Here is a 64,542-nt window from a genome sequence, read left to right on the forward strand (position 1 = left end):
AAAAAAAAAAAGGAGTGCAAGTACACACACATAAATGTGCATACAGGTCCTTACCAAAGGTAAAGACAAATCTATGCCCTTACATGATGCGCATGATACTGCATAGGGAAAAGGAAAAGCCAAAACAAATTAAGAAAACACATTGAGGTGAAGCGCTGTCACAAAACAACAAAAACAGGAAAACCTCCTACATTTGTTAAAGCTCCCTAAGGTGACATGATGACTATATTTGGTTTAACTGTTGCATAAGCCATCAGTACTGTTGCTATGATACTGTATACAGTACCTGCAGCCTAATATAGGCCTGGCATCAATTTATTACAATGATGACACAGTTTTTGCAGTTTCCTTTGTCTTGATAGAAATTTGGTAGACACCTGCCAGCCAACCAAAAAAAAGGATTTTTCTTGGCCTGGTAAAAATGACCCTGTCTCAAGCCAATGCAGCATATGCCTTATATTTCTGTAGTTAACATGTAGAAGTTCCCATCAGAAAACAACAGATTATGTAGTACAGATATACAGGTTGTTCCGCTTCATTCATGAATAAAGTGTGATAAAAGAACAGAGAAAGATAAACAACATTTTTATTGGTGAGACACTTGCTTAACATCTCAGGGGCTACAGATGTTGGCAGATTAGCAGCACTTTATAGTGGAGCAACACACTTTGTCTGTGTCAACCAGTGCCTAAAGCTATGCCTGCCTGACTCTTTCAAAAACCCCTCATGCATTTACACAGGAACACATTGTATAATTTATCGGCTGTTGTCTTGACGGGGAAGCCCTTCAAGTTACAGTGAGTGATTTATGAAATGTAATACAATCTCAGGGTCTTGTCAAATGCTTTAATCTATTAGTTGCCTGTTGATTCAATCAGGAACTGTTTACATATACTTAGAAATAGGGATGTGACGGGATCTTGCATAATCTCAGGTAAATATCAGTATCGCGAGAGTCCCGCAAATTACATTTGTCATACGCTATCAAGCCACACATTCATTTTCTCAAAGTGAAATACAAATGTGTAACTAATCAGATTAAACAGCGAATCAACTCTGCCCATCTGATTGAAACCGGCATACACTGTTAAAGTAATCAGCTGAACCTGCTCACGTTTTTATATACAGTCAATGGTCCAGACAGCTGTGACGAGTGTTAACGTAGCTGGTAGAGTTTTGCAACATAAACATCTAAAAACTGAAGTACAGCCTGCTCTGTTTGGGACTGTGAGCTGCACTGGAAGTTAACGCGTCTGGTATTATTCTGCCTTTTCTCTGGACATGTCAGAGAACACAGATCGCCTATGTGGGAGAGATTCTGAATGTGCAGAAAGTTTTGATCAGGAGCAGAAAATCTGCATAAACGCAGGAGCTATTGAAGTCCAGGAGTTTATAGCTAAATTAAAATTAAATATGTTATCATTATGGTGAAAAGGTCCCAGTCACAAATAGGAGGGAAGTCTAAATCATGAATCTGCAGGGATGATATTACAGCAGAAAAGTTTATCTACAGGAGAAACAGATCTGATAGCAGCACAGAATGACTGAGCTGCACTGCATTATATTCCGTTATAGTTAGACTGTACATTTTGATTTGTCACCTGCTACCTGAATTTTGTGTTTCTCTTTATAGATTGTTTTTTTTTTTAAAACACCATAAAGTGGAGCAGAAAAATTCATCAGAATGCAGGAAATAAAGTTAATGCTCAAAATTTTCATATAATTCAGCATTAAAGATTTCTTAAAAATATTGTTAAAATCTCGTCTTGTCACACCCCTATTTAGAAATAATCCTATCTTTGTTTGTGTCAGCAGAAGAGGAATTGATCTATACCATAAAAATCATTAATCATGTCATGAACTGATTTGAATATTCTATGAAAGGGCATGCATATGTTAGTTAGGGTTAGTCTCCCAAGTGATGAGTTGTCATTTCATAGAAATCCCATGGGTAGACTATGTCTGCTGACACATATACAGATAAGGGGAAAATGAGAGTTCATTTGTAAATGTCACAGGAAATTGAAAAGGCAAAGATGGTTGCCTCATGTATGAATTGAGAGAAAGGTTATCCCCATCTTTGTTCAGATTATTAGCAAGCTAACATTTGCTAATAGCACTAAACATACACTAAAGCAGAGGCTGAAGGGAGTGCACTAGTTTTGCAGGTATATGGTCATGAACCAAAGTAACTGACAAATTAAAATTTTGACCTGATGATGGTGCTACATGAAAGGTTAAGAGCTCACCTATGTTATTACAGACTACAGAGGTCTGGGAAACTTACTTCTTTCCAATCCACACTCTCAGATTATTTTCATTTTCAAATTTGGGAGGGTTCAGACTATTGTGCAATTGATCTCTTTGACTGGTTATCCAAAGCTGCAACATCAATAGGAAAAAAAATGTCAGTCACAGAAAGAATGAAACAGTGCATTCTCAGATAAAGACAAAAACCAACTACTAAAATAATTAGAATGAATAGTCAAGCTCGTTAAACTTTGAAGCGTCCGGAGATGAATGTGATTGCTAACAATTCAAGGAGAAAAAACAAACAAAAATAAAACACTCCCTAGAAAAGCAGGGGTTCAGATTTGTTTCCCAGTGTGAAGTCACTGTTGATCAAGCAGACACAAAAACAAAGATGACCTTACATAAACTAGTGAAACTGAAGTGGTGTAGCATGGCAGTAAGTAAAGTAAATGCAATGCACATTTGTTTTGCAATGCATGTTCAAAACTTTTCTTTCAACAAGCTATCAGTGGATCTTGGATTTGGAAGCAAAGCTGGCACAGCTGGGGAAGAAATATTCTGTTGGACATTTCAGAACACAGATTATCACAACCACAGTGTTGTGTAGTGTGAAATTGCAGAGTGGTGTTGTAGGAATGATTCTGCAACTGAAAAGACCCTCACCATAAAAATCACTCGCCTTGTTTTCTTATCCAGTCTGCGAAAATAAAATGTCTGTAGTTGCTTTGGATGATACAAGTGCTCAAGTTCTAAGAGATACCAAGCAGCAGTGAAGTGCAACAGTAAACACAAATTTTTAAACTCAGGGCAACATCTGTTTCACTTGTCTACAGTTGCTGCCTTTTTCCCCATGAAAGGTCATGCACAGGACTCACCAGAAAACAATTCAAAAAAGCAGATTTTTTTTAAGTCCATGTCTAGACCTCACTACCAGCTCTTGGGAGTGTTGTTTCTCACACAACTATGCAAAACTAAAAATGTAACAGTTCAAAACGCAATCAGAATTTGTGACACGCTACATTGAATGTTTACTTCTGCAACTGCATCACAATGTTGCTAAATGTAATTCTCTTGTTTGATTATTCACTCAAACATCAGAAAAAGATGAGCTTGTAGAAATGTAACAACCAACCAAAAAACTAATGTTCCAGTGAGGCCAACTTTCAAATGAAGACACTGAACTGTCCCTTGCCCAACTATGCTACCAGAACACAGGAACCTCTTTTTGTCCCTATATTTTCTGATATGCACCTGCATCATTGACAGTGATATCAATGCATTTGACAACCAGTGAAAGAGCAAAATAAACTTTACCACAATTTCCATTCCTCCATGTCCCACTGTCTTCTTTCTCCTTTTCTTTCTTCTCTACAGTACTTTGAGTGTTCAGTTTACTGCCTGTCTGCATTTCACAAAAAAAGCCAGCCTTGAACTCCAAAGATAAAAGGGACAAATCTGATCTATTGTTGTGCAACCAGTGTGTGTAAAACCTCTCTGAAGTGAAACATTCTCAGCTGCCACTATTTCTGAAGTCATTTGAGTAAAGTGTCAGTCATTTAGGGGACTGTACATATACACCTCCGTGTTCCTGGGCCCTCCGTGTTACAGGAAATGTGACAATGACAGGCAAATGCTCCCCCCCCCCCAGTCTATCTACACGCTAACTGAGGAAGTCATGGTTGTGACAGTGAGTGCTCCAGGAATACAACCACATGTATCTTTGTAAGGTAATTAATTGATATCCCTGGTAAAGCCCAAGTTAAACACTATGAAAGTCCTTTATTTGAAACTAGAAATCATGTTTATTATCACCATAATAGGATTGTGCACATTTTGTCAAAAGCCAAGAATGAAATAGAGCATCTGCAGTCTTAGTTCATATAAACTGCAGATTCATCAGTGCCATTTGACAGAATCGGATACCCTGGGCTATCACAGTCAACAGTAGAAGAACCTCAAAGACAAAGATCAATAATTCACATTGCTACACCTTGCTAACACCTACCAACTCCCGAAAGAAGTACAGAAGTGCTCCCTTCAGTGAGATAACCTTTATCTAGTGTTACAGATTCAATGTCATCCAAGATACTATGTGTTTTACTTGAGATTGTGACTTTGGCTTCAGGCCAAAAGGAGTTACAAACCACCAACCTGCGTGGCAGAAGCAGTGTCAGTGGGCTGCCAGAGTGGGATTTTTAAAACTAGCCACTGTGTATTCTGTGCTGCAAAAACAGCTTTAAAAAAGACGACCTATGCATTGTTCAAATGTTCAAGACTGCCAGAGAGATTGTTATATTTGCTTGTTGTGTAAATAATTATATATAGTGATTTTGTTTCCCAACCTGAATCTGAGAGGTTGTAGCAAAAGGACAACTTATATTGTGATTATTATATATATTAATATTGTGAATTTATGCTGCTTACAAAAACATTACAAGCCGTACATGAATTGATCTCCGGGCTTAGGACAGTTACACATAAGCAGCGATTAGATAGCACACACTCATACACAATTTCTTCATTTAAACACAAGCTAAGCAACATGAAATGCAAGGCTTAGCTTCATTTTGTTCTTCCTGCTGCTCCTGCTGCTGCATGCATGCAGGACCAGCCAAGAGAAAGCCTATTTATCAGGCTGCTATTTATCACGGTACTAATCAACCTGATAACCTGCAGCTGTGCTTGCTGCCTGGCTGAGCCACCCTTCACTCCTCACCCACAGCCCGTGTTAAACCACAGCTCTCTGCTAAACTCTCATATTCCACATTCTCAGAATTATATTGTAAATCTTTGAACAACCTCAAAGACTTTAAAGACCCAGACAGATTTAAGCCTGACTTTTAGTCAGATTACAGTCATAGAAAAGAGCTCTGTTTTCAGATTTCTGTCATTAACCATCTCAAAGTAAAGGACCCAGAAACTGCTAAATGGAATTCCGCTATCAGTGATTTTAATATTTACACCTTTACTTTTTCTACTGTCAAAATGTTTTCAATGAAATAGGCCTATCATGTGAAGTTACTATTAGTATTTTAAATCAACTATTGTTTATAGTTATAGTGAAATAGTGTGGGCAGTGTATCATGACACCGGCATGCCTGTGAGTGTGCATTCTTGTGACCAACAAACATCTCTGTAAAGCAACTAGAGTTCTAAAGCTCCACAGGGAACCTTTAACATAGTCTGCACACCCACACAGTCCTGCAAAGAGGTCTAATCAACAAAAAAGTGAAAACACCTGTGGGGATGTACCACAGGCATATAGAGCCTTTAAGAAACAAACACCACAAAAGACCATGACATGACTATAACTTTCCTGTAGTTGGGGTATGACATAGGCTGGAATTGCAGTGTGTTAAGTTGTCCCAAAAAACAAGTCTGATTTCTGAAGATAGCCAGTTGACTGATATTGATTTAAACAAAATAAGTGCAACCATTGCCAATGTTGGCTTCCAGACTCTGTGCTCTTCATCTTAAAGGGGATTTTAAACATCAAAGGATGTTTACAGGTCAACACCTGTATATGTGAAAAAAGTTGTAAAAGCCTTTTGTGGCTCCACAGGTGTTGCACAAAATGTAAAATTGCCTCAAGTGACTCACTTGAGTTAGTAATGGTTGAGTTTGTTTGTTTCAAGTTTGTAAATGAGTAAAATCGAGGTGGTTACAAAGAAGTGAGCTTTGCTGCTCCTAGCATTAACACACAAATCTGCCGTGTGTGTAGATACATTCTTGTGAAATGGCTGATAATATTAACTTCTACCCAACTCACTGAAGGAGAATGCAGCAAAGAATAATAGACTTGAATTTCTTTAGTGGCTTCAACAATAAAGTGAACTGCATGGATAGCAGAGGGTTAATTGTGTTTGTGTCTATCAAATTGTTCAGTGCTTGGATTCTCAATTACTCTGTAATTGAGAATCAGACCAAGAGAGCTTTTCCCACACACACTGTTTAATTAAACTCTATAGTTGAAGACTAGAAACAAAAGTCATCAGGGAAAGGCAAACTAAGTCAGCCAAAAATCCTCATTGAGCAATGTATTAGAGTTTTATTGTTGTATGAGTATAGCATGATGTGTCTGGTATTGCAAGAGTGCACTCAGTATTTATCAGCACTGTTGCATTAGCGAATAAATGGCTTTTCTCATTGTGAAGCACGTTGCAGGTTGCATGTTGCATGTTGCATGTTTAGCCTGACTATTGTGTTCCTTCAATGTATGCAAGAGTAGGAGAATGTTTTCACATAGCAGATGTTATCAATTAATATTAAAGGAGTCTTGTTTCACACACACATCCATCATTGTCCACAGGCAGGCACTTTGCTGAAGTCCCTATAGATTTATTGTCCTCGTAAGCACCCTTGGGTCCAGTCAAAAACAATATGGTAATCATCAATTCTGTATTAGCATTTCAATGCGAAGAAACATATTTGAGTGGCTGCATTCATACCAGTATACACCATCTGCGGCCTTAAATAGAAGAAGCATCAAACCACAGACAAACAATCGGTCCATCAACAGACTCACCGGCCAGTATAACAGAACATGAGGCAAATAAACCAACTGGGAGATGATACAAGCAAAGTGAACAGAGCTACTGTTCTCAAAGAATAGTCATAATTTTGCCAAACATCCATGACTCACAAAAAACAGCTTGCATGTCTCCAATATCTTATCTCATTGCTCATCTGGAAGAAACTTTGAAGCAATGATGACATGACATTGCACAGTAATAGAAGTCACCATACATAAAAGATGAATTTATCTGTCTTAATGTATATGATAATGGGGCAAATGGGATGCCCTAAAAGAAATGGTTGTGCCATCCTGCGATAGCCTGACTAAGATGCATGATTAATGTCTGTCAGAATAACGTACTCTCAGAAGTGTGCTAGGGACTGTTTAATACAGCCAGCTTGGCGACACAACCTTCCCTGTGTTTGTGTGGAGGGCATATTATAAAGGAGAGCACAATAACTTCTTTTGTGATTAATTGGGTTAAAAACTTTAACATGGAAAGTTGACAAACATGGCATTACCTAAAGGACAAAAAATCAAAATAATAATTTTATCAGAACAGTATTATACAAGTAGTACAAAATGGTACTGTTAGTAATAAGTATACATTGATTTTTTTCCCTCTGAATAATGACAACTCAAAACATTAATCATGGTTTACTGCAGCTGATATGTGCTACAAGATTAAACACGTTATTAAAATATGGTATATCTGTCAAATCTTAGTTTATGCACAATCCATTACATTGCTGCCATTATATGCAATGTAATCATGCTATGGACTGCATTACCTGTTTAGAATGTAAGGCTAATGTAAGTACTAAGTAATAACTAAGAAAGTGGCTTGTTTCCTGTTTTGAACTTCATTTCAATGAAATGGGTCTTTGTTCAGTCTTTGAAGAAAAGTGTCTTTGTGCCAATGAGAAATGCTATTAGTGTTAATCCATTACAAAAAATTATGTGAATACTTCTCAGGGTAGGTTATAAAAGGACTTTGATATTACTACCATTGTTCTTGAGAGACCCTAGAGGGCATATTATAAAGGAGATTATTACTGGAAATTATATTTGTTTGTCAGTGATATTTCACTATTTGAACTACCAAAACAAAGAACAAACATTACAATAAGTAGCATTTGAATGTTCCATTAACATACTGAAACTGAAAGTATGTTTACCTGAGTTTGCTTTACTTTAACCTTCAGTTAGTGATGAGTTTAAGCCCAGCAGCTAAAACACCAACCCACTGCAACAACATCAGCACAGGCATCCAATAGCTTTCTCCACAATTGACTCAAATAGACTTAAATTGGAGTCATTTAGCTCTGTTTGGATGTCCAAGCACATGCCTGTCTCCAGGAGATGGCTTGAGGGGATTTTTAAGTCCATCTCCCATCCCCTATAACGATAAAAAGTAGGCTCAATCTTGCCGTAACTTAAAAAAAAAACTAATTGAAGGGGAAGCTGTAATAAGAAGACTGGCAGATGGTGTAATCTATCCTGGTTGTCCAAATAAAAAAAGGTTAATAGCTTAAGTGTTTGGAGCTCTTAACAGGACAAAAAGTGACCTGCCATAAACCGTCTGGGGCAGCCCACTGCCTAACTTAATTTCCTGACTACTGATCAGGATGGGATTGGATCAACTTAACTTGATGTAGGTCAAGAGAATAGCACTCTGGAGCTAGTGGTGGGTCATACCGTTATTAGACGCCATCTATATGTATACGCCTTTATAGTTCAACAGCAGATGTTGTCATCCTATACAGTTATTGTTTTAAATTAGACATCCTACATTATAAGGGACTACTTATTACTACTAAAACGTTGTTGCATGCCCTATTAGGCACACATTGATCGGTGTGTTAAGATTGGATAAAATTCAACCATAAAACTTAGTTCCCTTCATTCAGTGTTTTAATTACTATAGTTGTGTAAATTGGCCAAATATACAACAACAGGAATCACCAATCTGGGATATTCCTGCTCTTTCTTCGCCACCAGTGAGTCTGCAAAAAGCCCCTCACATAAAGGCTGACTGCAGTGGCCAGAATGAGTTTTCACACAGACAGAGAGAGACAGAGTGATGATTTATTAGAGGAATGATGATGTCCTGCTAGACTTTAGCCCTTCTTTAGACTTCGCAGTAAGGAAAGAAAGAAGCTAGGAGGAAGACAGGGCAGGAGTGGGGAGGGGGTAGGGTGACTGAACAGAAGAGGCATGAGCCAGTGAAAGACACAAGGACGAAAACTCTCCATGTTCTGCAAAGCCCCACTCTGACATGGACTTTCAAATTCTTCTGCCCTCACTATGCATGTAGCTGCATGAGCTAAACACATTTCCCACAAAGGTTAGACAGAAGTTGACCTTTAAAACAATTGTGAACTTGTATAAACAGTATAGGATAAAAAAGAACACATTCAATGATAGCTAAATCAGAGAGATTAGATGCCATGAACAAGAGTTAGAACAAAGGTACTGTAAAAATAAATGTTAGTACTTGTTTCACTTTAACTTAAACAAACTGTAAAATAGATATTTGGTTCTTAATGATTGACGAATCTCTTTATCATCTGCTGTTGTTATTTGATCTTTCTTGACAAACTTCATGATGACCAAATTGGTGGAAATGTTTTTGGCATACAGTAACTACTACTGATATTTACAAAATGAAAATAAAAAAAGTTCCTGCCCTTGTAAGCAATATCGCTCCCTTCTATTTCATAGTGTTGCGCTTAATAGGATTATGCAAGAAGGGCTGCGCGTGATGGAGAAGAGGGGAGACGTCTCTGATTTACAAGCCTGACAGGAACAATTAGGAGGGCACGCTCAGTGGGCTATTACTCAACACAGACTAAATGAAAAGCCTGCCTTTCAGTTACATCAATGCATCCATGAGAGGGTTAGGGTTAGTGGAACTGTAGCTGAAAAGAGATACCCTTTGTTTCCAACCAGGGAGCCTATTAAAAGCTGAAATAGCCTCTGCATTTTTATTTTGCATGATAAAGTCGAGCATTTGTTGGCACAGACAGGACCACTGATCTTTTTCCCTTGTCTGCTATTGTGATGACGTACTCTTAAAACTTACAGAATACATGATCCAACATACTACAAAAGCTGCATGTTATGTTATGTTGACTGGATGTAATTGCCATGCGGTACAGTACACTACAACTGGTGGGATGATACATAATATGACGGTGTACAGGACTGTCGTTATCTGTTACCCAGAGTCTGTAGCTAAATCAACATTATGTAAGATTCGATGGGATTCAGCACCCCTACCGTTTAGTAGGGGCGTGTAATTCACCACCGTTGTAAATAAGTGCAGCTGTGCACGTGCATTTGTTCTGATTACATTACTTATGATCAAAAGGCAAGTCCAAAACTTTGCTAACACAGTCAAACATCAAGCGAGTGCCACAACTTAAGACATTGCAAGATTACTTTCTAGTCAAACAGAAAGAATGCCAGCTCGGGAGTCTGTTTGCAGTCTTTTATTTCTCAAAGCTCTCACCGACGTCCGGAAGCCTCTTGCAATGGTCACTCTCTTTTTCTCTTCTTAGCTCCGTCAGTGTCCTCTTTGGTCTCTTCGTCCCTGCCATTAGCTAACATTATGTCCATAGAGCCTGCTGTGCCCTGTTATGTTGCCCAATCGCCCAGGACTGGCTCGACACCGGCGCTGCACCATAATGTTGCTTGAAACTTGGGCAGGAAGCTAGCCAACAAAGCTAGACAGCAACTTTTTTATATAGAGTCTATGAAACCAACCCAAGAGCACTAACAATAACGTTCTAGTCTGATTGTGTTATCTCATAAGTTTGCTAACATCAAACTGGAGAATGAGAAGCAAGTCAGTTGTCAGGTAACAGTCATTGGACTGACATTATCTATTTTGTTAGTTATGTGACATTTAATAAAGCATAACGTTATTACAGTGCAGTGATGTTGTTCTATAGTTTTGACACAGACTACCGTTTAGTCCTACTAGTGTTTACAGCTAACAGCTGATCAGAGTTGTTCTGGGTCCGCTCCACTTCAGTGCCCTGACAGGGTTCTACCGGGAGTCTAATTACCTCCAAGGTCGTCTCCTCTCCAAAACAAACGGACTCAGTCATGAAATTATTAAAACACAGCCATATAGCGGCGTTAGCGTTAGCCCTGTGGTGTGTTTACAGCTAATAGCTTATCTGGGTCCGCCAGAGAACGCAACGCAACTTTTTCTTTTTATTTATCAACAGAGTCGTGCTGTTGTTTCACAGCTCTTGAATGGTGAACAACCTGGCAGTGTTTGAGAGCGATGTGCTCATGTTTGTGTCTCTCTGTCTGCAGAATCCAGATCCTGATGTGGCCCATTCTGCGTCCAGACCTGCCAAACGGCTGCGTTTGTATTATGTGTTTATTTCTTTATTCCTCTCTCTGTGCTGGAGTTGGTGGCTTTATCGAGATTATTATTAAATTGGTTAAATTTTAATAAGAGTGTGTTTTATTCATCTAGTGTGTCAAGCTTATTACTTCAATATATTCCCAGCAAATCTGATATATAGATTTTACTCATAGATAGGGACATTATGCTACTGTATGAATGACCACTTCAGAGATATAATGATCCATCCATCGTCAACCGCTTATCCTGTGTACAGGGTCGCGGGGGGGCTGGAGCCTATCCCAGCTGACATTGGGCAAAAGGCGGGGTACACCCTGGACAGGTCGCCAGTCCATCGCAGGGCCACACATAGACAGACAACCACTCACACTCACACCTAAGGACAATTTAGAGACACCAATTAACCTGCATGTCTTTGGATGGTGGGAGGAAGCCGGAGTACCCGGAGAGAACCCATGCGGACACGGGGAGAACATGCAAACTCCTCACAGAAAGGCCGGGGCAACCGGGGTTTGAACCCACAAGATATAATGATAGTAATTATAATTATATATACGTATATATGCCTGGTCTGGTTGTATAGTCCGGAAAGATTGTGAAAATGGACGGATTTAGATGGTAAAGAAAGGTCAAGAGGTGAATTTGTCTGTCAATTAAAGCAAGCCAGGCAGCCTTCCGTGTTTCAGAACTGTGCTGTTTTTTAATCGCCCACTAAAGGGTTGCAGCGCCGCAATACCAACCTAGTTCAAATGAACGAAATGATACAGAAAAAGATTAGTTCATTTTAATGAACGAGATTTGATGAATCGAGTCTGTCAAAAGAGTGACTTATCCTATCACTAATCCTTGTCAGCCAACAAGTAAAAGGCAGTCCGATGATTTCTCTTGTCCGGTCTCCTGCTCGGTCACTCTCTCTCTTTCTCTTCCTTGCTTCCTCTGACAACGCCTTCTCCTGTCTCGTTACAGCCTCTGCCATGATATCCATACTGACAATACCGAGCTAGCTTCTTCCAACGAACTTAACATTGTCCGTTATATACTTTTGCTTCTTTTTACAGCTTACTTGCTGAAGAGTTCTGTTGTTGAGTGACTAGGGTTGCCACCTTCAGTACAGAAAAATAAGGGAGCAGGGGGTGACACCCCTCAGGGGCCCAGCAACCACAGGCCCGATGGTGTGCCAGTAGTGGTATATCATAACTTTAAACATGTTTTCAGGAAAGTATTAAGATTGATGACAATGGACATTATAATAAGCTATCTGCTATTGAAATCTGTGTGAACAGACGCACTCAGTCTCTCTCTATAACAACTCAACAGAATACACAGAGAACCTGTTGTTGCTGTCACTTTGTTGGTCATTCTGGAAAATATAATTTCCACATAACCAGTGGATGGACAGGATGAGAAATTGCTAATGAACTTGAGTAATTGTAAAGGGTGGTGTGAACACAGGTTTTGGCTAAAATATTTGTCATTGTTTGGAGTAATACCATCCAAACAATGAAACCACACATAAATAACTAATAATAATCTAAATTTAATTTAACACCATTTTTATGAATGGTCAGTAAATATATTTAGGTTTTTATTTAGCCTATTGTTAATTCTGTGGTGCTGAAGGATGCAATTCTATAGATTGGTTAAGCATAACACATACTTTTTTATATTCTTCACATAGGCACTATATTTTGATAATTAAATGTGTATTAAATAGATCTTATCTCTTATTAAATTAACGCTTATGTATCTGACTGTATACCTCGACCTTAAAAAACAAATCATGCCATAATGTAGACATGTGATTTATTTACGTTGTAGCAATATTTCTTAACAAATAAGCAGCATGTGAAATCCAGTGTAATCAATCAGAAAATTAATAAGTTTTATTAAGTCTTTACACTGCCTCTGCATGCTGTCACACGTCTTAGAGTCCACTGTGCACCACACAGAACACTGGCCGACAAATCGTGCAGTTTGGCTTTATACCCATCAAGTAGGGCTATTTGGTTTCTCCCACTCTCGTCATCATCAGTATGTGTAACACCGTTGTCATGATGGATTTACTGCCCGTGATTCCAATGTAACATGTAACAACCAGAGTGGCAATGGCAGAAACGTCATTCTCTCTATTAGAAGTCACTGTACCTACAAAATGATTTTGAAGGTGTTATTTTAAGATTAATCCATTACAGTAAGGGAATACTTTTTCTGTGGATCAAAACCAGTGTGCTGAATAGACTGGACTTTAAAGTAAAATACTACAATGCAATCGGAGGATACTACAGTTACAGAATAATTATTAGTTTTATGATGATCCCATATCTGCATCTATTATTATCCTTTCTACACAGAATATTCTGCTGTTATTTACTTCCGCATGAGAAGTGCAGGTAAATGAAAGTCTACAAACAGGACAGCACAGCATGAGGCAATTACAGCAGCTGCGGAATTTCTAGGCTGGCCTAATGGGTCACGTGTGAATGCAGCAACGAGGGACTTCCAGCAATGCCCGTCCCCCATCTGCTGAATAAATGAAGAGATCTCTCCAAAAAGCACAATGTTCATTGACAGCTGATCAGGATAGTGGAGAAGGATGAATGTATATATATATTTGTGTGGGGATGGGGGTGGGGGTGTGACTGCTTGTTGAATGGTTGGAAAGTGGAGTAGCATACTGATCAATGTGACAACCAAAGTATGTACAAAGACCTGGGCATACTGATCAGGAATCTGCACAAACATTATTTTTTGTCACACTCTAAGTAGAGGAGAAAAAGGTTTAAGACTGTTTTTGTTTAATCCAACTCCCACATGCAGCTGCAGGCTTTTGGACTATTACCGCCTGCTCCTGCAAAAGCAGCATCCCATTCCCCCTAGTTCCTGCTGAGATTTTGATCACTGCTGCCCTCAAAAAAGTTTTCTGTTGAAAATCCGTCTCCTACATCTCACAAGATAAGGCATATGCAGCCTTTATGGATTTTTCTAATCTAAAGAAATTATACAGTAATTCAGTTACTCTGATGTTTTACATGTCACCTGAACATGAACTGAAAGTGGAACCTTCAAAAAAAGAAAAGAAAAAAAACAACCATTAACACATTAAAAATAGCTATAAAGCACTAATGGCTTATGGTCCGTGTTGCTTATCTGGAAGGCTATGCCTAACAAGAGACAGATCCATTGACAGAGTTCATAAAAGAAGGATGTATTTAACATATTTTCTACTGTGTATTGAGGGGTCAGATTAGTATTTTCTAGGGGGGACAGGACCCCCAAAAGAATGCGTAGTTACGCCCATGTCATCACAATCCAGGAAGTCATGGTGAATAGAGAAACAATGCAGTTGTTTTTTGTGGAAGTCTGAACTTTAGAGTTCCAGTGTCAGTGTTATTGTTTACAGATCAGGGCACTGTTCCTGATCTGTAATCGTATTAAGTCAAGAGCATTTTGCAGTGTTTCTACATCCCAAAGCAATATACACTTGAAAATAATTTTGTCTATTTAACTGTCTGTAAGCTGTGCTATATATGAAAAATACATAACGCTACATGTTTTATTCAGTATTTTGTTTTGTTCAGTATGAAAACAGCTTAATTTGCAGTCACCAGCTATCAGCCTGCTGAAATTAATTCATGTTCCTGGTTGGTAGTCAGTTTAAGAATGTAAACTTTGATTGATTTACCTGTTCTTGAGGTAGATGTGACTCCTGAGCTCATATTCAACCTAAAATGAAGCAGTGGCCATTCCTATAATTTTGATGAATGTGCATGTCATATATCTGTGTCGTAATTTCAATACTAAACCCATAAGTGTGTGCCAAACTGCATACATGCTATAAATAAGGTGAAAAGTGAATAAAATAACATCAAGAAAGAAATAACATCATGTCAGTAACTAAAGAGATGAATATAATAGATAACAAGGGGAGGAGGAGATGACAGAAACTGGTAGATGATTTGTTGCATTAATTTGGGTTAAGCCTTCATTATATTTACTTATTCATCATTTAATTAATATAGTAATTTAAGGTGGCTACATGTAGTTTTTAGTAAAATTAAGCACTTTTTTATTGTGTATTTGTGAATGTGTTGTAACCTCACATAAAAATGAACCATCTGCCTGCTTTGTCAGGCACTATGCTGCTATGTGAGAAATCCATTGGTTTAACTAGGCTGCGACAAAACCAAAGCTAACAAAATGGAGTCCACTAACACCAGAATATGACTGGCTTTCAGCATGACACAGACTCCAATACAAACTCTGTGTAAATATACTGTAAATGAAATGAAAAAAAAGGTCAACATCGGAAAGGCGTTTGGTCATGAAGGGACCTCGGCTTTGTCTTCACAAACAACCCAGAGTTAGCTTTCATCCTATTAGACAGGTATGCTAACATTACTGCAAAGCATGTGTAATATATATTGTGATTTTGTGTTTTAGTTGGCTCAAGTCATGACGTTAGCTTGCCAACTAACCCCGACCAGTTGTTAACGTTATCCGTTGCAAAATACTATAGTTGTAAAGCTTGCCACATTACTTAACCTGCTAACGCTGCTTTCACCGGTCTCAGTAGCCGAAAATTACGTGACCCACATAATATACATTAATGCAACATAATGGCGCAGGGCAACACCACAGTGGAAGACCCAATCAGTAAGTTACAATAACGTTACTTACTGCAGCCTTAACTGTTATACTCAAGTGTGGCAACAATCTCATTTATAACATTCAGTCCAGCTCACTATCCATTTTCATTATCATCCAATAAATTTAGCTATGCTGACATTGCTGAGCCTCTAGATACACAAATAGTTATTGAAAAGCCAGCAGGCAAGCTAATGCCAACGTCTCATGTCGGCTAAATGCAGTCAGTGTAACGTTATTATGCAATGAGGATGGGTTCGTTAAATGTCAAGCTGATAAAAAATATTACTGCAACGTTGAAATGGGAGTTTCAACATTGCAGTAACGTTGGAGTCCATGTGTCGGTCTCTTTGGCTCGCTCAGTAGTTCGAGGAAGAACACAACTACACCCTTGGAAAGGTAGTTATTGCAATCTGAAACCTTACCGCTAGAGGCCACTGTAAACATACATATGGCCCCTTTAAACATCATCCCTCATTTTACAACTAACATAATGTAACGAAGAACATCAGTGTTCATGATAAAAGCATGGATTAAAAAATTAACATATAATAATTTGCGTTTAAGAGGAGGCATAAACAATGTTTTAATAAACTTTTTAATGTTTTCTTACCATTTAAGGATTTTTCACATATTTTGGTGATGAAATGACTAGTAGGTACAAAAAGCTTTATCATCGTTGGCAAACGACAAGGAAGCAAAGTCTACCAATCCATTCGAAATACAGAGAGGAAATTATGCCAATCAGTTCTTTTATGTCGTATCAGTATGGAAGGTCACCCAAGTCCTTCATGTCACACTATATGAAAGCTACTAAGTGGATATCCCTTACCATTATCTACAATGCAGACAAGCATTGTTAATAAAAGGGACAGTTAATAGGAAGCACTGACCTTTGCTGTACTGTACACAGATACAAGCCACCAGCTAAGCTGAGCAATTATCTTGTTTGTAGTCCAACGTCATCTTTCTTTCCTCAATGCCATTCAGTAACAAACAATCAAAATCCCTGCGTGGCATATAGACTAACGTTTTTCGTAGAGCTAGAGTATACATTTAATAATTGATCAGGTGCTTTTGTTTTTTGTTTAATTTGAATTGCATATTTAAAATATATATGTGCCATCATTGTCATTGTATTGAGGCAACCAGCTTTCCGAAACACCAAAGCAGTATTCAGCTAAAGTGGAGCGAGACCAACTATCTGGATCTGCATGCACAATGATCATCTTCACAGATTAGAAAGATATTTTTGCCACCGACCCGAGTTTTCAAAAAGAATGCCCTCGGGTGTCATGTATACAGTAGCACAAAAGTTCTTGTTCATTTTGTTTTCAACAATGGAACATCCATTTTTAATTCATGATGTTTAAACTCTCAGATTACCATCATTACCATACATCTTTCATTGTTATTCACTGGAATGAACATCCACAAAGTGTGTGTTTGTAAACTGCAGCACATAATTAACTCTTCCAAATAAATCAATGTTATCAACTTTTTTTAGGAAAGTTGTCCACTAAATGATATGTTATGCCTTTCCTATATCCATGTTACACACACTCATCTCCTTGAGGCAGAAGAGTGACACTATCAGTTTGACAGCAGAGATGCTATAATTGGACAACTTAGAATCTCTCCTCTGTTTGAACTTTCTGTAGTGAAGCCATCATTGCTTAAAGGTTCAGTGTGTAGCTTTTAGTGGCATCTAGTGGTGAGGGCTGGAAATTGCAACGAGCGACTCACAGTGCATTCACGTGCTCCTCGGATCTACCCATTTCCCTAGTTGTGAAGTTGTGTTCACGACTTCAGCATATGTCCATGTGCTCTCCAAGTCGGAATTGTGAAAGGAAGATGGACGTTACTACAAATATTTGTGATTGGTATTATCAGAGCATATAAACAACACGCAGACATCTAGTTCACTCTGCATGAACAGCAAACTAACTGTTATAACCATATTACAAAATAACATGTTTGCAAAATATCTATTTGTAATACGTGATTTTGCACAAATCAAAGTTCTGTATACTTCTTTATGTCCTATGTACACTTTATTTCTATTTTTGCAATAAAGATTTAAGGAGAAAAAAAGTATTCTGAATATTCATATATCAGTCACCGCTCAGACCTCAATTTCCAAGCGCCTAGGAGAAGCTACAGTGGCCGACATTCTCTGTCAACGCTTGTCCTAAATAATACATTTGGGCCTCTATTTGTCCAAATTTCACTTCTCTTCTTACTTATAATAAACCAGTTGACGACTGCTACTACTAAAATTACTTGTTGTTGTTGTTGTTGTTGTTCTTCTTCTTCTTCTTCTTCTTCTTCTTCTTTGTATATATTCAACATAGTAACAAAATGATTCATTATGTAAGGTCTTTATACACCACTGAAAACATAGTTATGTATATTATATTGCATTTCTGTCAATGTATCTGTTTTGTTAAGTACGGCGAGTGTATGCACAGAATAAAGACACAGAGAGCGGGCACATGCTTTGCAGGTACCTTTTACCTCAAACCTCCATGTCACCTTCTAAAACGTCCGTGTGTCACCGTGAGACTTTAGTTCCCTTTACAGAACACCTCCCCTCTTAAGTAAGAACCCCCCCCCCTTCTGACATCTGTCAACAGCAATACTCACTTATCGGACAATTCTTGTCAAACAGAACATTTCACAACAGAACATTTATCGAATAATGCTTTTTTTTCTGTGCTTTTGTTTCCTCTCTTCTCCCCGGTCTCTCACAAGTCCAGCCGCTCTGGCAGGCGTGATACTCTTCCTGAGGTTGGATGTGGCTCTCTGTCTGTGATTGTCTCGATACGCCATCAAAGCTTTTAGTTTCTCACCTCCTCCTTTCCACAATCCCTTTATGGTTGCCACAGCACGCTCTGCCTCTCCATTCGCTGCTCGTTATTTGCGTAAATCCGTACTCTGTGGAAAAGTCTCTATTGTGGTCCATTATCAGACACAACTGTGTCCGGTATCCCGTGGTGGCTAAATGCTTCTTTCAGAGCTGCAATGACGGTGTTGGCTGAGGCAGTGTGGAGGTGGGCAACTTCGATATAATGTGAGAAATAATCCACTATAAGGACATACGTCTTCTTCTCCCAGAAGAATAAGTCTGTACCCACTCTTTGCCAGGGTCTCTCCTGTACAGGGGTGGTCAGCAAAGGCTCTCTGTGCTCTGCCCTGTGCTGTGAACATATGTTACAGTTCTCCACCAGCTGACTGATATGCACGGACAATCCTGGCCACCAGACAGACTGGCGTGCTCTCGCTCTGCACTTGACAATACCTTGCAATACCTTGATGGCCACTATGGAGGTTGTTGAGGATTTCTTGTCTCATGTCGTGGGGAATGACGATTCTTTGGCCCCTGAGAAGCAGCTCTCCTGCTAACATTAGTGTCGCTCTCTCAGGCCAATATGGCCCCAGCTCTGGAGAAAGGGCATTTTTCTCAGGCCAGCCTGTCTTGCAGTATCTGATGAGTTTTGCACACACCGGGTCGGTTTTCTGTATTTCTTGTATTACCTTCGGTCTTGTTTCAGTGGCGGGGAGGCTTTGGATGACAGCATCCACAAGAACTTTAACCTCTGCCTCATTATCTTTTTCCTCCTGTGTAAGTGTGCATCCTACAGTGGCTCTTGATAATGTGTCTGCTGTTGTTAAACTCATGCCTGGTACATGCACAATGTCAAACGTGAACTTCATCAGTCTCAGCAGTAATCTCAACCCTGTGAAGAGTCCATCTAAGCGCCTTGTATCGAGCTGGCATTATGAAATTCTGCCTGGACATGCCTCTAACATGAACATCAGTCCCAGGAGGTAAGGTGTCAACCACGTCGCAGCCAAAGCCTCCTTTTCGATCTGGGCATTATGTTTTTCGGCCTCGGACAGGCCTCTGGAGATGAACATGATGGGCCTCCACGTTCCATCACTCTGTTGTTGGCTGAGAACGGCCCCCAGGCCAAAGGATGAGGCGTCTGCCGACACACACGTCTCTGCTGTGGTTGAGTACGAGGCCAGCACCCGTGGTGAGTTCAGCTCTATTTTAAGTCTCTGGAATGCCTCCCTCTATGGCACTCCCAAGCACCACTCGTTCTTCTCACAGAGCAGGTATTTAATTGGTCTGGTGTATGACGCAAGGTGGGGTAAAAACTTGCCCAGATAGTTCACCATCCCCATCACTCTCCTCACGTCTTCCACTCCCCTTGGTTCGGGCATCTCCATGATGAGTCTGACCTTATCTGGATCCGGTGTCACGCCACCTGCTGTGACACGATGACCCACAAACATGATGTTATCTTTTGTAAACTCACATTTTTCGTTCAGTGTGAGTCCTTCGTCTCTCAGTCTCTTCAGCACCTGGTGCAGTCTCTCATTGTGCTACTGTATGTTCTCTCCATACACGACTATGTCGTCCGCATGGCACACTACTCCGTTGCACCCCTCCAACATCTGCGACATGCGACGCTGGAAGTGCTCCAGGGCTGATGAGATCCCAAATGGTAGGCGATTGAATGCATGTCGCCCGAATGGGGTGATGAATGTAGTGAGGAGCTGGCTCTCCTCCGACAATGGGATCTGCCAGAAACCGGAGGTTGCGTCCAGCTTCGTGAAAACTTTTGCCCCAGCCAGCATGGCTAGTGTGTGGTCTACTGCTGGGAGAATGTGTCTCTCTCTCCGCACCCACTTGTTCAGATGCGTCAGGTCCACGCACAGCCGAATCTTTCCCGGCTGAGCCTTTGGCGCCACAACCATGCCTGCGCACCAGGGTGTGGGCTGGGTCACCTTTGAAATCACTCCCATGTCCTCCATACGCTTCAGCTCCGCCTGCACCTTGTCTCGCAGTGGTAGAGGCACGCGGCGTGGGGATGACAGAGCATACGGGACAGCACCTGGCTCCAGTTCTATATTGTAGGGCTCCTTTAATTTTCCCAATCCTGAAAACACTGTAGGGTACTGAGCCTTAAAATCCTCTTGCCAGGCTTGTACAGTGTGGACACGCCTTATTAACTTGAGTGCTTTTATAGCAGGAAGGCCCAGTAGCGCCTTAGTCAAACCTTCAACAACATAAATGTCTTGTTCTGTTGTTACCTTTTCGTGACTCAGCTCACCTTTTAAAGCGTCCTTTTACTTCCAGTCTGTAGTGTCCTGGTCTATACAGCACTTTGAGTGGCGGTTGCAGTGTCCCATGCTTTTTAATAGAGTAGCTGCTGCTTGGAATTGCTGTAACACTTGCTTCAGTATCCAGTTTGAAAACAGTTGCTTCTCGATTTAACTGCACTGTCTCTATCCACTCATCCTCTCCTTCAGAGCCCAATTCTCCAAGGAAAGCAAAATCGTGTTTGCTCCCCATATGTGAGATGTCATGGACCCCACCTGTCGATCTGCATTTCTTTGCAAAGTGTCCCTTTTTGTGACAACTCCTGCACTCTGCATCACGGGCGGGGCAGTCCTTCCACAGGTGTTTCCTTGACAGTCCGCACCTGCTGCATTCAGATGTCTTTGTGTCGGGTTTATCTTTGGCCGCTTTGCGCCATTTCGTGTGTTTTTGCTGTATCGCTTCAACCTGTCCGGTCGCTTGCTCTGTCCCTCGTAACACTGGCTGCTGTTTTTTCACTGCTGCACTCTGTCTCACTCTTGTCATGGCTTTTGCTAGTGTCAAATCAGCGTCCAACTGTAGACTTTCTGATAACTTAGCATCTCTAATGCCGACCACAATTTGGTCCCTTATTAACAGTTTTCTCATGACCCCAAATTCACAGTGTTCAGCCAGTATGTGCACCGCTGTTATAAAGGACTCAACACTCTCACCGGGCTCTTGGTTTCGTCTGTTGAAGCGTGCTCTTTCGAAGATGACGTTCCGCTTGCTAATACAGTGCGCTGTGAAAGCCTCTGTAACCGCATCATAGGACTTCTTCTGTTAGTCCGTGAGTGGTAATACTTTTAGGATATCTTTGGCATCATCGCCGGCTGCATACATGAAGGCGTTCACTTGAAACTCTGACAATTGTTTATCCAATCCTGACGCTATTCTGTAGCGTTCGAAGTGCTTAATCCATCTCGGCCATTCGCTAGCATTGGAGAAGTTGAACTTGCCTGGCGGCGATAGCTGTGGAGCTAACTGTTGCGCTGTTGTTTCTCCATCCATCTTCCTAACTTTTCCGGGACGTTGTTTTGCTTAACAGGTTTAGTTCGTCTTTCTACTGTCTTCCACCTCTCCGTTTTTCTTCTGACACCATGTTTTGTTAAGTATGCCGAGTGTATGCACTGAATGAAGACACCAAGAGCGGACACATGCTTTGCAGGAACCTTTTACCTCGAACCTCCGTGTCACCTTCTAAAACGTCCGTGTGTCACCGTGAAACTTTAGTTCCCTTTACAGAACAATATCCTCCTAAATATTACACACTGAACCTTTAAATATAACTCTCAAAAACTCACACTGCCTCTCCCTAACACTCAGGCAACATTTGTATGCAGGCTGAAGCTCACATCTCACAGGTGTACATCTCTTTTAGACCACCTGAAGCACATTTTAGCAAGACTCTGATCTATGATGTTAGTCCTTTCAAAATTGATTTCTCACCTTTCAGGAAAACCTTATACATTTGAACAGTGTTTACTATATTCCTTTTCTTGTTTGATATATATTACATGGCACACAATGTCTGATGTTACATAAATAAAGCCTAATTGTAAATACACCATCCCTTGTATGTAAGGGCAGATGAAAGAGGCAAAGGCTGGGGGTAACACTGCTTCTATGGTTACATAACTGGAAACCCCCTGCTTCTAATGCCAGAATAACCAGTCTGCCTGCGACCTGTGACACACAGCTATAATTACCTCCATCCAATTAGAGACAGATCTTTAACTCAGCCTACAGCCGGTAGCCTACCTTGAATATTATGAAGGAAAAAATCTTCCCAAAGAAGAAGAGTACAGAGTCAAGGATGTAATAAATCAATTCTTTATATGTGGCCACGGTGAGAAAGATCACAGTTCTCTCCCGACATGCAGTCTCCCTCTCCTTAAATACACTCAAATACAAAGACACAAAAAACAAATGGTAAAGCTGCAAAACAAATCTGGAGTATTTGCATACACTCAATGGCTCTTCCTGAGCTGACAAAAGGAAATGCAAATATATATAGCATCAAAGATGTCCCCCTACCCCTATCATCTCATCCATTGGTCTATGTTAAAATCTCACCTATACAAACGTCTCACAGACGTTTATTGTAGACCAGGACCGTTTGATTAGTAATCACTGTTTACCCACAATCACTATGACCAAGACTTATTTCCCAGAGTTAAATATAATGAGTCCTAAGAATCTGCAACCTAAAATTTATTCCTCATAATATTCCCTTTTGATTTCAAATCTCTTTTTATCAGGATTTGTGCCCTCCATCAAAAGCATGGTCCCTGCCCCCCCAAAATTTAATTGGTGAGTATTCTGCTGAGTCACAGCAGCTAGAAGAAAAATGTGAAGGTGTGTGTGTGTGTGTGTGTGTGTGTGTGTGTGTGTGTGTACATCTGTCTGGATTGCAAGAAACTGAAGAATGATTGACTGAATGTTTTGTCTGTTATTGCCCAATGCACATTTATAGCAGGCTACATTTCCTCTGTGCCTATGGCCAACAGGACAAACATCCCGCATACAGAAAAAACATCCAAAGCTACCATATACAGTGTACATATTTTGGCAAAAAGAAGTCAATGGACATTGGATACTGCACTGAAACATTCAATAAACAGTATATGTCCAGTCTGTTGAGAGATCAGCAATGGATGTTCAAGAGCACAGTGTGTAAACCCAGTGATGAGTAAACACTTCCAGTATTGCTTTTGACAGATCTGACAGCTTCCCTCCACTAATACCGAGCTGCAGCTTCATCTCAAGGGTGTATGAATTGAGACAGATTTTTTGGGGAGTGATTCAGAACTGTCATTATTAAGTCCTCAATGTAATCTGCTGCGATTCAGTGGCGCTGCCTTGAACAGTTGTTCTACAGGACAAAGTCTGAAAACTATTCCACCTAATGTAGCCATGCGAGCAGCATTTCCTAGAATAACCGATGTTCCCACTGCATGTGCTGAGGTACAGCGTGTTATGACTACGGTACACAGAAAGTGAAGAATGCAGAAAGATGGAGGACTGAGAAGAAAAGAAGAAATGGGGCAAGTGAGTACGAAAGGTGGTGGGGGAAGTGGTTTCTGCCTTAGAGCAGCTGCTATATTCATGCATCGCCGTGATTAGAATTTCTATTCTCCTACTGCAGTCCTAACAGCAAGTAAGCACGTCTTCTGTTCCAGGTAATGTGAGTTTGAAGGTCTTTGTATGCATGTGAATCACTGACTGCTTATAATAATATATCAAATACAGTCTGTGGTGTGAATGTGTCTGTGTGATGAGTGTATGTGCTCAGCATGTCTTAATGGCTGGCTGGCTACAGGTCATCACACATCATATTAAGTGTGTAGTTACAGGCTGCCATATGGTGTTGAATATTATTATTATTGCTGTGGAGACATCATATGAAATTTTTTTGTACTTTTTTTTGTTCCACACAATTAGAATATACAAGTGTTTTCATTCATTTGAGCAGTATTAGTTTTGAGCACCAGATGCTTGAAAGAATGTTGTACCACCCCCACACACTCCATTGACTTTAGCTGGAGAAGCTGAGAAAACCAACCTAACAGTGTAATTTGGCCCCAGAATAATTGGCTCTCTATTTTTGTGAGTAGCAGAGCAGTAATGGCGATTTGTAACAAGAGCTTGGGGGGCTTACCAAACAAAAAAAATTCAAATAGCTTCCCAGAATCTTCTCACATTTTATGGACAGGCAGCGGTAGATGAAACAGTATGGCTCAGGTGCCTGCAGGTCCAAGATACATAACAGTAAACATAAAAAGTCATTAAGAAAAGTATTCCTATTTTATTTCACCTAAAACATTTGAAGAGCAGTTGGCCATGGGGTAAGATTACAGTTGAAAGAAGTGACAATATCTTAAACAATACAGATAAATAGTGTTTAAAGAACAACATTAATGTAATTGTTAGAAAATGGCAAAGTTGCCACTGGTAAAACATTTTCCTACAAAAAAGAACTGCACAAAATGTGATGGTTCAAAACTTCCTGAAACCGATATATATACAGTAGATTACAGTGCTCAGAGCACTGGACGGAAAATGCCTACATGCACGCATGGTCTCGAGTGACGTACTAAATCTAATTCAAATACTCACCCATGCTTATGTGGCCTGCAAGGTTAAAGACACCAAGAGTTATGTGGGGATCATGGCATATTACATTCCTTGGGTAATAAAGTATCATAAATCATGGCGCAAAGATGCCGTGTCAAGGGTTAATCCCCTGATAATCCAGCATCATACCGCATAGTCTGTACGTCTGGCTCACTAAATGGCCAGTGGGGTTAGTGTAGCATATGAGCTCAAATGGAAAATCTGATGAGTAACAGTGATTTAATTTGGATGAGCAGAGATGACATCTTCACGCATGAGAAAACTTCAAAGCTATATTTTGTGAGTCACAAATGATTGCCCTCTGAGAGTGGTATTCTGGAGTTCTTATGTTAGCCAAGATATATATATATATATATATTATATGTGTATGTATGTATGTATGTATGTATGTATGTATGTGTGTATATATATATATATATATATATATATATATATATATATATAGTACACGTGTAATAAAAATATTTTTCATCTACCTCATTGACTATTGTTCAAAGCTCATCTTTTTCACAGAGCAGCACACAGTGAATATCTTTTCACTAATATGTTCTGTTCCTGTGCTATTTTGAGGGGCATCATTTTATTTGATAAGATAAAACCACTGCAAAACAAATTCATATCTGAAAATATCTGATTAGTCACAACAATATGGGCTGCTACAGAAACAAACATCTCACAGTTTGAAGAAGTGCGTGTGAAGAGAAAGGGGAACCAAGCACATCCAGCATCACTGGGGCTCAGAGATCATTTCTCACTTTGAAGTGTGTTGTCGACCAGAGCCTGCAGTTGGTGTTGACACAGACTGGAAGCAAACAAAATCTGGGACATTATCTTTTTAATGATGGAAGAGGAGGTACAGTTGTTGGTAGGGGGCGGTTTTTACTTCACTTTTTTCTCTCCAATATTGTGATTGGAAGCAAGTGTTTTTAAATTATTTGCGAGTGTTTTTAAATTGTTTGCCTCACTGAGATTTTTTTGGGAATCATATTCTGGAAGGTTACAAAACTCACAACCCTCATCAACTGAAAATGCTAGTACATTATGTTTACAAGAAAGGTAACAATTAAGAAATTAAATGTTAAAGGTTTAATCAAAGCAGCAGTAATAATGAAAAAATTTAATCTGTTTTAATCACTATTTTTAACCATGCTAGCAGCATGGCTCTAGGGATGGCAATGTCAGTCTGTCAATCTGTCAGTTAGTCCATCACTTTGAACCAGACTGAAATGTCTCAACAGCTACCACATGGATTGTCATGAATTTAGCACAGATATTCATCCTCTAATGCTAAAATGAGGTTGACATTTGTGGTTCAGAGCGAAATATCTCGACAGCTATGAGATGGACTGCCATATCATTTGCAACAGATATTTAAGGTCTATAGAGGATATATTGGTGATCCTATGACTTTTGGGTAGTCACCAGCAGGTCAAACGTTTCACTTATTCAGTCAAAAATCTCAACGTGTCCTCAATAGAATGGCACATAATTTGGTGGAACATTCATGGTCCCCAGATGATTAATTGTAAAACACTGATCCCCTGAACTTTCATCATTCGTCATCATCAGGTCAAAATTTCTGGTCGTCCCAATACTTAGGTTTTTTACCAAATACCTGCAAAACTAGTGACATTACCATCAACCTCAAATGTACTTTCTGTTTAGCAATAATTAGCAAATGTTAGAATGCTAACAAGCTAAACTATTGGTAAACATTTTACCTTCTAAACATCAACATGCTAGCATAATCATTGTAAGGATGCTGATGTTAACATTTAGCGCAAAGATTCCAGCCTCACAGACCCACTAGCATGGCTGTAGACTCTTTGTCTTGTTTATGTATATTAACACTAAATCAAATAACAATCCATTCTATAACAAGCCCACAGATTCTTTGTGAAGTGTTACTAAAATATATCCCTGTCAATTTTTCTGCTGAAAACTCCACAAACTATGCATCAGCAATCTTATAATCTAATATTCAAATCAGCTTTTGGTGTGCAAACATTAAAACTCTCTCTGAGGGTAACTGATATGAATAAGCTTGTCTTAACTGAAAAAGAACAACGTATAGAAAAAAAAGGTTCCTCATTCCCTGTCTGTCGTTTGTTGATCCAACGAAAGCATGCTGCTCTGAGTCCCCAACGTCACATTAGCTTTGTTTGAATGTGGTTGCAGGAGGGCTGGGCACAGAGTGCATATGCAAATAGACAACCAATTACACTGAAAACTCTTCAAACAAAAGTAGGCCACCAAGGAGAGACCTGTCATTTCTGGATGGAGAAAGCATATAGACAGCAAAGAGTCAAACAGTGGCAGAGAGTTAGAGACACAATGAGAATAAGTTTTGATTGTAATGTGATGGATTAGATTATAAATTGGATTATATTCTAACTGAGTGGTGTCACTGCAATGGGTGAGAGGGACACTGAGACTACACACTAACACCACTACTGTATATTGTGTTTATACACCATAATAAATAGTTACCCAGTAATGATCTGCAGTCAACAGGGAAATGATGTGTTATGTAACAATTCTCTATTACATTGATTATTTGTTTTGTGTTTACATGCCTGTGTTGTATAATGAAAATGAGTTAAACAGCATTAGCGTTGGCTTCTCTGTGGGAGTTTTTACGGATAGTTAAGCCAATTTTCCAGAGACATTAATAGTGATTAATGGCGCTGTGTTTTTAATGATATTTGTTGGGATAAAACTGGAGTGTCAGTTTGGTGAAAATACTCCTTAAATAGAGCAGGAGACAATGTTTTAAGACCTGTTATCTACTTAACAAGGACACTATCATTTAACATTATGGCAGTTTGGAGAATGACCACCATCTGTGTTTAACAAGGCTTGTAGTTCTTGTGTGTCTATGTGTGTGTGAATGTTTTAGGAGAAGGAGGTGGATGAAGTCTCTATGTGTGTGGGTCCATGACTGCTCGTGTTGTAAATTCACAAATAATGTGATTACTCTGGACTGTATGAGTATTCAGTGCTTAGTAGTGAATGATCATCTGGAAGCAAGACTAAGTGTCTACAGCCATGCTAGTGGCTCTTTGAAACTGTTCTTCAGCACAACTGTGCTTTGGCTAAATGCTAACATCTGCAGACTAACATGCTCACAATGACAATGCTAACAGTTCCGATGTTTTGCAGGGATGTGGTTACGACCTTCATTTAGCGTGTCAGCGTGCTAAAAGTCAGAGGGTCACCAAAGCCTCTGCACCCGACCTCAATGGGCTCACAATCCATCCATTCAATCTTTTATCCAATAGTTGTTGAGATATTTCAGTCTGGACTGACTGACCTACCGACCAACTTTGTCATCCCTTTTGCCATGCCACTAGCATGACTGAAAACTGCAATATCATGTGATGCGATGTCATCAGATGTGATCATTGTGCTCCGTTACTTATAAAGTTTATGTATCATCATATCAATGCTGTTCAATGTTTGTTCCATAGACTCCAAATATTTTTTTTTGCAGGTGCAGTCAGTATGTGTGAAGCAACCCCTCATAGTGAGAAAGTGCTTATTTATTTATGGTTATATTGAATGAACTTACTTGTTCCGATCCCCATGTGTTTGCTGCATACAGTGGGAAAATACTCATGAATAATTTAGATAAAAGATAAAAATCTATGTTTACTGCTCTGGCTGTTTCATATGCTAATGCAAACATTTCTCTTTTACCTAGGGATGCGCAGTGGATCTGAGAGAAGCATTTGACAGTGCACACTTCCCTCACCTTTGAGACTTAGGAGAACTCAGTAGAGATTGGGAAATCAACCAGAAGAAATAGAATAGTGTTTGTGTCTGAACCTCATCATTCTCTGTCAATCTTTTATGCAACAGCTGCTGTTTTCCCATTCACACATTTTCACTTTCTCAAGCCTTCATTCAAATACATTTCCCCAATTTCAATGGAGTGTGACTACTTTAAAGTCTCTGCATGTACAGTGGCCCAGAGGCTCAAGCTGTCCTCAGGGATCCAACCATAATGAATGTTTAAGCTGACAGTCATCGGCGAGCAGTGAGGGCTTTTTTTGCATAAATCTGGACACTCCCATCACAGCCTTTGGCAGGTCAATAAATGGCGTAGTAGAGAAGAGATTGAGGAAAGTGGTGGAGGGGGGATTTTCCCTACTTGTCAACTCTGTTGTTCCACTCATTAAGCACAGTGAGATTAAGCTAGTGTTGAGACTGAGGAGGAGCGGAGCTGTGGTTCATTGCGGGTTGGATCAGCATGCATGCAGTGGGCACAGTCAGAAGCTCGTCATAGGCCTATGAACAGGCAGGGCTGAGAGGCAAACAGACAATTAAATCAATAAGACAGCAGTCAGCAGATCACTGCTCTTGCTATCACTCGCCCTCACCCACCATTTTGGAAGAAAAAACTAATTTGAAAGAGCATTTCTCTTATTCAACTTTAGGTTGCTTACATAGGCAAAGAATGGTAAAGCTTTGGTCCTGTGGGTCGTCTTATGACATCTCTGTCCTAACTTCACCCTATAACTACAAAGTAATCAAAGTTAATTAAATTAAATTAAATATAGTTGATTAATTATACAAGCTGTCCTTTAAAACACTGACGGCTCTCAAGGTTTCAGAGCTCTATAATTTTCTTTCTGCAATAAATGACTAAAGTAGAATTTGCTTTTGAATTTACTATTACTGTGAAAGGTGCATTGGCAAGATTTTAGTTTATAACAGTCCCTCAGTTTCTGGGGCAATCTTACTAAGCAAAGTGCCAAACAATGAAACTTGGTATGACTTGGTATTAGTTCACTGGATTTACTGACCGACCCTGAGCCCTCCTACAGTTACTTCTTTACCTTTTCAATTTGTTGCGCAAGTACTTAAATACATAGACACTCACACAGTATACACACAGTAATTCCGCAATATGCATATAAGGGAATATACCACCTGTTGACAAAAATATATTTATGGTAGAGACTTGGCAACTATGGGGCAACTTTAGTTTACTTAGAGTTTAGATTCTTTGTTTAGTCAGCCAACTCCTGAGAATATCTGTGTCTCTTTGGTTTGCTAATTGCTTTTTTACTGCTAAAGCTTTTCACTACTGACTTTTAGCAAAACTTTAATTTGCACATATTTTTCTTAACACAAATTTCGGAAACAATCAGCCTTAAGGGTAAATATAAAATGTTACACTGCAAATAAACTTAGTTTAAAGGCCCATTGTGTAAATATTGTATGTAATGTCGGCATCTGTCAAATTATTCCAAGGGGCATAGGTTTTTGCTGAAAAAACAATCACAACAAAAAATGGAACATGTCTATGTGCAGCTTTTAGCTCATTCATTCTCAGTGTTGCTAGGGTGGGATCTTTGAGGTGGGGTGGGCACGCATTGCTGTTTCCCACAGTGTCCCACTAGGTGGCTTAATTTTACACACACAATTTATAAAAAAGCAAACAAATATTGTATGTGATATCGTATTCCAACAAACATATTATTCCCACTAGATATATTCAAACAATCATCTTTAGGACTTGTTTCAGGTCTTCGCTCTTGTATGTCAAGTTTGCATGTTGTTTCTATTGATTATTTTGTATGGCTCTGATGTAACCCCCGACCCCTCCTTAAGAAAGGTCGTATTTATTGCAGACCTTCGATTGCTTTAGACAGTTCAGGCATTCATATTATTATGTCCATTCCTTAAACAGGACTTTATAAATCATTAAGCCATGAACTTCTAAGCAATTTAGAGAAATCTAAGAAATTTAAGACATCCAAAAAAATCAGTATTCCCTGTTTTCCAATGAAGTACATTCCTCTCTGTGCCTCTCTCTCTGTTTCACTGTCTCTATTACTCCCTATCGTCATTTCATTTTCTCTCTCGTCTCACATTCTCATTAACACTGCTGCCCTGTTGGCTCTTTGCCTCCTCTGTTACCCTTTTTATGCAGCTGCAGAGTCACTTCTTTTCGTTTGCTCAATTCATCCCCCATTGTATAAGATGTATGAAAGTAACGGGGTCCCGGAGACATCCAATTAAACGCACAATGCATTCTTTTTTCACAGCTCCCCCTCCCTGCTGTCTCCCAAAGCCCTTCAGATTATATAACAGCTCAGTGTCAACGGAGCCAGCCTGTGGAGGACAAGTTAAGGGGGTCTTCGCCAGTGATGCAGCTCAGCAACTCTGGACTTTCCCCAGCAGCTTGCGTACTACCCCTCACTCCTCCTCCTTCTCCTCCTCCTCCTTCTTCCTCCCTTTGCCATATCCACCCACCCATCCACCCACCAGCCCACCCTCTCCCTGCCTTTCTTATACACACATACACACATACACTCAATCACGAATGCACAGGGATTGCAGCAACAGCAGCAGCACCGCGAGATGGAGATCTCCGCTGCATGTGTGAGTGCCTGTTCCCGGTGAGTGCAGGGACAAGAGCGAATGAGTGTCAGTGATGCTTGAATGAGGTGTATAAGGGAGAAGAGGGGGAGAGCGCAGAGTAAAAGGCAGGGGAGGGATATCAGTGAGGACCCGATGAGGTTTTGAGGCAATGTCTTTCTGCTTTTTTTCCTCTCCCATCCTGATAACCTGAATCTTTGCTGGATGTGCCACAACAACTCCAGCTGTCACTGCACCGGCTGCCTCTCTCTCTGTCCTCCCGCAGCCAGTGAGAGCTGCTCCAGTGGCTGGACGGTACCCCGGCACCTAATGAATACATGGATGAAAACTGGCTCTACTGTGGATCTGTGCTTTCTTGTCCTTTGCACCTCTGATCTGTTTCTCAAGGTAAGAGTTATGCTTCCTCTTTTGGAGTTGCACACATATTCACAGGTATTGCAAAAAAGAGTGTGGGATTCATCTGGTCTGCCTTTTAAAATCTTAATTGAATCAAGGTGGATATCAGAAGTATTCATGAATTATGATAAAATCCTGTTGAAAGTCTTTGGTTAGTGATGTTAGTGTATGTTGCATGCATTAGATATGGATAAATTAGGGAGGGGGCATTTCTGCATCCAAGCACTGAAAGGTTTAATGACTAATCTGGAGAACACGTCAAAGGTTTTTCTTCACAAATGCAAATGGAGATGAATAGAGATGTTATTTGACTTTGATTTATGTACTTATAATAATGCGTGTCTTTGCAGCCTGTGACAGACGTGCAGTATATATCTGATGAGGCATAGGCTGATTATCAAGATTGCTGTACTTGTGAATTGTCTGGGCTAAACAGTGAAGAATATTGATGAGCACTCACTAATAGACTATTGTATATGGTACTGCAATAGACTGTTGGAATAATGATTATTTATTGGAACACACCTATCGTATTAAGTGGCATAGACTGCATGACAAATTCATATGCGATAAGTGATGTGCTCCCCAAGGCTGAATTTGATGAAAGATGGATTCATCCTTATCATGACTAATGACATGTGTGATCTGAGAAGGTTTGGGGTACTGCATCACATACACAGCTGCACTTATATTTGCTCTCAGTCGCCCCCTCCTCCCCAGAACCTCTATTTTCTACATGTCATTCCTTGACTACCTGAATTTACAGGAAACACAGATGGGTACAGTGCCAAACACACTGGCTTGTCTATCTCAGCATCTTTTTCACTTATAAATCATCTCATACATTACACCTGAGTTAATCATCAGTTTGACCTGAGTACACATGTATGCCCTAAAGTGTTAAAAGCAGTATCTTCTCCATTATTTTATACAAAAAGAGACCCACACTAGCCGGAGAGCCTGTGATCACAAAAAAAATAATAAAATGCCCTTCTGCATATCAGCCTCTCCAAACTTACTCTTCCCAAGGATCCATTTCACAGCCAGTGCTCTCATGTAGGAGATCCAGGGATGGGAGCTTTTTAAAACCTCCAACTATTACCCGGAACAGAAAGTGCTGCTCAATGATAAATCTTTTAAGCCAATGTCATAAAGCAAACTTTCACAGGTGTAGCCGGCAGCCCGGATAGATACAGATAGCTCTGGATGACAGCTGGAATAAGATGGTGTGTGTGTGTGTGTTTGTGTTTGTGTGTGTGTGTGTGTGTGTGTGTGTGTGTGTGTGTGCGTGTGTGTGACTGTGAAGCTCTGAAAACAGGCTGGGATTGTTTATAAAAATCTTGGACTAAAGGGGTTTACATTGTAGCAGGAAGAAGAGCTGGACGTTTTATTGTGAAAAAGATTACTGCAACGGGGAGTGTGTAGAGACCCAACCTATACTGTACAAATGCAATGTGATGTCTTGTCCTTTGCATTGTCCTTATGAAGGCATAGTTGGTGCAATGTCACTTGCAAATAATGAGAATACAAAATGGATACATTGCACTGTAACAATGCATACATTAGAATGCATGGGGGGTTGATGGGCACAGCGTCAATCTGTGTTATAATGAAGAGCGAAGCACTGACCTTGTAATGCACCCTAGTTTTAGCACATTTAAGTAAACCATTATAGAACATCCTGTGTTTAAGATGCGTGTTTGTATTGATGGTGCAGTTGTGGTTACCATGTTTTAGGAGTGGGAGGCCACTATAACAACATTACTTAACTATTAATGAGAGTGGCTAGACAGTGTTATCGAATGTAAATATCCTACAGATGCACTTCAGTAATTATTGCGTTGATGCAGACTGACTAGGATGTAAGGCGATCTAAGCAAAGCCATCTCTTTCTCTCTGCTTTGCGATCGGGCATAAATCATGAGTCAGCAATGTCGTAGACCTGCTATTGCATGGAAAATGGATCCAGTCCCCGATTAACATTCTTAACAAACAGCCATGTTTCTACAACATTGTGGTCATAATAAATCAATCATGATACTGTAGCTAAAGGTGGGTTTCTTCCCCTCATCCATGCAGCATTTTAGCGTGAAGAACTGAAGGGCAATTGCAACTGACAACGTGGTCTGCCAGGGTACATAAGGAGATTTCAGAGGATTACTTTTGCAATTTTAGAGTCAATGCATTATTCATAATCCTTTGGATAGCTGAGGCCAAATCAGGGAAGGACCTCAGGTCATTAGCAGAGATACAGCTTGCTTTGAGAAGAGGAGGAGGAGAAAGAAGACGGCGAGGCAAAGCAGATTCTCGCTCAACTGTCTGAATAAATCCATGAGTGATATAAGTCTCGCTCTCACTCTCTGTGTATCTGATTTCCAACAATAATACGTCATTGAAGAGCTTTTCTTGATTCCCTTTGTGTAAATTTACCATTTAGCTGCTTGACATGCCTTACATGACTGCATTAGAAATTGTATGCGCTTAGGGGAGACTTCCTGCAGATGTGATTACCTTTTCAGTGGTGTGAGATTGGTGTTTCTGAGTGTGAAATAGTATGATCCCATGTGAATCAGCCTCAAACAAATTCTTTTAACCGTGGAGCCGCATCTGACAAACAACTTACACTAAAGTCAAAGCGCATACTAAGCTATGTTTCAGAACAAATACCACCCCAATAAAATTCAGCTGCTCCAAATTCCAAAACAACCGTGTGTAAATTCATGACACAGCATACCATATTGTTTGTGTATAATGAGATTGAGCTAGTTGCTTGTTTTTTTCCACCCTCATCTGGCACTGAATGCATTGCAGTGACTGAAGTGACACTAGAAGCTGTTGGCATGCAGTTTTTTCCCCAGTATTAATAGGAAGCAAGATGAAACACAGTTACCTCTAAATATATTCCATTTCATCAACAGTCTGAGCTGAGGGTTAGGTTTTAGTGGACAGTCTGCAAGGTGAAACACATGGCAAGAGTGCCAAGAAATACAACCTCATGCTTTTTATTATCAGCCCTTGTCTGATTTTTCAGTCTTTGTTCTATGCGGTCACATTTAACAAAGACTGTTTTGCCATCATTAAAAAGTGTGTATTCTTTTCACATCACACTGTCACTTCTTCTTTTGTAATCTAAGTACTTTTTAAACCTTTAGTCATTACGTCACTGGAACATGCACTGCAGATGTAGATCAACTGCAGATCAGGAATAAACATTCATCTAATCTACCGCTGCTTTTCCTTTTACAAATTCCACGGGAGTAGTGAAACTGACAGTAAGGAAACATCTCTTCAGTGTAAACTTCCCCACCAGAACAATCGCATTGATGGATTTACAATGTCTCAGAATGATAAAACATGATTACTTTCAGGGAAGCTGCGACACCATGAATAGCTTGCTCTTGAGTGGTAATAAATGATTCATTGGAGTTTATTTATCGATGGTGTCTTGTCATATGAAAATGATTAACCAGCTCTTTCTGATGTTTCCTTTCAACCATATCAAACATCAACTCATTTCCTTGTGCTGCTTGATATACTTCATGCTCTAGCTATGAAATGTCTTTCATCACAGATGAGACAGAAAATGCAATATTTCTCATTTGATCATACGGACCTTCATTTGAAACTCTGCATGGGGAATGACTATAAACAAATAGGCTTTTTTGTATTATGAAAGTCATTTTTAACTCCTTTGTGTGGTCATATAAGTTCAATAATCAATATAAATCAAGCTATGCTTATAAGAAAAGACTAATAATGGCATTAAAGGGCTTCAAACTATTTGGTAATGATGAATTAACATTAAAAAATATGTTACTAATTATATGATAAATGTATGTTGCAGATTGGGGCATCATAAATATGACAGTGGTTATATGAGACACATCTTTTTAAAAATTAAGAACATTTCTAGTTAAATTCTTGCTCATCATAGTGTTACATTTACATACACAAGAAATGGGAATTTTATAGAAGCTCTATAAATGATATACTAATCATAAACAGCTATGGTTTTAATGCTTCAAGCAGGTATTTAAAATTCTGTCATTAAACTGTTGCATAAACCTGTATTATAAACCATATTCCTAAACAGTTGTTAGAAAATATCCTTAACACTTTTTTGGAGACTCCTACTCCAAAAGTGAAAACTGTTTCTCTTTTACAAATATCTTCAAGTGATTTCAAGCCCTTCGTAAACATATTAAATTACTTATGGTTGAGTAGCAAATGTCTTCAAGAACTGTTTGTTATTCACTGTATGCAGCTCTTAATATAAAGTTGTAATAAGCGGTAATCTGTAAACATTTAAAGTTTAATTTCAGATCAGTCAGCCAACTCATGTGGAACAGATTTATGATGTGTTCACAGAACATTTGCAGAGTTTATATTTGGTGTCTAGCCTCTGACCTCGTCCCTCCGCTCGGCACAGCAGAGAATGGGGAGCGATGATAATAAATTCCCCCCTAGGGACTTGAGCTTACAGGTGGATACAGGTGGAGGAGCCCAACACTAGCTATTATGTAGAGTCTAGTATGTGTGGGGCGCAGCTGTTGTGTGGTCAATTCCTCTTCCAGGACTTCAGACTACAAGGGGAATATATGATTTAGTAAACACCTTCTACTCGTGGCCAAAGCACCAACTGCCCCACGGCCATTCCTTCACAAGACACCTCCAATGATCATGGGAAAATACAAGTACTCTTAACACAGAAGCTTACAAAAATATATCTTATGAAATGTTATGTAGCATTGATAAGGAGATGACCATAAGTGGGTGGATATACAGTAAGCTTAAGGTTGGCAATGAGTGCAGCAGTGCAGAGAAAAGAACAGGAGCTCAGCAGTTTTGATGTAATTATGGTATGAAGAACAGTAAAGTGAGCTGTCACATAACCCCATTTGTTTCAGTTGGAATGTTCCCCTAATGTATAGCCGAATATGTTCTGTGTGGAAAATGTAAATGGGACTCCTATGTGCGACAAAAGAGAATGTCCCCTGAAGCCAAGTAAATGGGCAAGACAGCAGTCATGTTTAAATCACTAAAGCTGATGTACACTGCCCTCTAAAAAAGACTGGAGTTTGTAGTGATCCAATAGAAAACCCCAAAAATGACATCAGCCACGGGAGAAAGCCAAATCAGTTGAACCCAGAACACTTAAAATCCTGAAACATAAGTATTGCTATTTCACCATTACATAAATCAATAACATAAATGTGTCATAATGCATTAGTAAAACGCCAAAAGAAAAATAAGGTCATCTACTCATAGTTACTATTTCTATGCACATATACAGCCAGCAGCCTTGGCAATCCTATTGTCTAATGATATTGTCAAACATACAAACATCTCCTGAACAGAGCAACATTAATTCACATTATATACTGTGCTTGTTAGCATAACTAGCAAATACTTAGCTTGATAAGGTAAAGCAGTGATCTGGCATCTTGACAGTGATAACACCACAAGTTCACAGCAAAATTGTTCTCTTCTAGCTTGAGGTGTGTATTTGAGGCCGACAGCTGAAATAACAGTCAATGACCAGAGATTCTGAATGGTGAAAGCAGCCACAACAAAACAGTTATTATTCCAAATAGGTGTCCTGAAGCAAATGATCAGAATTTTGGCAGAAAGGTTTGCGTTTATGAAAAAATACTGTACATAACTAGTAATTACTGGTTCTTGAAGTGAGAAGGTTCCATTAATTTTTTTCATAGATATTGTTAGGGGACTCACAGCTGGAGCACATTTACAGTTTGGATGGACTGTGTTAGTAAATATTGTTCTTAGAAAAAACAGTACAAGCTTGTGTACCTAAAAACAACTACGACTCCATGGTGCATTTACGCAAGAAACATCCAATTAAAGAGCTTAACATTCTGTTACGGCTAACAGAAGGTGGAAGCTAAAGATCATTTTGAATCTTAAATGAAGTCAGGTTTAGCTGTGTTTGTTTAAAACTGCAACAACAAAGCGTTTTGAATTCACTGCTCTCATTAGCCACTCTGACTGGCTTCTTCTCCAAGCAAGGCTCATGGATATTGTAGTATTAAGAGTCGTCTTCCACGCCAAACTGACAGATGTTTTTTAGTTGCAATAATTAAACATAACATAAACTTACAGAATTGTTAAATTATTCTGAGTTCTGTGTTTCTATGATACACAGAGGATTATTACTAAAAGAGACATTTGAAATAGGGAAAACTTCTGGCACATCAATAATTTGTGTGACTAGATACAAGTGTTTTCACATACATTACTGGAGAGTTTGACTTGCAAATTAAATATGATTATCTTTTTCATATGGTGGTTTTTGGTGTTTTACTTATTGCCCATTTCACCATGTGTATTGATAAACACTGCACTTTTGGATCACAATTTTGGATCTTGGATTCTGGATCACAGATTGTGCCTTTAACATAGGTTATAATGTGTTACTAGAATGCAAAGTTATAGTCGCATAAGGAAAAGAATCAGGAAGTCTGCTATAGTATACTGAATACTACATAGATCATCAGTTCCCTCCCAGACAACAAAGTTTCACACAGACTCTGATTTCTTTCTCTTTTACATTTACAGGAAATATGGTGAGCAAAGAGGACACCAAATGCGTTGTTGTCTCAAATTCAGATGAATCAGATTCAGAGACAGGCCCATCACACAGCCTCGATGCGCAGTCTGGACCAGAATCAGGCAAGCAGCAAGTGAAGAAGAGAAACAAGGCCTTACAAGTGCGTTTTAAGGATATCTGTGATGCTCAGAATGAGCATAGGGGTAAGCGCTCCAGATCCATTTCCTGTAAAGTGACACACAGAAAGTACATGACCATGCCTGCCAGACGCTCTATTCCAAACGTGACCAAGAGTACTGGTGTCCAGACGTCGCCGGACCTCACTAAGCGATACAAGACTTTTCCTTTTGAGAGGAAAAAAGGACATACGTTTAAACACACTGCTTTGGTGGAAGATTACAGAGGGCAAAACAATGGTTTTTTGAGTGATATAAAGGCTGGAGGAGAGGATGGACAAACCACTGGGGAGTCCTCTAAGTACAAGGGTAAGATCGTGGGGCAGACAAAAGCGTTGCTTCACCACACTGATGACAGCAGTGAAACAGAGGATTTGCTTTCTAGTGCTAACTGTGTGGATGGACCCTCTTGTCCAGACTCTTCACATTTCTCGGAAGAGTGCCATCCACGTAGCTCTCCTTTCAACAGAGAAACAGAGTACCAGGTTTGTGGGACAAGTACCAAACACAAAGGATTACCCAAAGAAGAAATGGAAGCTGGCACTTCCTCAAAGCGCCAGCTGGCTAACTCTGAGTTTTCACAGGACAAGTCAAAGGGCACTGGCCCTGTTGCTTGGAACTCGCTGACACAGGTGGAGTCTTTAGGAAGCCCGTCTGTGAGCTGCAAACGGAAAAAGGGTACACAGCTAAACGAACAGCAGTCACAGACACTTCCCCATAGCGCCAAATGTTCTGTGCAGTCACAAGGGCAGTGTCGGACAAGGCATATGTCAGCCTCCTCTAAACTCCAGCAAACAGTTGGGGGGGATGAGGGCTTTCCTCCAGGAGACAAAAGAGCCCCAGGCATGGGGAGCAGCCAGCAGATAATGCCCTTATCTGGAGACAAGGATATCAAAGCACAGCTGCAGGCCATGGAGAGTCTCATCAGCTCAAGCCAGGAGACCATCAAGGTCCTGCTTGGAGTTATTCAGGAGTTGGAGAAAGGTGAAGCACAGAGAGAGGGGTGAGTAGAGTGAGCTAAATCTGTGATAAAGGTAAAACTGTAGTTTATTACAACTTGAGTCTTATTTCTGTAGCTTTGGCCATCATTTCTATTGGTTATGATAACATTGTCAAGGTAATTGTTGAGCTCTGGGAGAACAGCAACATCAGTACAACGCAGTTTGATGCCAACAAGTAGACAGTCGACTTGTTGTAAACAAGCCAACAGTTCAGTCAGATTATTTTAACTTCTGTATTTGAAGTTAAAACCAAAAGAGACAGAACAGGAAATGTAACATTAATCCTTTATCTCATAGGAAAACTGTAACTGCAAGTACCAAAGGAAAACTTTGAACCAGGAAGTCAGTGACAAAAATAAGACCCAAGTTGCATAAGAAAGGAGGTATCCTTTAACTATAGCGTACGAAGAGTACATCCAGGCTAACAACTCTGTGAGGCTGTACTTAGGCACAGTGGTGCTTTGAGCTAAATGCTAACATCAGCTAGCATGCACACAATGGCAATGCTAGTATGTTGATGTTTAGCAGGGATCATGTTTACCATTTTTAGAGTAGCAAGTTAGCACCTTAACATTTGCTAATTAGCACCAAAATCAAAGTACAGCTGAGGCTAATGGGAATGTTCAAGTTGAGGTATTTGGATGTAAATGTAAAGTATTGGACAAAATGACCGCTTGATTGCACTTGATGAAAATCATTAGGTTTTGTCCTCTGGAAGCAATGAATAGCTGTACAAAATGTGGAGCCAAATTCATCAAGTAGATTTTGAAATATTTCACTGAATAGAGAAAACTTTGCTGCTGGTGGAGCAAGAGTAAATGTCAGAGGATCACCAATAAATGCCTCTAGCATGACTTAAAATTGTATTTGCGGTATTATATCAATGTAACAAGGTAGTTTATCATTATACAACACAAGGTTTTATAATGAAAAGAAAGTCTGCTGTTTGTAAAGAGAAGAAAAGAAACTTTGTAGTTTGTAGTTTGAAAAGAAAAACTGTAGTAGATAATCATCCCTCAAGGTCAAATGGCACATTTCAAATACATTACCATGCCTGTTCGTCTCTTTGTAGGTTTAATAAGAAAAATGTGTCATATTTCATTAGAAACGTACATATAAAGGAGAATATGCAGAAAGTCCTAAAGCTATGTCCATATGTAGTTACACCAGTACAATTGTAAGAATCAATGTACTCCATCTCTAAATCCCATAGAAACACAAAGTAAATTGTATTTAAGTCTTAGCCATATGCAGTGGAGAACAAGGCACCCTAGTGTGGCTCTGTGAAACTTGGTTTTAAAGGCCCAATTAGTGCAGCCTCATAACAATTTGCCTTTCATCTCCACAAAACTGTGCCTGCTATAGTGCTTTTACTGTGTTGTGTTCCATCAGCATTATTAGAGAGGTGCAGTAACAGGACTCAAAGCCTGCCTTCCATAGTACATTCCAAAATACTCTTTCCTTTTTTGCAGGCCTGGACAGTCAAGAAAGCCTTCTTTAAAGCTATACTTTGAGATGTACCAAAAAGCATCTAAAAGCCTCCTTGTTCTCACATGTAAAAAAAAAAAAAGTCCAGTGATTTTAACCACTTTTTGCACCCATGCAGTGAGAAAATGATAAAGTAATTTTTTGGTCCAGCAAGGGTACAGGGACAATGTTTGTAAGAAGGCATTTCAATAGGGATTATCCCCATGTCACTATTTACATTGGAAATAAGATCATTGAAAAAAATCATGCTTCTCCATTTGTGGGTAATTTTGTTGCTGTCCCTCATCTGTCCCATGAGCTGATTACAAACACAAAGAATATTTCCTGAAAAAGTCCACCAAGAAGTCAAAAGAATGCTTGTGCTGTTCATCTGTTTCACATCCACTTAAGCTTGACAAAGACAAACTGTTTGATACTTATTAATGACATCCTGCAAAATGGAACTGAAAAACAAAGCTTGTTTTGTCTGTTTCACATCTCTAAAGGGTTTTCCAAACATAAGCAAAAGTGTCAGTGACACTTGATAATGCTTGATGAATCACATACCTGTAGCAAATTAAAATTGCACAGCTATTCTAGTTTCTTACTCATTCACGGGATAATTTATCTTAAAACCCTGACCAGCTTGAATGCACTATATAATTTATACTATTTGATGCACGTGATAAGACAGAGAACATTAGTCTTTTGCATGATCTCATATAACAACGGACAATTGCGTGATACATGTCAACCCAATTACACAATTATATACAAATATTAAGGTCTCTACCCATGCTGTTCATTGTACTGCATTATATAGTCAATGTTACATGCAAAATAATGTTTGCAGAGCTCTCCTGTGTCTGTACACTACTGTATATACAAAACATGTATATAACACATACAATATTTACCCCATATACAAAGCATTGAATGCCATGTGAAAAAGTGTGGCCTGGTCTGTCTTTATCTTTGGTTCACAGGTTATCAATAAAACACAAACTAATACGCAGTGCTTAGACAGGCAGAGCAGCAGGCATGTAGGCAGGGGGTGTGGATAGTTAAACTGGAATGACGAGGGTAAGACATATCCCTGGACAGCTGACGTGGGCAAACAACACAGCAGCGAATCTGTGCCAACAAACAGTTAGCTTAGAGAACAACTTTCTGAGGTGCAGCTATTTTTTCCCCTTATGAAGCATCTATGGAATCATTCTCTGTGACATTCTGTGCCTTAATACAATGACACTATTTTGGGTCAGGAGTATTTTACCCAGAATAAGAAGTGTTTTTTTGTGCTGAGTACAAGCAGTGATTATATATTTAGGTTAATGCGCTTTGATTATTAGAGCGAGGCTCTTTAAAATTACAAGGATGTACATGAAAAGCCAGGCAGCAGCACAGCACTGGTGTGGGCCTTGTCTGTGCAGTGAGTTACTGTCCTTGCTCACAGCTGTTCAAAGAGACTTAATTTGAGAACAGGGCAGGATGGATGAACTTGCTGACCTTGAGCTCCCATCAGCATTTTCGATCCACACAGGCTGTTTCGTTTCTCCCAAAGAGGTCACCTCTCATGTCACGGGGGAACAGTTGAGGTCCAACACCTCCACATGTCATCAAACAGGGTGAAGGGCTACCGTGACAGCAAGAAATTACACGTGCAGCTCTAATACAGCCCCTCCCATGATCCCCAAACAAAACTGTAGCCTGTCATTGCATGCAGTGACAGATAGTGTGAATAACAATATGCACACCTGCAGGCTTATATAAATTCAAATGAGGAAATGTGAATGAAAAACTGGTGATATGAGAGACAGGGATTGTATATTTGATGTGTCCTCTTTGACATGTGTACACATAAGCCTCTGTCGTGCCTCAAGAGATGGTTTAAGTTGGTACTTTGCGGAAGTCTTTACAACATAAATAATTACAACTCTTTTTTTGAATCCTTGATGTCTAAGGCAAATTTGGTTGGATGAGAAAGATATACAGTGCAGCGCAGAATGTAAAGGCATTGATTTTTCATTACACATGATTCATACAGCATTAACTTACCTTCTGTTGCCTATAGAATGGAGACACAGATCACGCAAAACTATGTCATGGCAAAGTGAGGTAATCCTATTGTGTAAAATCAGCGAGTCTACACACTTTATTAACCAAATCGGAGAGAACTGCAGGAACAGAGCCCCGGCTGCATTTTAACTGGTAGGAATAAATAACACTGGGTGAAAACCAAGCTGAAAAAATCTGGCTGATCGCTGATGCCCACAGGTGTTGAAATATGAAGCTAAACCGTGCCACTGGAGATCACATATATCTTTTCATCTCTCTGTTCACAGGCTCTCCTACCGAACAGGACAAGACACAGCAAATTGTGACACTTGTCGAAACAGCGCATGCATCATTTACAGGTGGGCCCTTTTCAGTGCCAGTGTGTCATTAATGCTGAATTAAATGCTGTTTTCTGTTTGATTATTCGGTTTGGTGTGAAAGAGGTGCTTAGAAGAGGCGTTTGGTGCAGTGATGTTTTTCTGTACAGAAAATGCAAAAGGAGATGTAGTATATACAGTGTTCTGACTAAGACAGCTAAAAAAAATGTTTTTAAAACTCATAAAAATGTTACGAATCAGCTTCAGTGATATGGAAAGAATAACTCAAAGTATTAAATGTGCACCTACTGGCAGTAATGCATGCATATACAGTATCTCACAAAAATGAGTACACCCCTCACATTTTTGTAAATATTTAATTATAACTTTTCATGTGACCACACTGAAGAAATTACACTTTGCTACAATGTAAAGTAGTGAGTGTACAGCTTTTATAACAGTGTAAATTTGCTGTCCTCTCAAAATAACACATCACACAGGCATTAATGTCTAAACCGCTGGCAACAAAAGTGAGTACACCCCTAAGTGAAAATGTTTTGTGTGGCCACCATTGTTTTCCAGCACTGCCTTAACCCTCTTGGGCATGGAGTTCACCAGAGCCTCACAGGTTGCCACTGGAGTCCTCCTCCACTCCTCAATGATGACATCACGTAGCTGGTGGTTGTTAGAGACCTTGTACTCCACCAGCTTCCGTTTGAGGATGCCCCACAGATGCTCAATAGGGTTTAGGTGTGGAGACATTCTTGGTCAGTCCATCACTTTTACCCTCAGCTTCTTTAGCAAGGCAGTGGTCATCTTGGAGGTGTGTTTAGGGTAGTTATCATGTTGGAATACTGCCCTGCAGCCCAGTCTCTGAAGGGAGGGGATCATGCTCTGCTTCAGTATATCACAGTACATGTTGGCATTCACGGTTCCCTCAATGAACTGTAGCTCCCCAGTGCCGGCAGCACTCATGCAGCCCCAGACCATGACACTCCCACCAACATGCTTGACTGTAGGCAAGACACACTTGTCTTTGTACTCCTCACCTGGTTGCCACCACACGCTTGACACAATCTGAACCAAATAAGTTTATCTTGGTCTCATTAGACCACAGGACATGGTTCCAGTGATCCATGTCTTTAGTCTGCTTGTCTTCAACAAATTGTTTGTTATTATAAAGCCAGCAATTATAAAGACAAAGAATCTGGGTCAAAGAATGGATTAGCACACGCAGGTAGCAGGGATCATCCTAGCTACAGAGAGCTGGAGGGAAGTAAAATGTTTTTGCGGTGAAAAAGTAGCTGCCTGCTCTCATTGGCTGGATGTGGATGTCAAGTCGGCCGACCCCTCCAGATATTTGGTATGCTAGATATCTGGCAGACGTCAGTGATGAGACCGCAGATCAACTGCTGATTTACTCCCGATCAAAGCCTGACGGTCGCCGAGCGGCAAATCGGGCTAAAAATCGTGTAGTGTGAACTAATTTTAGTCTGCATTTTTCCAGGTAATCAAACTATCTCTCATTAGTTGGATGTATGTCCTCTGCAAGGCTGTGTGCAGCTGGACTATTTGTTTTACCAAATGCCACATCTGTCCCTCATGTTATTAGCAGCTCACAATTATTTGTTTTACCATGGTTCTGCACCTCTCAACTGTGAAAAAAGTGAAAAGTTACTGTAAAAGCTTATGTTTGATGATATTTGTCTTTGTTATTTACTTGAAATGTTTGATCTTTGATTGATGGAGTAATGAGGGGTTTTAAATCTGATAAATTCATTTATTTATGTTATAATAACACAAAGACATTTTCTTACTAAGGCTATATTTTTACATCTGATAAATGTCCTTAACTTGAATACATAATCAAATAAAGAAACAGTTATTTAACAATATGTTAAGGAGTAGTTATGTTTATACAGTCTTACAGTTGCAACTGGCCCTTTGAGGGTAACCGTAATGCTTATGTGGCCCTTAAATTTGATATCCCTGCCTTAGACCTTGTAGACCTTGACAGTAACGAGTCACATGACACAGTGGAGGGTACATGGCTCACTTTTGTTGCCAGCAGTTTAGACATTAATGCCTGTGTGATGTGTTATTTTGAGGGGACATCTAATTTACACTGTTATACAAGCTGCACACTCACTACCTTACATTGTAACAAAGTGTCATGGGGAATGAGTGGCCTCATTGTAATGAGTAAGTAATCATACACAGCAGTAGGAAGTGAACTAGACAGGATAGGAAATACAGTTGACCCTGTCAACAGAGTATATGAGGACATAGAATTTTACCACAGCCCATAAAACATGTCAAAGAAACAAAGACTGGATTAAGTCTATACTTTTTTTAAAATCCCATCAGCATTGCACAGATTTTGTTTTGTGTGTGTCATTTTTAAAAGACACTTTATTTCTGTCAAAACACACAACAGTTTTGTGTGGTGTAAGTGCTCTGAAATGCTCTGAGCTGAAAAATAGCTCAGAAGCAGGTGGGAAATCCACTCAATCTTTAACCTTCTGTCATTTGTCACTTCAATCCAAAAGCCTTTACTGCTGAAACCCCTTGTTACCTTGTTCTCAAAAACAGGAAACAGACAGCTGTTTGGAAAATACTCTCAAGCCCAGAAAATACATTTTATACAGTGGGACTTTTGAATAGTTTTCACATAGCTTAAAAAACACAAAATCACAAACTATAGATGTAAACTTTATTTCCAGTCTGAATATGAACGTTGGCTGCAGTAAAGCGTTCTTCTTTAGAACTTCTGCTTTATGCTTCTCCTTTTACACAATAGCTACTGCACTGCAATAGAGATTGTATTGTAACAGCAAGTTAAAAAAGGGCTGTCCAATTTGCTATCCTTTTGGAATATTTTAGATGAATGTCAGATATTTACACCAACACCTTGAGTTTTATAAACTCATTTGGAAAAAAAACTAAAACACTCATTTACTGCAAATTTAAGGAAAACTGCCCATTCTTGGTCGTGTTAATCAGGATTTTTGCTGAATATAACATTCCTCTCTTCTCCCTTCACGAGTGCATTGTGTCAAGATGACCCAAATTGTGGTTAAAGACCATTGTGGAACTTGAAAACAGGATCTCCATTTCACATGAGATACAGGTTGATCAGTGGGCCTCACGCAAGAATAACTTGTATAAACAGATTTGTCCTGACACGTACAAGTGTAGCATTCAGCAATTTTCACATAATTCATATTTTCTCTTAAGCACAGACAAAATTCCCAAGCGGTCCAGGCCTGTCATACGAGTCATGTACAGATAGTCTGCCTTTCTCCACGGGATGAAAAAAACATGTTAGAAATTGTAATGCCTTTATCTGAATTAATTTTGAATTTGATTTTTTTTTAAACATGTTGCTGAAGTCATGTTAAACAAACAAAATTAAATAAAAACTACACAGTAATGATGGCTATAGTAATATTCACTAATACAATTGTGTATTAATACAAATACTAATACAAATGTGTCCCTGGGCAAGACACTTAACCCCTAGTTGCTCCAGAGGCGTGTGACCTCTGACATATATAGCAATTGTAAGTCACTTTGGATAAAAGCGTCAGCTAAATGAATAAATGTCATTAATGACACTGCAAAATTTGTTGTTTTTTAATTTTCTGATGTCTGACAGCAGGACTTAAAGCTCCATGATTGTGCTAATGATCTAATAATGAACACTCACCTACTCATAAACAGGCAGTATTCATCACTTAAAACTGGGAACTCGTATAACTAAGCCTCGGGCGGGAAAAAGTAATAGAGATTTAGCATAAGAATACAAAACTATTTGTGCATGATGCCTATTGTCTTCATGTTCACAGTGTCATGTACCGTGGATGGTGTGGAAATGTGTGCGAGCGGACGGATTTAACATCAAGAGATTTTGATGACGCATTTCAAAATCTGGGCAGCACACTAATCAAGATCTACTGAAAATGAACACCACAACTGACCCAGACATGAGACCGTGGCTTGCATGAGGAGCAAGACTAGAGACTATATCAGGTTCTACTTTTGATGCATCAAAACAGGAGCTTTGGTCTCATGTTGGTCGAGGCAGAAGCAAAAATAGAAACATATGGCTTACCTCCTTCTATATCTCTCCAAAAACACAAGTTAACAGAGACAGAACGCTGCAGAGCGACAGCCACTCTCACTCCTCCACACCAATGGAGAGCAGCTGTGGACTGCAGTCAATAAAACTGAAAAACAGTCTTAAGCCTCTATAGAATGAGCCAAAGTCTCCATCAAAGAATAAGGTTCAGCAACCATTGACAAAAAGGCAAAGGGAGATCACCACTCCTCAGCAAGAACCAAAAAACTGCCTCAACACTCAAGGCAAAACAAACATACCAGGTCTCAGCAACACCAAATTACTGAACCTGAATCTGATTCTACTTTTGGCGGGTGTCAGCAGTCAGAATGTCAAGAATATTGCTTTCCTGATGACTGGTGATTCCTGGTGTCTCAACTAATTAAAAATATCCTTCAAATGCTGTCTACCAATCTGTGACGACTCTCTTCATGTTGGACTAAATGTTACTAATACAACCACAAACAAACTAAATAGAAATCAGCTGATCACCTTTATCCAGATACTCCTACATCCAGTTGTTCATACCACTCTTTAATATATATTAACTAATCAAGGCCAAGGTGTGTTATAAGATAGCTATGGCCCAAGACAAATTATCGTCCTCTTTCTCTTTCAATGCTCCAACTTGGCCGAATCCCGTCAAGCTGTCCAGGTCAGAAACAATTGTTATCTCCAGGGTCATGGTGTCCCTCGCATCAGTTTTCCAAATCCTTTCTTTTCTATCGTAGTCCCGAGGACCTCAATGAAAGGTGGACAGAACTGAGGAAGCTCTCCTTTAAACACAGCTTTCCTCATAACAGTAGAAGACATCAGAATGGCATTCTTAATCTCATAGGTATAATTGGTACAGTTTAGCCTGATGTCATTGGCACATTTCTTGACCCATTAGGTCTACAGGAAACAAATTTGTAGCTCTTGGGAGTTCAGTAAGAGTAAATATTTCTTGTGGTGTACCCGGTTCGATCCTGGGCCTTGTTCTTTTCTGTTTGTACATGCTGCCATTACAGGCCCTATCTGCATACATGGTATCAGTTTTTATTGCAAAGTAATGCAATCATCCTCCAGTTATTAAAGTAATTTCCATAGTAACTACAGTCAACCCCATCAACAGGTGAACTTAATAAACCGCACCTGAAAAATGGTTCAGTGTATCACAGGCAACAACATTGAATAGTAAATAATTCAGGATCCCCTAGCTGTGTGAAGCTTAAAGGGAGTGTAAGTGACTCTGCAGAAGGACTGTTGGTATTTGAACTCAACTGCCTAACAAATACACCCCTCCCTTCAGTGCTCCGTCAGACCTCTCCAAAATTTCAAATCTATTAGTTGTCTACAGTGTTGAAACTTGGCCCTTGCCTGTTCATTAAACCTTTATTCTCTTTAGTCCCTTTCTGCTTTGGCTGTTTCTCTGCCTTCTGTCCTTCTTCACAATGGTACTCTCCCCTCCCCCCATCACTCCTGTGCACGAGCACTAACTGTTGCTGATTGGCTGGGACAGTGTTGTGTGGCAAGGTCCACACCACTTCCTAGTCATAAAAATGTAAAAATGTATTGGATTACAATCACTTACTATCCCTTTAAATTTGAAACTTTGACCCACAATAGACCTACAACACTTAAAATTTATCGTGGTAAATTTCAGCAGTTTCAACGGTGAAACAATAAATGACAAATCTTCCAGTAGATGATTATAATCTTTGTAATTGCTACATGATCATAATTTCCATTAATCACTCAAAGATCAGAATTAATTAATGTGTCAAAGGACACGGGGTGAGATTTAATCAAGATATGCACTGTAACAAAGAAGTATTTTTTCCATTTTTATGATGATGAAGTTTTTTTACCCAAAAGCTCAAAGGTCTATTTGACTGTGACATCATAATATCCTGGAATTGGATTGTGACCATATTTCACAGTCGTACACTGAACAGGTAACACTTTTGACTCAAAGGTCATCAAAATAGGTTTTTAGTCATAATTTAATAATGAATTGGGCGATTCCGTTCACACACTGGCTGGGAAGACACAATGAGTAAACAATAACTAGCACAGTACGGGCTTTCCTCCATCTCGTCCATTCTGCTTTTCACTTCCTGCCTCATTCTGAATTTCGAGCATTATCAGAATCATGTGCCTGTTAACTACGTATGATGCGCCTAGCTAATCATGATCCTGTGAGTGAGTGAGTGAGTGAGTTTCACCTACAGCTCATCGAGAGGCTTTGCATCTAAAAATGCCAGGAGAAAACATAATGACCACATTTTGTGTAGCTATACTCTATAAGAAACCATAGTAATCAAGTATGTGTATCTGTTTAGCCATACATCTATGATAATTCTTCATTAATCAGTTTTTTATTGTATATTCACTGGGATCATACATACTGTAGGTATTATCGATAGTGATAACTTCCATTTAGTCAAAAAATACACTTTATACATTTTATTTAATTACGTCCAAGTATTTATTGAATATATTATATGAGTGGAAAGGCATGGATGTAACCTGCTACTTGACTGGTGGTCAGAGGCATACAACCATGGGGCAGTAATTCTAGTTTAAATTATTTTATTGTGTTCATCCTCCTACCTTTTTTTTTACGCACAGTACTGTAGGTGATCTCTTGTGTAACAGCCAGAATACTGCAGTGTGTGTGTGTGTGTGTGTGTGTGTGTGTGTGTGGATTTGTGTCTCCATTGATCAAACGGGCCTTTTCATTGATTTGTTTTCATGGGTTTAGCCAATACTTCCTAAGTACGTGTGACTTTCAGTATGGGGGGGTTTAAGCAGCGTGGGTGTGTAAGAATGTCTAGAAGTATGTAAATAAATGGTAATATGAGCCTGTGAAGGGTATTTTCTAAATTATGTGATTTTGACTGCACCTATTCTTTAATTATGACTTACTGCAAATAAATGGGGAGTACATTTGAGTTCATCTAACTGAGAGGCAAACATTACACATAAAAACAGGAATATAATTTAAAGCAAGAAGCCCACTGTGAAGCAGATCTTATCTTGATAAGAAAAAGTGTGCCACTTCTGTATGTCGGTGAAGCAACTTGGCTAAATTAACACTGAACAATTTCTGATGGCAAAGGAAGTGTCTGTCATGACTAAATTAAAACATGTGGTATGGTAATAAAATCACCATGAAGATGCACTCTGCAGAGTACTGATAAAGTGGAAGATTATCATTTATTCTGTATTCTGTATCATTAAATAGTTGGGGGTTTTTTGCAGTTCCCGCAACTGTTTTTAACATTCATTGAACAGAGCAGAGCTGTAGTTGGCAAGCAGGATAGAAATCTAGCACGGTCCTATCTATCTCTGCCAAAGCAATTGTCATAAATATCTTCAATTCTGCAAATAGTGCTGTTTAATATTCTTCAGCAAAACCCAGGTGCTCAAACATTCCAAGACTAAATTATGTTTTTAGAGAATTTCTTTATTGTTTATTTGTTCTTTATTTTGGACGTACTTTTTACCATCACATAAAACTACCTAACTAATCAAACTGCTGTACGATCCCATCACCAGCATCCCTATTATTAATCCGTTGAGTTAAACTGCTGACAGGGCAGCAGTAATCACCTTGCTGGACAAACCACTCCATGTGACACGTTGATGATTAGGCCTGAGTACAGTGAGGCAAATTAAAACAAGCCACGCAAAGCAAGATGGGACCAAAAGACCAATTACCCCTCAAAGATAGACAGCAACTGCATGTTGCAACTGAAACCAACATTAGCAGCCTCTGAGAAGTAGACCTTCATTTTGGAGCAGCTCAGCATCTTCAGTATGTCCGATAAATTCAGGACTCTAGCAGCTGCTTAGCTCAGGTAATCAATCTGTGGGTCATTCTGACCTCGGCTCTCCCCTGACAGTCTCCTCCCACCTTTGGTATACTGCAGCATCTCATAGAACATTGCAACAAATAGGGCATACATGGCAATTAAAAGAGAGGGAGAGAGAGGCTAAATGTATGGACGAATAATTAGGGGAATAACTATGAGACTGTCCATCACATCAGGGAAAAAAAGGATCCCTTAAAGGGTCGTTTCACCCATAATACAAAAATATGTCCAGATCACCTAGCTATTGGTAAGGTTTATCTGCCCACATTTAAACAATGTCCTCAATGTTACTTAACATGGAAACACAGGACTCTCACGGATGATCTCACAATCTTTCTGATAAGTCATGTTTTGCTAGTAATTTTGGCATGCGGGACAGGTCTAAATAAAATACCCATGAGCCTCGGCCACCATTGGCACAGACAAGATGCCAGTCTTTGGTGCGATATTATTTTTCCCACCAGATTTTAGACAAATCTGCCTCTGATTGGCTCGTACTTGTTGCCTCTGTTGGTTAGGTTGAGATTAGGGCGGGGTAAGGGTTAGCCAATCAGTGGCAGAATAGGGTCAGGATTTAATGCAAACCTGGGGCAAGTTCAGCGCCGACAAAACGTAGCAAAACGTTTTTTCCAACGGAAACAGTGGTGCCTTTAACACCCTACTGTGTACGCAAGCGCACTGCATTTTCCTGCCTTTTTAACACTGTTGTGTTTACAAACTTGTCGCAGTTGATTGGGTAACACCTGAGACATGCCCACCAAACGGGAGAAAACATACCTCGAAGCCATCATTCAATCAGAAAGCGATTCAAACCGGTGCCAAATGTTTTGAGATTGAACTTGCCCCTGGTGTGTGTCAAGTTAGAGTTGTCAAAAATCTGTGGTGGGAAAAAAAATATCACGTAGGGATTTCCAAACACTTCACAGATGAGAACAAAACACAGGGATACAGTTGCTGAATTCACCCACAATTGTTTTCACAATTTTTTTTCATTTTTCTCAACTTGGTAGTCTTTAGCTTCCACTCACCAGTGGCGCATGTAACTAAATTTTAAGCTCGGTGACTGGATGTTTCTTGTGCACCTTGGGAGTCGAAGTAAATGTCTACCTTAAAGTTTTTATGTACATTTCTTAATCTTTTGTACTGATGATTTATCCGGGAGAGTTTCATGCTATAACTGTGAGTCATGTAACATTGTCTATGGGAAATCTGAGATACTATTACTCCCAGAATCAGGGGCATCTGAAATAAAGTCAGAAATGGAGGATGGAGATTTTTAGCTGTGTTGCATCATAGCTGACCGTTTGCTAGCTCGGAGAGATTTTTTACCCCCATCAACATCTCTTCATTGAATGAAATGATGTACAGTGCATGAGAAAAAAAAAATAATAGTGAGTTGTAAATAGCACAGTACCAGAAAACACAAAGAAGCTCTGAGAAACAATGTGACTAATGCTAGTATGCTCCCAGCTTGCTAGTGTTTTTTCTAATCATTATTATTATTATTAGCAGTAGTAGTTGTAATAGTAATATTAGTATTAGTATTGGTATTATTCAGATGACCAACCCTTTTAAGGAACCAAAACATTCAACTCAAAGATGGAAACTGTACTGTATGATGAGACTGTATCCACCATGCTATACTTACATTTGGAGTTCAAACTAAATTTACACAAGCATCAGCTGCAAATTATATGTGGCCCGCTGAGTCAACCTAGTGTACAGCAGGAAGCCCAGTCTAAAACACACGCTCAGATCAAAGCATTAAAGGATTTTATTCCTATCATGCTGTGTTGAGCAAGAACCAGCATTTGAATCAAAGTATACAATGCAGTGTTTCCAATTTGTTACTCACAGTGACTTTGAAAAACAGTTAAGTTCAGGGAAAGGCAACTGCAATGCAATATGATGAGACACAAGGAGCTAATTAGCGCTTGTGTCCCACGCTGAGGTGGCAGAGCTGTGGTTGTTTTGGTGAACAATTGTCAAGATTGCCTATTCTGTTTTGTTCTCATTAAGGAGACCGGGTTTCTCTCTGTGTGTCTGTGAAGTAGAAAGCCATGTAATAGACAATGGCAATGGCATTAATATCTGATATACATGACAGGAAAGAATTGCTGCATATGATTTACATAACCTGTGGGGAGTTTCTGCTTCAACTGTTGCCTGTCAGTGGAGGAAATAACTGTCACTCTCTGGTGATTTAGTCTACTATGCCCCGTCATGTCGTTCTGAAGATGTTACACTATACTGAGCCTGAACCACTCATCTTGTCAAGTGGAGAGTTTGAACTGTGAATGGCCAAAGGGGAAATCACAGGAGGAGAAATGACTTTACGATGAAAGGTGCCAGTAGCAGAAAGAACAGAGAATAGTAGTGAGCAGGTACACACTGCTGAATGAATAGAGTATGCCATGCTAAAAAGACATCTCACAGCAGCAAAATCCCTCCCAGGAGCAACAATCATTGAACGGTGCTCAGCACACCATGGCCACAGACAACAAACGGCTCGCCACTGATCACAGCAACAGCTACTCACACTGCATAACTAAAGAGATGATTAATCTGCTTTGCGGAATGCCCTAGAAAAGCCTCCCTGTCTCCAGCCGCTTCAATCTGTTTGTGTACAGAGATGATCTTAGATATAGGGCTTTTGTTTGCTGAAACACCTGCTGCCCAGTGCCACCCGCATCGTACAGTGCTGCCTCCGACTTCCCACTGAGGTATTTGTCCACAGCGTACAGTAATTGCAGTGATCTGCCAAGTGATTAATTTCCTAATAATTGCTGAGGCTATTCTGTGTCACACTGTGCTGCTGTGATTCTGCTCTGCTTTCTGTCAAGTCAACATGATTTAAACAGCAGTAGTAAAAGACAACACTTCTAACATAAAAACAAAAGATACAAATAGAGATAAAAGTAGGAGGAAGTAAAACAATGGATGATATGAATAAGATATGTGGTAAGTGCATCACATCCTGCATGAAACAGCAGTTCTGCCAAGATAAAGGCTTATGTCCATCCTTAAAACTGAGTTTCTCATTGTCAGAAGATTCAGTGTTCAGAAGAGCTGCAAGTGTAAGCTTTTGTTAAGTGGAGAACAAAGGAAAATGCGCACAAGCAAAGCACTGTGCAACAAGAGGTTTTGTTATGATACAACAAAATACTTAAAAATCCCCTTTATCAATAATGCTGTTGAGTTTCAAGTTGCCACAAACCCAGGCTCCTGTACATTGTCCGCTTGCTTTGCATTTAATCTAACATATTGATTTATCAGAAGTCCCGGCATGCCAAATGACTATCCAGCCCTCCTTTCAGTTTCTCACCTGAAAGCTTTAATAGAGCTCTGTTCTTAACTGACACTTATCTTAAGGGTGTGTTGACAGTTCCCAGGATTTATTATGTCACTTTGCGTATGGCACATCCTTCAGCGAACTAATTACACTGCCCATCAAAGCGGTTACCCCATCAGGCCAAGCTTTGTACCTTAACGTTTATTTGTGTGCCTGCAGACATGGAGAGGGCTACATGTTTGACCTTGACATGTCAGATGTCATCTTTTTTGGCAGCTTTGGTTCTCCCTTCCACCTTTAATACTCTAGACTTTGAATGACAGGAATGAGCTTTGTAAGCCACTGTAATCACTGTGCTTTTTAAACGTGTTTTAAGTAAATGTAGGTGATAAAAAAAAGAGAAAGAAATAAAAACGAGGATGAATCAAAACTGCCCCAAATGAAAAAAGCAACAGAACATTTCATCAGGTACGGTTTGTTGAGTGTCACTTTGGTAGGCACATAGAAGGTGATTTATTCACTTTATTTCCAAAACGTATTGCATACTTCAGGAATAAATACATTAACAGAGCACTAGAAATCAATAGCAATAAAGTGAAGGGAGATGGTTTATAATAATGCGTTTATCCCTTGCTTGAATACAAGCAGTTAATCAGGATCTGCTTGGCCTCTCGATGGTTTCATTTGGATGGGATTAAGCCCCACATTTCTCCCAGGCCTGAGAGATTTAATCGGAGAGAGAGTTCAACTACGGTGTCGGAACAAAATCAGACGATGACCAGCCTGGGATTATATTGGCGGATGTGGAAGTCTGATGTCAGGAGCAACCCACATTCTGGCTCTTTTTTGATACAAACATAATCTATGCAGGAAATGCCCTTTGACTGCATGCAAACAAAATACAGACATGATGCAAAGGAACTCTATTACTCGGAGGAGTCTCTTGAATATGGATATGTGCCGTGAGAGATATGTGCTGCCAGGGTGTCTGTCGGTGCATTTGAACCATTTGCCTCCCTCCCAGTCTCCATCTGGACATCAGTGGATTACTAACATAAAAAAACAAGTCACAAACTGAGTCATAAATGTTATAGCTGCCCAAAAGACAAATCACTTACTTTAAAAACATTCAGCTTCATACCCCTGATTTTACTGTCAGTGAAGATATATGAAATCTACAATCAAATCCTTGTATTGTAAGTACAATACTGAACTGAATAATCGAAATATTCAATTCAATTTCTTATGCTTGTCTTATAGTGTCGAGCTGGATTTCAAGCAGCAGGAGGACAAGCTACAGTCCCTGATGAAGAGACTTTGCCCCCTGGACAGTCAACAATGCCCCGCTCTGCCTTACTCCAATGAAGTGTTCACATCCACCCCAAAACGCAAGTCCAAGACAGAGTCCAAAAAGCATGCTCGTTGGAAACTCTGGTTCCTTTGAGTAAAACATCAAGGGCTTTGGGAACAGCCTTTTCATTGGGCACATTAATACCCCTGTTATTCTCACAATGAAGGAGGGAGTATTCAGAGGGAGCAATCAACATATGAGAATGGATAATGGCAGAAACCAGTTCATTTGAGGTTCTGAGTTGAGACTGCACATTAAGTCAGCTGGTGGACAGCAGAGACAAAAAAATTTGAATTCTGTCAAACCTTTTTCTGGCATGTTTGCTGAAGAGGACCGACACACACCTGCAAAAACTAGGTGAGCTTTGGGATACATTTTTGTACATGTATTTTTTAAAGATGGAGGTTATATATAGTGGTTAAATGCACCTCTCACTTTATATTTACGTATTTTTATTGCATCCTTCAATGCAATGCACTCTTGGTCTTTTTCCCCTTAGAGCATATTGCTTGGCAACAAGAGGAGGCACCATGTGGAGGTCCTTTTATGAGTGAAGCTATAATGTTTGAATGGACATCATCCCCACCTCCGGCAAAGCACAAACATTTTACTATTGGGAGGAATATGAGTAAAAGACTGAAAAACAGAACAGTACATGGCAGTATGTCAACCCTGTCAATTCTTTCATTTTCCGTCTTATCTGTTAGCACCCCGCTCAGCCTGTTTGACTGAATGTATGCCTACCTTTGTACAAAACCCTGTGTATTCTCTCCTGTTCTTCTTATCTGTTAACATCCTACTCAGCCTGTTTGACTGAATGTCTGCCTAACTTTGTACAAATCGCTGTCTATTCTCTCCTCTTTCTTTTTATCTATTAAGATCCTGCTTGGCCTACTTACCTGAACATCTGCCTACCTTTGTTGATAACACCTGTCTCCTCCCTCTTTTTGTAACTTAGTCTCTTTCATTCTCTCCATTTAGCTCACTGTGCAACCAATCAACTAGCCAGCCAACTTTGCCTCAGTCACTGTGTCCTTTTCTGTTGGTCACACTCACACATCATTTTCAGAACTTATATTTTAGAATATCTGCATCTGTTGAGCAAAGTACTCTGTAGTGACATTTTAAAACATATATGTTTGGGCCCCTCCTCTTGCAACAAGTCTTCTGGGTTTGGTCAGATTTTTTTAACAACATATATTATGTTTTGACTTCTTCAAAAGACAGAATGTTTTCTATGATCTTAAACAGTGTTTTGAATTTCTAACAAAAAGTAAAGGCTATTTTGACATTTCTCTCTTCGAGTCCATTAAGAGTTTGCATTGCCTCTCAGTCACATTGTGTCACAGCAAAGCTCCGATGTGAAGTATTGAACCCAATTTATTCTGTTTAATCTGTTTCATGTCCAGTTAGTTAACACTTAAAGTGTTGTTCTGTAATATTGATTTATCTTGCCTTTCAACTGCATGTTCCATCTTGTAAAATGAAACAACTTCTTTTTTTTTTCACAGAAGACATCTGTCTACCAGCCCACACAAACAACTGTGCACTGAACTTGCAAGAGTAGAAGGGCTATATACAGTGCTAAAGGAGTATGGTAGCAATCTTACAGCAGAGAAGACCTGTAGCCATCAGCTTTGGTTAAGAACAAAAAAACAAAACACTGATGATGTAGCAATGATATTGAACTTCCACGCTGTAATAAAGCAGGTATTTACTGAATTTAAAAGTAATTTTATAACAGCAGCTCTTACATATATATTATGGCATAATTAAATATCCAAGAAATGTCAGGAAAATACATACTGGCCTCCCATCTTTAGACTACACAGTAGATTACATTATTCAGGTCACCAATGTCCAATTGTCCATGCAAAGATCTGTACCCTGAGAAAGTGCAATTTAGTGATTATGTGCAATATTATGCATTTTTCTACTGTTTCTACGTCACAATTAAAACATTTTCAACTGAATGATTCAGTGTGCTGCTATGTCTACTAAATGCTAGATGCAAGAGTTTTTTAAGTGTAAGGAGCTATTTTGGGCACTCCTGCGTACAAAATTAAGTTCCATTACTTTTACCATACAATGTTACGTTGACTCGCAGTTGAAACAGTTCTACGGCTTTGATCAGCATTATACTCTCTCATTTAAATTATCAGTTCATTAACATGAAGATACATGGCTCTTTGATTAAAAGTTGAGGGTACAAGCCTGTGTAAATTTCATCGGAGAAGTAAATTAGGAATCCAATCACTCAGCTTAAAATGTCATGTGCACTGCTAACAGCGGGAGGAAGCTAATGATTACGGTGTTAAGAAAACTGATTTTGCAATCACTTAAATCACTTCCACTTAAATCAGTTCACTTTTAATTTTGGTGGTCACAGTGACAAAGCGTTTTGAATTCTCTACCGATCTGGTTCACACCGCTGACTGGCTTCTGACTAGCTTCTTCTCCATAGCAAAGGTGGCTGAGGCTCCTTTAATAATTAAAACTAGTGAAATAACATAAACCTGATTATTTCAATATGATTATCCAGGAGAGTCCCATGTTTCTATGTTAAGTAACATAGAGGATATTGCTGAAAGAAAAATTTGACTTCCACAGCCAGCAGCCCCTCCCACTTCACAACTCTATGTGACAGCAGACAACTACACCAGTCCAGAGTGTAGTTACAGTCAGAGCTACTTTCACTGGGTGTCAAACAATCCATATTTTACATCTTTTGTGCTTTAGTGAAGCAGAGTTGGACCATGACCAGGGCTCAGCAGCAGTGCAGTTGAGCTCCTTTTCCTCTCTCCTAATGTGATTAGTCCTCAGTAGCAAGAAGAGACACAACCTTCAAGTCAAGAAGGGAGGCGAGTGGAGGTTGCAGTCCATCAAACTGAGTGACCTGATCCCACATTGAACCCTCTCCCATGATTACCCCTGCTGTTTCTGTCTCTTTTATTCTCCTCAGCTGATTCACTGTAGCTTTTATTTTACCAATGTCCTCTATTATTTGATTCCTACATCATTTCCTTCCTCAATTTTTTCCCTTAGCTCATGTTCTCTACATTTGTCTCCCTCCTCAGCCGTCTGCTTCTTACTCTGAAGCACGTAGAAGTTCCCATTTCAGTTTCTGTTTACAAAAGCCAAATTAGTCTATTGATCAAATGCAGTTTAGAAAAATGCTTTTTACTTCCATTTTTGGTATTATTTATGCTGCTATACGTCTATTATGTAAGTTGTTCCATGTTATTGAAATCATTTATTTCAGTTATAGTAAGATTTAGTGGTGTACAGATACATTTGGGTTTTGTGAATTAAACATTATTTTATGGATACAGATAAACCCAAAGTAATTCAAACGCAACTCCAAGCATATCCGCTGTCTGTAGAAAGGTCAGTAAAATATAATAATATAATAATATAAAATCATATAATGTGATTACATAAAGTATTATGTCAAAGTAAAGTGCAGTTTATTTTGTGATATCAAGGAATGTATGGTGTGGGAGCCCATTTCTGCCAAACAAAAAGAAAACATGAGACAGTAAGTCAAAAATTTACTTTCTCATAATTTTATTTTAGTATCTCATCATTTTGGCTTACTATGAGCATCATTTTTATCATGTATAACTTTTTGTCTTTTTTTCCCCTGGCAGAAATGGGCATGCAAAGTATGACAGTAGTTATTGCCAAGCAAAAACATAACATAACATAAATGTCTCTTTCTAAGGTTTTCTCTAATTTAATCCCCAGCAGAAAAGCTGTGTTTTACTGCTCTTTCTGGTTCAACGTTTGGAGTCTGTTTGACCACACCCAACAATGATGTCACAATGTACTGACCACACCCTCAAGTACATTTCTAGCAAAAACAACATTTTTAGTTGGTTTTATATTGCTCTTATCCTAGGATTGATGTAAGGGTCATGGTTACTGAGGAGTACCCTAAACATTTACCAAGCACAAAGACATTACATAAGTAAGAATTCATTATGATGGCAAATACATGATTAGAATAGTGAAGGGGATATTGGGTGATAATTATTGTTTGTACCTTTTTTAAATACAACCTCAAGAGTATAGTGCATGTGTTGGATATTGCACATTTTATAATATATGCTATAAATTACATTTCAGTTTTTCTTGATGCAGACCTCTCTTGGATCAGTGCTTTTTGGGTAGTGTTCCGAACACTTTTGAGGAAGACCATGAGGCTGGATCCGCCGGTCCCTGTGGCATTCAGTGCAGTGCCCACACCTCTGAGTGGGCAGCCCATGCCATGGGCATGATTGCCGGGCACAACAACGTACTTGGCCACAGTATGTATGTGGTAGTTCCGTAAATCCACCAGCGCTGAGACACAGGAGTTATAGGCCTGGCAAAGATCAGAGCTAGAGTGGGCCAAGATGAAATCTCGTAGAGATGGACAGACAGACAAAGTTTCTATCAACTGACGGTGGGCAGGAGGCATGTAATCCCTCATGCGTGCCAGGAAGGTTCCTAAATAGTGAATGAAGGGAACAGAAAAGAAAGAAAGAAAGAAAATAACTATTTTCTGGGGAAATAAATCCATCACAGCAATCACCTGACTGCACAAACAGATTTATTTATGAGAAACATCTGAGGGGGCCAAAGGTTGAAGGAAATGCATCTTTACCTGTCTCATCCTCGTGCTGGGTGCACAGCAAAGCATCAAAGCACTGAATAGCTGAACTCTGGGCTGCACTTCCACCTGATAAGAAAATTGGCTCATTGCTTACACCTTCATACAACAGTCCCCTTGGAAGCATGGGGTTGTCTCGCCACCTAAAACAGTTCAAACCACATACATGTACTATAAATCCTTCATGAACATGCAATTAGAATCATTGTACATCTTGTTAAACATACAGTGTGGCTATAGAGAAAAGTACCAGATGAGATAAATATTAAAAGCTTTAATAACTTCAGAACGCAGGACATAAAAACGGCTCTAAAACTCACCCCGAGACAAAAATTCTCAATGTTCCATGAAACACAGTTGGATCTACATGATCTGCAAAGAGCAGACATTCGTTATTGTAATCACCTTGAATTTCTCTTCCTTTATAAAAGGCTCAGCATGTAAGTTGATTTAATTCAGACTGGGCTAGGTTTAATTTTACAAAGTAAAGTTTTGAAGGTACCATATTGTAAAAAGTGAGATTTCCATGTCTCTTTTGAAATTCAAGAAAGTCTAAGACTGTTTCAAAACACTCAATACACAGAGAAATGCACACAACCTGTATTCAGAAACTGTGCCTTTTAACGAACCGTCAACAAGCACAGACCTGCCGGACCCAGTATTCATGCCGCAAACAAGCAAGGCTCTCCTGGTCCAACCTTTTTTTGTTATTGTGTTAACGTAATAATACGACACCAAGTGGTCATTGCTTTGCTGAGCTACAACTGAAGGCTGTTTAGTATATCTTGTAGAAAGTATTTTTAAAGTATTTTTAAATACTTTCTGGTGTTCCCTCTGATGTCCTCCATTTGGAAAGTCTAGAAGATTAAATTTTTGTATCCCATTCAAGTTAGTGGAGGGCTAAATCAGAGCCGACTCTCCGACTCTCTTTAGTTAGTGACTCAAACAAACTCAATTCAGTCTCTAGAAGAAAGTTGGCTTTTTGGGGAGAAGGGCCTTAAAGAGACAGGCACTAAAATGGAGAGGATGAGTAGAGGTACTGCAGCAATGCACAGGTTGAGAAAAATGTGTTTTTTGAACATTAAAGCATAGAAACATTTTCTGGTAGACAAATTGTAGTGTGAACCTGAAAATGAGCATAACATGGGACCTTTAATCTAAAACTTACTGTGAATGAGTTTGAAAGTTTCCTTCATCTTCTTCAAGGACAGAGTTACTTTGACAAGACCTTTCTGTATGTTGATTAGGTCTGAGGTTTTCATAGCATGCATCACCTCCAGAGCCCCCTGGTTAGAGTTGAAAGTTTAAAATCCATCACTAAGAGGCAAGGGATGAAGACACATTCAGTATGTGGATGGGACACAAAAAAGGAAAGGGAGAGATGGACAGATAGCACCAAGCTGAGGTTCAGATAGAGTTAACATGAAAAAGAGGAAGAGTAATAGAGGCCAGTACCAACCGTTATGCCTGAACTAGCAGCCATCTCGACCAACAATGACACTATGAAAAATCCCCTGCACGTCTCACCACCAGGAAAGGAAAATATCAAGTCCATGTTCCTATTTTTGAAAATGATGTTTTGAAAACATATGAGCTCAACATCACATGAGTATCACACTACGAAAGTCATGGAAATGTGCAATTGAGAAATTCAAAACAGCTACAACTACTCACCCACTTTCCATTTCCCTAAAATGAAAATAAAACAGAATTAGGTGTTTTCAGTGGACAAAAAAATACCTAGCTATTTGTTCTATGTGAGTAACGTTACTACACCATTATAATGAATTAGTGATTGTGAAGTGTGGGCATGAAGTCAGGACATTAAATAAGGCAACTTAGGGCTGTGCAATATGACGATATCTATCATTTAACAATAGAAAAATATCTATTGTTTAAAATTGTGCAATTATACAATTATCTTTTATAGCATGTGTCACAAATTCCACACTTTACCGTAATATTTTGGTGAGGGTGAAGTTAGCTTTACGTTGGAATTCGACATCTATTGAATGTCCAACTTAAAACAAATATTAAACTTGAAGCTAACTTCACCGCGGTCTGTTTTTCCACACGTGCTTGTGTTGCGAGAAGAAATTGCATTAAATATAATGAACGATCCGACACTATCCAGCAGTTCCAGCCATGATGTGCGTGTCAATCAGGTAATGTTAAATGACTTGCCCACAGACATTCAGCTTACTTTATAGTTCGCCAAGACATGCTGTTGTTGTGATGTAAGCTGTAGCAGCAAGAGAGCTGTGAGAGTCGCTGTGTGGAGCTGCTGTGCTGACTCTGGGACCATCTCGTCCTCTCATGTTAGCTTCGCAGCAGCAAGCAGCGTCGATTTGCTAATCCACAACCTAAGCTAACATTAGTTACATTACAAATGCCATATTTCTTTGAATTTACGAAAAAAAGTTCTGTATCAGGATATATATCGTTATTGGGATATGAAATTACCTATATCGGGATATGAATTTTTTGCCATATGACACAGCCCTAAGGCAACTACTACTTACTCACCCTGTGGGATCCCTTAATTTCCAGTTGGCTAAAACTGAATCTGCATACGTCAGGATGGGAGGAAGGCCAAGCCTGCGGGATACCAGCCAATACGGCCAGGCGAGGGCTTTTGGGAGAATCTGTCAAACAACCATGATATTAAAGTTTCAATCCAGTCATGCTGCCATTCAGAACTTTCTGAGGTTTCTGTGCCATACTAGCGGTATGGCGTTAGGAATGGAAATGGCTGTTGGTCTGTCCACAACTTTTGGTCCAGACTGAAATATCCTGAGGTGCCCAACGGATGAATCCAACCGACTTTAAAAATTACCCTGACTTTGATTTTATAGTTGTATAGTTGTTCAAAGTTTTCAATAACAAAAATATCTCAACATCTATTGGTACAATATTTAGTACGGACATTCATGGTTTCCACACAATGTATTCTAATGACTTGGTGATGCCCAGACATTTCCTGTAGCTCCACCATGAGATTCACATTTGTAGTTTTAACTACTGGATGGATTGCCATTAAATTCAGTTCAAACATCCGTGTCTCCCTCAGGATGAATTATATTTATTGCACTTTAATGATCCCTCCTGACTTTTCCTCTAGTACCATCAAAAGTTTATTTTTTCCAATACTTTTATGACCAAACACCTGCAAAATGAATGACATTTGCATCAGCTATACTTTCTTTTTAATGTTAATTAACAAATGTAAGATGGTTACCATGGTAAACAGTGTACCTTCTAAACAGCAGCATTTTGGCATGTTGACATTTAGTAAATAGCATAGCTGGAGATAGTCTTGTGTTATGTGTCACATTGCAACACACCTTTGATTGAAATACATATCTTTTTTTTTACCGTTGCTCATTCTACTGCGCTGTTGTGTTTTACCTGGGCAGGTGCATGTTGTCCTTCCTGCCATACATATCCCATGCTGATGAATCCCAGTGCTAGGTGAGCCAGCCTGAGCTCCCGATGGTTATTCAAGAGATGGGGACTCAAGACCGGCATCTGGATTAGGATCAGATTTTACGTATGTCCACATTTACAATCATGGGTTCTCAACTGTGATTGCACTTACTACATGCATTAGGAAAGCTTTGCTCGTTCTCACCTTATGAACCAGATCCCGTAGTTTACGTGACTCTATCAGATGTGTGATATTATTTGCCAGGTCCAACCACACACGATAATAGTCTGGAAGGTTAGTCTAGACAATAATAGGAATAAAATGACTTGCTCATTGATTTTGTTTTTGTTTTTTTTTGGGGGGGGGGGGGGGGGGGGGGGGG

The 64,542-nt window shown here is 39.5% G+C and overlaps 2 protein-coding genes across 2 annotated transcripts in view; one reads left to right on the forward strand and one right to left on the reverse strand.

Annotated features, from left to right (window-relative positions):
* The first annotated feature begins 23,871 nt into the window (after positions 1 to 23,871).
* insyn2ab (inhibitory synaptic factor 2Ab) lies at positions 23,872 to 56,418 on the forward strand. Its single transcript, XM_046071133.1, has 5 exons — positions 23,872 to 23,997; positions 31,698 to 31,860; positions 38,446 to 39,616; positions 43,427 to 43,498; positions 55,989 to 56,418. The coding sequence occupies exons 3-5, from the start codon at positions 38,451 to 38,453 to the stop codon at positions 56,170 to 56,172; spliced, it is 1,422 nt and encodes a 473-aa protein (XP_045927089.1). The 5' UTR covers positions 23,872 to 23,997; positions 31,698 to 31,860; positions 38,446 to 38,450; the 3' UTR covers positions 56,173 to 56,418.
* A 1,360-nt stretch (positions 56,419 to 57,778) lies between these two features.
* Positions 57,779 to 64,542, reverse strand: part of LOC123984313 (indoleamine 2,3-dioxygenase 2-like) — an 8,597-nt gene continuing 1,833 nt past the window's right edge. The window contains exons 2-10 of the mRNA XM_046071132.1: positions 64,365 to 64,460; positions 64,142 to 64,261; positions 63,260 to 63,378; positions 62,408 to 62,422; positions 62,193 to 62,292; positions 61,902 to 62,019; positions 61,054 to 61,105; positions 60,728 to 60,876; positions 57,779 to 60,570 (exon numbers count right to left, since the gene is read on the reverse strand). Coding sequence (XP_045927088.1) covers positions 60,197 to 60,570; positions 60,728 to 60,876; positions 61,054 to 61,105; positions 61,902 to 62,019; positions 62,193 to 62,292; positions 62,408 to 62,422; positions 63,260 to 63,378; positions 64,142 to 64,261; positions 64,365 to 64,460 — 1,143 coding nt within the window. The 3' untranslated portion in view covers positions 57,779 to 60,196. The remainder of the gene's footprint in view (positions 60,571 to 60,727; positions 60,877 to 61,053; positions 61,106 to 61,901; positions 62,020 to 62,192; positions 62,293 to 62,407; positions 62,423 to 63,259; positions 63,379 to 64,141; positions 64,262 to 64,364; positions 64,461 to 64,542) is intronic.

The sequence above is a fragment of the Micropterus dolomieu genome, linkage group LG15 (assembly GCF_021292245.1).
Source record: "Micropterus dolomieu isolate WLL.071019.BEF.003 ecotype Adirondacks linkage group LG15, ASM2129224v1, whole genome shotgun sequence".
NCBI classification, from domain to species: Eukaryota; Metazoa; Chordata; class Actinopteri; order Centrarchiformes; family Centrarchidae; genus Micropterus; species Micropterus dolomieu.

Excerpts from the sequence above, each read along its gene's own strand:
- insyn2ab (XM_046071133.1), top strand. The coding sequence starts at position 38,451 with ATGGTGAGCAAAGAGGACACCAAATGCGTTGTTGTCTCAAATTCAGAT. Across the intron at positions 39,617-43,426 it reads GGTGAAGCACAGAGAGAGGG|GCTCTCCTACCGAACAGGAC; the intron begins GTGAGTAGAGTG and ends CTCTGTTCACAG. Across the intron at positions 43,499-55,988 it reads AGCGCATGCATCATTTACAG|TGTCGAGCTGGATTTCAAGC; the intron begins GTGGGCCCTTTT and ends CTTGTCTTATAG.